This window comes from Pelobates fuscus, chromosome 4 (genome assembly GCF_036172605.1).
Source record: "Pelobates fuscus isolate aPelFus1 chromosome 4, aPelFus1.pri, whole genome shotgun sequence".
In the NCBI taxonomy this organism is placed as follows: Eukaryota; Metazoa; Chordata; class Amphibia; order Anura; family Pelobatidae; genus Pelobates; species Pelobates fuscus.
The window spans coordinates 177,040,636-177,112,724 of NC_086320.1; the positions used below are offsets into that span (position 1 = coordinate 177,040,636).

Below are 72,089 nucleotides of genomic sequence, written 5' to 3' on the forward strand. Positions count from 1 at the left end.
GAGGGTGCTGTGTGTGTGAAGGTGCTGTTAGTGTGATGTGTGTGTGAGGGTGCTGGTAGTGTGCTATGTGGCAGGGCCGGATTAACATAGGGGCTGATGGAGCTGCAGCTCCAGGCCCATGGAATAGGCCCATTTTAAAAAAAAAAAAAATTTTTTTTTTTTTTTTTTTACACATTACTCTTAGGTTTGCCACCTCACTTGTATTTTACTGGCACAGCCAGTATCTGAGGCTGCCTGGCCATGCCAATATTGCAGTAATACCGGCAATACAAATGCAGGTATTTTTCTCAAAATAAATGGAGATTACTCTGCAATACCAGCACCGGGCAGTAGGGGTCACTGTGTGTGGAGAGAGGCAGGGATAGGAAGTTACAGCATATCCCTGCCTATCTCTACTACTTACGGATCTGTGGGGAGCAGCTACACAGCACAGAGTCCAGACAGCAGCTCTACAGCTCAGGTAAGTGAGGGATGGGGGGAAAGGCAGCAGGGACACATGGGGACACTGAGACACTAGGAGACATATAGGGACACTGAGACACTAGTGGACACAGACACTAGGACACACTGAGACACTAGGACATATGGGGACACAGACACTGGGAGACCTGGAAACACTGAGACACTTGGGGACACTGGAAAACATGGGGACACAGACACATGGGGACGCTGTGAGACATAGGGACATTGGGAGGCACTGAGACATTGGGACACGGAGACACTATGTCCCCATTTCACTCAGTGTCCCCATGTCCCCCATCCAGTGTCGCTAGTGTCTTGGTGTCCCCATGTCTCCCAGTGTCCCCAAGTGTCTGTCTCCCAGCCAGTGTCCCCTAGTCTCCCAGTGTTTGTGTTCCCATGTCTGTGTCCCTAGTGTCTTAGTGTCCCAAAATGTTTCAGTGTGCCCATGTCTCCCAGTGTCTGTGTTCTTAGTGTCTCAGTGTGCCTAATGTCCCCATGTCTCCCAGTGTCCCCATGTCTATGTCCGCAACTGTCCCCATGTCTCCCAGTATCCCCAAGTGTCTGTCTCCCAGCCAGTGTCCCCTAATCTCCCAGTGTCTGTGTTCCCATGTCTCTGTGTCCCTAGTGTCTCAGTGTCCCTAGTGTCTCAGTGTCCCTAGTGTCTCAGTGTCCCTAGTGTCTCAGTGTCCCTAGTGTCTCAATGTCCCTAGTGTCTCAATGTCCCTAGTGTCTCAATGTCCCTAGTGTCTCAATGTCCCTAGTGTCTCAGTGTCTCAGTGTCCCCATTTCTCCCAGTTTCCCTAAATGTCTCAGTATCCCCATGTCTTTGTGTCCCCTGGTCTTTCAGTGTCCCCATGTCTCTTAGTGTCCCTGTGTCAGGATCGGGACAGGGATCCAACACGCAGAGTACAAACAGTAGCCAGATACGTATACCGGACCTTAGAATGGCCGGACTAACGTAAGTAGTACAGTATAGAATGGTCAAAGACAAGCCGAGGTCGAGGGTAACAGAAGACAGGTAAGCGAGAGACAAGCCGAATCAAGGGTAACAGAGATAAGCAGAGTAAGGTAAACAAGCCGGGTCAAAACCAAAAGGGATAATCGAATACACAAGCACTGAGTGACTAGAACAAGCTAGAACCACGACAGGGCAATGAGTTAATGAACGAAGCTCTGTTAGCCCTGTTCAGAGCAGTAACCACGCCTCCGAGGCGTCCTGATTGGTCCTGCAGCAATTGAGTGACAGGTCGTTCTGGAGGAGTGTCCTGATGACAACTTCCTGCCTAGATGCTGTAAAAGGCAGTCACTCCCTCGCGGCCGGCCTTGCATGACCGGATAGACCTTGGGGAAGGGAGCCATCAGGCCGTCTGGATGGAGGAACAGCTAAGTCTCTACCTCTTTCGGAGGTAGAGACCGCAGGTACCCTGACAGTACCCCCCCTCTCAGATACGCCCACCGGGCGGAATACACCAGGGCGAGAAGGGAATCGAGAGTGAAACGCCCTGCGGAGACGGGGAGCATGCACCTCCTCCTGAGGTACCCAACTTCTCTCCTCAGGACCATAACCCTTCCAATCGACCAGATATTGCAGTTTCCCCCGGGAGATTCGAGAATCAACGATGGAATTGACCTCATACTCCTCCTGACCCTCCACCTGAACTGAGCGGGGAGGGGCGATCGTGGAGGAGAACCTGTTACATATTAATGGTTTTAGCAAGAAAACATGAAATGAATTAGGAATGCGTAAGGCATTAGGCAACGCTAAACGATACGCAACTGGGTTAATTTGAGACAGTACCCTGTAAGGTCCAATATATCGAGGAGCAAACTTCATGGACGGCACTTTTAACCGAATGTTTCTAGTACTTAACCATACTCTATCGCCTGGAACAAACACCGGTGCTGCCCTTCTACGTTTGTCAGCGTGTTTTTTTAACCAGCGTAGAATTGTGCAGAAGGATTTGTCGAGTTTGATCCCACAACTCTCTTAAATTGGCAACATGAACATCCACCGACGGTATCCCTTGAGAAGAAGACTCCGAAGGAAGGATGGAAGGATGAAAGCCATAATTCAATAAAAAAGGGCTAGAATGCGTAGAATCACAAATGAGATTGTTATGTGCAAACTCCGCCCAAGGAATCAAACCGACCCAATCGTCCTGGTGTTCTGAAACGAAACAACGTAAATATTGTTCAACTTTTTGGTTAGTGCGTTCAGCAGCTCCATTGGACTGAGGATGATAGGCAGAGGAGAAATTCAATTTGATGCCTAGTTGGGAGCAGAATGATCTCCAAAAACGGGAAACAAATTGGGAGCCTCTGTCAGAGACAATTTGGGAAGGTATCCCATGCAAACGGAAAATCTCCCTGGCGAATATCTCCGCTAATTCGGGCGAAGATGGGAGTTTAGGTAAGGGAATGAAGTGAGCCATTTTAGTAAATCTTTCTACCACAGTGAGGATGACAGTCTGCTTTTTAGAGATAGGCAAATCAACAATGAAGTCCATTGCCAGACAGGACCAAGGCTTTTCAGGAACCTCTAAAGGGTGCAGAAATCCGCATGGAAGCGAATGGGGTAGCTTGGTCTTGGTACAAACTTCACATGCCCCGATGAATTCTTTAATATCCTTGCGTAAGTCAGGCCACCAAAAATCTTTAGAGACCAGCGCATAAGTCTTGCGGATGCCAGGATGCCCAGCCACCTTGCTGTTATGGAGACAGCGTAGCACCTCCAGTTGGAGAGCGGCAGGAACGAAGTGTCGATCCCCAGGAGTCTGTTTGGGTGCCAAATGCTGAAACTTCATGATCTCAGAAAGCAATGGAGAGTGAATCCTGAGATTCGTGTTCGCGATGATATTCCCCTTAGGAACTATGGAGGACAGAAGTGGTTCAGTTATAGTGGATGGTTCATATTGACGAGACAAAGCATCGGCTTTAGAGTTCTTAGAACCAGGTCTATATGTAAGAACATAATTAAAGTGAGTGAGGAACAAAGCCCAGCGAGCCTGCCTGGCGGACAAGCGCTTAGCCTCCCCAATATAAGACAAGTTCTTATGATCCGTTAGAATAGTAACAGGGTGTAGTGTCCCTTCCAGTAAATGTCTCCACTCCTTTAAAGCCTTAATGACCGCTAACAGTTCCCTCTCCCCGATGTCATATCTGCTCTCAGGCCCAGAAATTTTTTTAGAGAAGAAACCACAAGGGTGTAACGGTTTATCCACCCCTAACCTTTGAGACAGAACAGCCCCAACTCCTGTCTCAGAAGCATCGACCTCGAGCAAGAAAGGCAGAGTCGTATCAGGATGAACTAGAATGGGAGCTGAGGCAAAAAGTTCCTTGAGAGTCTTAAAAGCACCAAGAGCTTCCTCAGACCAGAACTTAGTATCAGCCCCTTGTTTCGTCATATTGGTAATAGGCGCAATGATAGAGGAGTAACCCTTAATGAAGCGCCTATAGTAGTTGGAAAAACCAATAAACCTTTGGATAGCCTTGAGTCCTTTGGGCAAAGGCCAGTCTAAAATAGATTGGAGTTTACCAGGATCCATTTTAAAACCTTCCCCAGAAATCACGTACCCAAGAAAGTCTACCTGAGACTGATCAAAACTGCACTTCTCCAATTTGCAGTATAGACCATGTTGCAGAAGTTTGTGTAACACCTTTCTGACCTGTCTATGGTGAGTCTCAATCTCCTTAGAGTGTATTAGTATGTCGTCCAGGTAAACAATAACACAATCATGCTGAAACTCCCTAAGTACCTCATTAATCAACTCTTGAAATACTGCAGGAGCATTGCATAGTCCAAATGGCATAACAGTGTATTCGTAATGGCCATACCGGGTATTGAATGCCGTCATCCACTCGTGACCTTGCTGGATTCTCACCAAATTGTAAGCCCCTCTGAGATCTAACTTGGTGAAGATTTTGGAGCCCTTAAGACGATCAAATAACTCGGTAATCAGTGGGATGGGATAGGCATTTCTGACAGTTATTTTATTCAAGCCTCGGTAATCGATACAAGGTCTCAGCGTGCCATCTTTCTTTTTAATGGCCGGAGAAGAAGACCTCCTGATGAATCCCTTTTCTAAATTCTCCTGAATATACTCCTCTAGAACCGAGTTTTCCTGAACAGACAAAGGATATACATGGCCCCTCGGAGGCATAGTCCCGGGTAGAAGCTTAATTTTACAGTCAAATGACCTGTGTGGCGGCAAAGAATCGGCATTCTTCTTGTCAAACACTGCCCTTAAGTCTAGGTAAAGGTCTGGTATTTGTCTTTCTGTGGACTGAGTAGGATTCTCCTGTATGTTAATATTAGCTAATGGAGAAACCTTGCACAAACACCGATCCTGGCAGCCCTGGCCCCACGAGAGTATCTCCCCTAATTCCCAATCAATAATAGGGTTATGTTCTTTCAACCATGGGTACCCCAGAACTATGGGAACGGAAGGAGACGAAATGAGCAGAAGAGATAAATTCTCCACGTGTAGGATACCAACATTTAACTCAATGGGTATGGTCTCACGAAAGATAACAGGGTCTAGTAGTGGTCTACCATCTATGGCCTCAACGGCCAAGGGTGTCTCCCTTAGCTGGGATGGGAAATTGTTTTTACTAGCAAAGGCTTGGTCGATAAAATTCTCAGCAGCACCGGAATCTATCAAAGCCATAGTCCTTACTACTTCCCTCCCGCAAGTTAAGGAAACTGGTAGCAGAAGCCTGTGATCTTTATAATTAGGAGTAGAGGACAAAATAGAAACACCCAAGGCCTGTCCTCTAGAGAGACTTAGGTGCGAGCGTTTCCCGGGCGGTTAGAACAGTTTGAGAGTAAGTGACCCTTAGCTCCACAATACATACACAAACCCTCTCTTCTCCTGTACTGTCTTTCCTCCTCAGAGAGGCGGGTATACCCTATCTGCATAGGTTCAGGAAGCAAAGATACCGTGGAGTCAGGACTTGGAAAAGCGGGGGCGAACCTAAAAGAAGGTCTCCGGTTCCTCTCTCGAGTGTTCTGTCTCTCTCTTAAACGTTCATCTATACGAGAGATGAACGAAATTAAATCCTCTAAATTCTCAGGGAGTTCTCTGGTAGCAACCTCATCAAGGATTACTTCAGATACTTCAGATAAGCCATTCAAAAATACATCCATATACGCCTGCTCATTCCACTTGACCTCTGACGCCAGAGACCTGAACTCTAGTGCATAATCCACCAGTGTTCGGTTCTCCTGTTTCAGACGCAACAGTAATCTGGCTGCATTAACCTTTCTACCTGGAGGGTCAAATGTTCTTCTAAAAGCAGCTACAAAGGCGTTATAGTTATAAACTAATGGGTTATCGTTCTCCCATAATGGGTTGGCCCATCTCAGAGCTTTCTCAATAAGTAGGGTGATAATAAATCCTACCTTTGCCCTATCTGTAGGATAAGAGCGAGGTTGCAATTCAAAATGGATACTAATTTGGTTTAAGAACCCACGACACTTCTCAGGAGCCCCACCATAGCGTACTGGGGGGGTAATGCGAGAAGAAGCACCCACTGTGGCTACCTCTAGACCTGAACCGACAGGAGAAACAGGGGTATTACGTATCTCCTCTGGTGGGTTATTGGCACGAGATAATAGAGCCTGTAGCGCAAGCGCCATCTGATCCATTCTGTGATCCATGGCTTCAAACCTAGGATCAGGAGAAGCAAGCTGACTGTTTGTACTTGCAGGATCCATGGGCCCTGTCGTAATGTCAGGATCGGGACAGGGATCCAACACGCAGAGTACAAACAGTAGCCAGAAACGTATACCGGACCTTAGAATGGCCGGACTAACGTAAGTAGTACAGTATAGAATGGTCAAAGACAAGCCGAGGTCGAGGGTAACAGAAGACAGGTAAGCGAGAGACAAGCCGAATCAAGGGTAACAGAGATAAGCAGAGTAAGGTAAACAAGCCGGGTCAAAACCAAAAGGGATAATCGAATACACAAGCACTGAGTGACTAGAACAAGCTAGAACCACGACAGGGCAATGAGCTAATGAACGAAGCTCTGTTAAATACCCTGTTCAGAGCAGTAACCACGCCTCCGAGGCGTCCTGATTGGTCCTGCAGCAATTGAGTGACAGGTCGTTCCGGAGGAGTGTCCTGATGACAACTTCCTGCCTAGATGCTGTAAAAGGCAGTCACTCCCTCGCGGCCGGCCTTGCATGACCGGATAGACCTTGGGGAAGGGAGCCATCAGGCCGTCTGGATGGAGGAACAGCTAAGTCTCTACCTCTTTCGGAGGTAGAGACCGCAGGTACCCTGACACCCTGGGTCTCTCAGTGTCCCCATGTCTCACTGTGTCCCCATGTCTCACTGTGTCCCCAGTATCCTAGTGACACAGGGACACACTGAGACATGGGGACACTGGGAGACTAGGGGTCTGGGTGACATGGGGACACTGACACTGTGATACATAGGGACACTGAGACACTTGGTGACTTGCGAGACTGAGACACTGGGAGCAATCCATCTATACAGCAGAATCAAACTGAGTAGTTTGTTGGTGATTTTACAGAATTTTCTCTGATGTCACTCCTCTTGATTATACAAATGATTAAGGCTTGTATTTATTTTCCAAAAAGGTGGCAACCCTAACTACTCTTCACATACTCTTGCTTAAAGGAGCACTATAGGGTCAGGAACACAATCATGTATTTCTGACCCTATTATGTTAAAACAACCACCCTGGCCCCTTCTTGACTCCCTAAATACAGTAAAATATGCTGCTGGATCTGCCTCTGAACTGACTGTCTGCTGACATCATCAGAAGTGGTGGTCTGAGCAAATTACAATACTTCCCCATAGGATTGGCTGATACTGTCAACTAGGCAGATCAGGGGCAGAGCCAGCACAAGTCCAACATAGCCCTGGCCAATCAGCATCTCCTCATAGAGATGCATTGAATCAATGCATCTCTATGAGGGAAGTTCAGTGTCTGCATGCAGAGGGTGGAGACACTGAATGGCAGTGCTGCACACTAGGCAGTACTGCCACAGGAAGCACCTCTAGCAGCCATCTAAGGAGTGGCCAGTGGAGTTATTTTCTCTGAAAAGACAGTGTTTATTGCAAAGGGCCTGAATGGAATGATTCTACTTACCAGTACAAATACAATAAGTGGTAGTTGTTCTGGTGACTATAGTGTCCCTTTAAGTTTGGAAGCTTAAGAGGGATGTATGGGAACAAAACTTGTGTGGACTGGCTGACAATAAAATTAGTTTAGGTAATGCAGACGTTGGTCTCTCTAACACTGTGGCATGTCTCCTTTCTTTTACACTTACTACATACACCTTTTCTCTGTCCCAGACTATATACCAGGAACTTCTGCCTGCTAGTAAGAAGGTAAGGAGACAAGTGGACCAGCGAGTGCTAGGGGACAGTCCTTAGAAAGCATGGAGTGAGCGCATCATTAGACACATTTATGTCAAGCTCAGGGTGCTGCCTGCATAGTATGCCCTTAGTTGGACAGCCTGCATTATTGGCGGGCAGCCTGACATGCATTCATGCCAGGCTGTCCTTCAAACTCTTTGGACAGACATGCCCCCTTTTTGGGCATGTTCTCCCCTTTTGGCAGTTCTGGTTACGTGATTTGCACCAGTGGCCCACCCTTTTACCGTGCCCATTGACTTCCTGCTTCACTGGACACTGCTGTTAGGGGGTATGGATTTACTTGAAATATGAAAGCAAAAATTAGAGAGAGATTAGCATAGAGTATGTGTTTTCTTATAGCTGAATCCTATGAGTTTCCCTCCAGCACCATCTCCATCAGATACATGACGCTTGGGAGGTATGACTGTTTTAGTGTTTTTGGTCGATAAGATTCCGTAATCGGGCCCATCATAATTGTCAGCACCAGGCCCAGTGTGCTCTTAATCCGGCCCTGCTATGTGGGTGAGGTTGTGTGTGTGTGTGTTTGTTAGGGTCCTGTTAGTGTGCTGTGTGAGGTTGCTGTATGTGTGTGAGGTTGCTGTATGTGTGTGAGGGTGCTGTTTGTGTGTGAAGGTGCTGTGTTTGTGAGGGTGCTGTTAGTGTGCTGAGTGTGCTGTGTGTGAGGGTGCTGCGTGTGAGGGTGCTGTGTGTGTTTGTGAGGGTGCTGTTAGTTTATTGTGTGTGTGTGTGTGTGGGTGCTGTTTGTGTGCTGTGTGGGTGCTGTGTGTTTGAAGGGATTGTGGGGGTGGGGGCAAATTAGTAAATATCCCCCCTTCCCTCTTACTGTGGTGGAATCTCGGTAAAAATAAATTTAGTAGGCCGAGATTACCACGTGGCATGTGTACGTGCATATGCTGACGTATCGATCAGTTGGTTGCACGAGGCAAGATACGATCAGTAGTGTACGGAGCATGTGCAAGAATACAGGATATAGTATTCCCCCTCCTCCATTGTGCTGGACAAGCCATGCGGTCAAACAGGAAGTTAATTCTTATTTGGGTTGATTGGTTAAGAGAATGTGCGGGTGGAGCTTAATATGGGAGGAGTTATATGCCTATATAAGGAGCCTGCACTATTGTCCGGGGCTCAGACTTTGCTGTATTTTGGTGACGCTAGTCCCTCTGAGTCCCGATCGGTGATCCAATAAAGAATCTCTTCCTTCCTGAAGAAACCTGTGTCCATCTCTCTGTGCTTCGCTTCCGTCAGTTTCTCCGGTATCATTTGGTGCATTGGCTGGGAAGCTCATCGTTCAACGGTAGCTGAGAGGCAGAGGCGTGAGACGGTCTATCTTTGCCCACGTTCTCTACGGCTGCACCCCTGAACTTCTGCGTGGACCTCCCTTCGTCTCGGCGCCACTGGGCCGTTGTCCAGGAGATCATCGGCCTCTACGTGAGAAGTGCTGGGGTGTCCCCGTCGATGAGTGTGAACTCAGGTTCAGGAACGAGGAGGTAAGACAACTGCTGTTTTAGACGGCAGGACCCACTAGGGGTATACCGATTGTGCGGTAGGCCCAAAGGGGTTTTGAATCTGTGTATCTGCCCCCTCTGTCGGAGGGAAGGAGCGAAGGCGCACCGCTCGATCGAACGCTCTTTAGTCAGACCGTTTGATTTGGTTAGTCAGGCGGGGCGCTCTGGTGTAAAATAAGCCCTAGCCGGACACCGGTGTCTTGTCTAGACTAGCGTTCTAGGGTGTATATTTTGTTCGCTAGGTCGGAGGGACCGGGAGACTAAGCGGCGTCTGTGTAAATCCGGTTCGCTAGTTCTCATCCTATCTGGGCTAAGTGGGAAGGCGTGTAAATTTGGAACCCACTAGACTTTTGATAGTACGACTAAGAGGCGTCTGTGTAAATTCGGTCCTCTAGCTCGTTGTATAGTGCGACTAAGAGGCGTCTGTGTAAATTCGGTTCTCTAGCTCGCTATATATGTGGTGATTGGGCAGTGTGGCTAACCAAAACGTATGTAGATTGTTTTTAGGTAGTCCATTCAAGGTACTGGCCAATAGTTTAGTTGGGAATTGTAAATGTGTTAGCGATTGTTTAGTAGCGTGTATATCTTGTTAGATAGCGCGAGCTCAGCCGTCTAGCGAGAGTGTTAATAGTGTGTTGCTGTATTATAGTGCACGGTACCATAACCCTGTATATTTACTGACATTGTATAATAAGTACTAATCATTGTCGTCCATTGCATGTTTAACACCATAACCACTAATAATTGTATTGTGACCTTAACTTGTGCTTTGACCTATGCTAACCGTACTGTAACCGCTATTTGTAAAAGACGATGTTACTGGGGTGTGTTATAGACGGGTAATTCGTATATAGAGAATTATAGCGTGGGTGACTGTATAGTTACGCCAAAGGGCATAATATTGATTATATAGTGACTGGTGTAACAGCTGTGTGTGTACGGGAATTCCCTGAGTGTTTATTGTTATTGTGTACGTTTCACTTGGTAACCGTACCACGTGGTGCTGTTGCCAGAGGAAACGGGTGTGACTGTTGAATAGTACGCGTGTATAGTATTCGTTGTCGACGACGTTCCATTGTTAAGTATGGGTGCGTCGCAGTCAACGATTCCGGATCCCTTAGGTTGTATGGTGAAGAATTTTAAAAAGGGATTCAAAACTTGTGATTTTGGGGTTAAGATGTCTCCTGTGCGTTTAGTTACTTTGTGTACTAGGGAGTGGCCTACTTTGGTTGCGGCATGGCCGCCACGTGGCAGTTTGGATCCAACTCTGGTACAGCGCTTACACGTGGCTGTATCAGGTAGGCCTGAACTTTACGGCCAGTTTCCTTATATTGACTGTTGGAGACAGGCCGTAAATGACTCGCCAAAATGGCTCCAGACATGCCACGAGGAGCAGTGTCGCCTCATGGTAGCTAGGACTTGTTCGTCCACTAGGACTGGTGTTAGGCCCATTTTGGACACGCCCCCTGAGTCCGAGATCCCTTTGCCGCCCCCTTACTTTCCGTTAAGAAGAAGTGACGCAAACGCAGGAAGTCCTGCACCCCTCCCCTCATTACCCTCATCCACTTCCGCTTCCTCCTCCAGTACAGGATCCACCCCCCCTCGTACTAAATCTCCCCTTCCGGAACCAGAACCCACCCCCATTAAAAACGAATATCCTGATTTGGCGCCACTTCAGACTTCCGGTCAAGCTTCATCTAGCTCGGCCCGAAGTGTTCTATTTACCACCTTTTCCCAAAACCAAACTCCCACATCCCCACACCCTATTTCTCCCCGACTGGAACCCATGACTGACGCCTCTCTACGTAGCCCTATCCAAACCCGACAGTTGACTGGTGCCCAACAATTAAAGCACTATCAGATGCCTCTTCGCCTAAATCCCGGGTCAGCTTATATCGATGCCGCAGGTCAAATGGCACACGCTGACCCAGTCTTCGTATATGTCCCATTTACCACTACCGACCTTTTAAACTGGAAGACCCATAATTCCTCGTATACTGAGAAACCACAAGCCATGACTGATCTGTTCACCTCAATAGTACAGACGCATAATCCGACATGGGCTGATTGCCAGCAGTTACTAATGACTTTATTTAACAATGAGGAAAGGACAAGAATAAATCAAGCAGCCATTAAAGCACTAGAGGATAGAGCCCGTGCTTTGAACCAAGCTAATCCAGCAGCATGGGCCACAACACATTATCCCAACACTGATCCCGATTGGAACGTAAATGGTGCTGATATGGTTCAACTCAGAGCCTATAGAGACGCTATAATTGCTGGCATGAAAGCAGGAGGAAAGAAAGCCATTAACATGTCGAAGACAGTTGAGGTGATCCAGAAAAGCGATGAAGCGCCCAGTGTCTTTTATGACCGATTATTGGAGGCATACCGCTTGTATACCCCCTTTAATCCGGAAGACGCAGACAATTCCCGAATGGTTAACTCCGCCTTTGTCAGCCAAGCATACGGAGATATTAAGCGCAAGTTACAAAAGTTAGAAGGGTTTGCAGGTATGTCCATCACCCAACTAATGGAGGTAGCTAATAAGGTTTATATGAACAGGGATACAGAAAATAAGAAAGAGGAAGAGCGCAAGATGCGTAAAAAGGCTGATATGCTAGCGGTAGCGATCGCAGGCGTAGATAGACGGGGCCCAGATAGAGGCGATAGTAAGTGGAATGAGGAACCTCTAAGTAGGAATCAGTGCGCTTACTGTAGGGAAGAAGGGCATTGGAGAAATGAGTGTCCGCGAAGAGAACAGTCTGAGAGAGACAGACCTAGGTCAGGTTACGGAAACTTTAGAGGCAGAGCGAGAGGTAGAGGAGGCCCCGGAGGGAGTAATGGGTATAGAGGGAGTAATGGGAACAGAGGAAGTGTTAGGGAAGACAGGTATATTCCAGCAGCGCAAAGGTCCCGCGATAGAGAAGGTAGGGACTTCGTAGGATTGGCTGACACGGTCATGGAGGACTATTGATACCGACCGGGCTCCATCCCCCTTGGTCGAGCGGAGCCTATGGTCGATGTATCAATAGGGGGGAAAAGGAGTGCGTTCATGATCGACACTGGTGCTGAACATTCAGTGGTGACTAATCTAGTTGCTCCTCCATCTGGAAGGACTATTACTGTGATAGGAGCAACTGGAAGAAGTGCTGAAAAACCGGTTCTTAAAAGTCGACTCTGTACATTGGGAGGCCACGTAGTAAAACACCAATTCCTTTATATGCCTGAATGTCCAGTCCAATTGCTGGGACGTGATATGCTATCAAAATTACAAGCGCAGATTACGTTCCTACCAAATGGAACAACATCCTTAAAGTTTAATGGACCCTCAGGTATTATGACTTTATCCGTACCAAAAGAAGAAGAGTGGCGACTTTATACAGCGTTGACTAGCCAAAACCCTAGGAGTGATGAGACATTGTTTAACATACCAGGAGTTTGGGCAGAGAACAACCCACCAGGACTGGCCCGCAATATTCCACCTATAAAAATTGAACTGAAACTTGGGGTTTATCCAGTGAGCCTAAGACAATACCACATCCCACAGAAGGCTAAGAAGAACATCCAATCCTATCTGGATAAGTTCATACGGTATGGTATCCTAAAATTCTGTACTTCCCCCTGGAACACCCCATTGCTGCCTGTTCAAAAGCCCGGTACAGATGAGTATCGACCTGTGCAGGACTTAAGAGCAGTCAATGATGCGGTTGTTAGTATACATCCAGTTGTACCCAATCCATATAACCTGCTTGCTTTAATTCCGGGCGGGGCTACTTACTTCACAGTCTTAGATCTCAAAGATGCCTTCTTTTGCCTCCGAATTGCCGCAGAAAGTCAATGTATTTTCGCTTTCCAATGGGAGAATGCTGTAACGGGCTCAAAACGCCAAATGACTTGGACAAGACTACCCCAAGGGTTTAAAAATTCACCTACCCTATTTGGTTCAGCCCTAAGTCAAGATCTATTGGATTTCGAGTCCATCCCAGGAGAGTGTGTCTTGTTACAATATGTAGATGACTTGTTGATAGCAGCAGTTACAAAAGAAATCTGTCAGCAAGCAACGCACGATCTACTACACATTCTCTGGAAGGCAGGATACAAGGTGTCTAGAAAGAAGGCTCAGTTGTGTTTGCCAACTGTCAAGTATCTGGGATTCCATATCTCTGAAGGTCAAAGGATTATGGGGCCAGAGAGAAAAGAAGCTGTCTGCCAAATACCAATACCCAAGAATAGAAGACAAGTGCGAGAATTCTTGGGGGCAGCAGGCTTCTGTAGGATATGGATTCCCAGCTATGCGATACTAGCAAAACCTCTGTACGCAGCCATCAAAGGTACAGAGCACGACCCCTTCTTATGGACCCAAGAACAGCAAACGGCATTTGAAGATGTGAAGAAGGCTTTGATGAGTGCCCCAGCATTAGGTCTACCTGATCACACACGACCATTCTACTTATATGTACACGAGCAGAGAAGAATGGCTGTGGGAGTATTGACACAGTACTTGGGATCATGGCAAAGACCTGTTGCCTACATGTCTAAGCAACTGGATGCAGTGGCCAGCGGACTTCCACCTTGTCTAAGAGCCGTAGCTGCAGCCGCCCTGCTAGTAGCTGAAGCCGATAAACTCACTCTGGGTCAAGAACTTTATGTACGAGTCCCACATGCAGTACAGACGTTGTTGGATTACAAAGGAAATCATTGGTTTAGTAACAGCCGTATGACCAAGTATCAAGCAATGTTGTGTGAAAACCCAAGAGTGCATTTAGAGACTGTAAACACCTTAAATCCAGCTACCCTTTTGCCACAACCTACTGAAAGTCAACATGATTGTTTGGAAGTAATGGATGAAGTATTTTCAAGTAGACCAGATCTTCGTGATTTTCCCATCCAGAACCCCGATGTTCAATATTATACCGACGGCAGTAGTTATGTGAAAGAAGGGATCCGCTATGCAGGATATGCAGTGACAACAATAGACAAGGTGATAGAAGCTCGGCCACTGGCAAAAGGAACATCAGCACAAAAGGCAGAATTAATAGCACTAACACGAGCGTTACAATTGGCTGAAGGTTTAAGAGTAAATATCTATACGGACTCTAAGTATGCGTTTTTAACCACTCATGCCCACGGAGCTTTGTATAAAGAAAGAGGACTACTGAATTCAGAAGGCAAAGAAATCAAGTACGCAGCTGAAATCCTACAACTATTGGAAGCAGTGTGGGAGCCGAAAGAAGTCGGTATTATACATTGTCGAGCGCATCTGAGAGGAGATGGTGATGTAACCAAGGGAAATCGGATGGCAGATAGTGCAGCTAAGCGTGCTGCTGAATCAGGAAGACAGGAGTATGTGGGGCATATAGCTGCTCTTATACCAACTCCATTGTCCCAATGGACTCCAGTTTATACAGCTCAAGAAGAGGAGTGGTTAAAGACTGAACCGGGAAAGTATTTGGAGAACAAGTGGTATCAGCTAGAAGATGGAAGAATAGTCATACCAGCATCACTAGCAGTAGAAATTGTCCAAAATTATCATAACGGGACACATTCTGGGAGAGACAGTACTGAAGAATCTCTCAGGAAACATTTCTACATACCAAGATTGTCCAACTTGACTCAGGCCATTGTACGCAGATGTGTAACGTGTGCTAAGAATAATGCAAGACAAGGACCAGTAAAACCACCAGGAGTCCAGTTTATGGGGGGACTCCCCATGTCCGATCTACAAATAGACTTTACAGTGATGCCTAAATCGGGTGGACATCGTTACCTGCTGGTAATTGTGTGCACCTATTCAGGCTGGGTAGAAGCATGTCCTACTCGTACAGAGAAAGCAGGAGAAGTTGTGAGATTCCTGCTACGAGAAATAATACCCCGATATGGACTACCCTGTTCTATAGGATCGGACAATGGTCCAGCTTTTGTTCACCAGTGCCTACAACAACTGACTCATATGCTTGGTATAAAGTGGAGGCTTCATACTGCATATAGACCCCAGAGTTCTGGTAAGGTAGAGAGAATGAATAGAACTATAAAGAACCAGTTGGCTAAAATGTGTCAGGAAACCCAACTTAAGTGGAACGTTCTCTTACCTATAGCTCTATTGCGAATCCGCAGTACCCCTACCAGAAGGATGGGCCTCTCTCCTTTTGAAATTATGTATGGGCGACCACCTCCCGTACTTGGTAACTTAAGGGGGGATTTGAGTCAGTTGGGAGAAGGAATTACCCGGCAGCAGGTTGTAGAGTTGGGTAAGACTATGGAGGAGGTACAGAAATGGGTACAAGATAGATTACCTGTGAATATTTATCCCCCTGTTCATAGTTATCATCCAGGAGACCAAGTGTGGATTAAAGAGTGGAATAATGTACCGTTAGGGCCCAAGTGGAGAGGTCCTTATGTTGTTCTTTTGTCTACCCCTACAGCGATAAAAGTAGCAGAAGTGACTCCGTGGATACATCACTCCAGGGTTAAGCCAGCAGCAGTTGATTCTTGGCAAGTTACAGCAGATCCAGAGAATCCCTGCAAGATCCGGTTGAAACGCACTACTCAGTCGGAGTAACGAGGAATTATTGTGGATTACAAATTTTATTGTTACAGGTGTGAGTGAGAAGGCCATAATAAAGCCTGTCCGCTTACCATCACATAGTGTATAAGCCAGGAAAGTCTCGAAGGGACACCTGTGAAGACGAGCAGAACTCCATTCCCTGCAGCCCTCACATCCTGGAAGCTGAGGTTCCATCGCACGGACGAAGACTGAGGATGACGGCGAAAGATGTGCTTTTGATTGTGTTTATTTATATGTGTTTTTATATTCAGGAAGGTAGAGGTACCGACACTCCTAGCTGTGAGGTATGCATTAAGACTACGAGAACAGGTAACCATATTTCCCAAACCCTAATTTGGCATTCACAATACGAGTGTAAAGGAGATGTATTGAGATGTAGATACTTAAATATAGACTATAGTGTGTGCCATTTAGGAGTAGGAGAACCTAAGTGCTTCAGTCCAGAGTATCAACCTCGTACAATTTGGTTGACTCTCAGGAATGGAGATCCTCAGGGGACCCTAATTAATAAGACGGTGTTAGAATCCGTACATTCTTCGGGTGTTCTGCTATTTGATGCGTGTAAAGCGATATCGAGTGGTAGAAAGCCGTGGAATGTATGTGGGGATCTTAGATGGGAGAGGACGTATGGGTCTAACGATAAATACATTTGTCCCAGTAGCAAAAATAAATATGTGAGTCCTAGATGCCCAAATAAAGACTATAACTTTTGTCCATATTGGTCTTGTGTGGGGTGGGCGACTTGGGGACAGACAGTAGACAAAGACATGATAGTGACTAAGTTGCCGACTAGCCCTTATTGTAAGTCTATGGAATGCAACCCAGTCCATATACTCATTAATAACCCCGACAAGTTCTTAGATAAGTATGGAAATTTATTTGGGTTTCAGATATACGGGACGGGTTTAGATCCTGGGACATTATTGTTTATAGGAATAGAGACTGATACGGTATCCTCCCAGACTCATCAAGTATACCATTCCTTTTACGAAGAGATGAGTATAGATAATAAGATCCCCCATAATGCTAAAAACCTGTTTATCGATCTAGCTGAAAGTATTGCCGGTAGTCTTAATGTTACCAACTGCTATGTGTGTGGAGGTACTAACATGGGAGACCAATGGCCTTGGGAAGCAAAGGAGGTAATGTCCGGTTCTGAGGCAGTTGACCAATTAATATCTACACAAGCCGATTATCATATGAGTGTTAGAGGTAAATCTGAGTGGAGATTAAAGACCTCCATCATAGGTTATGTTTGCATAGCAAGGAAAGGAATAATGTATAACACTTCTGTAGGAGAATTAACTTGTCTAGGGCAAAAAGCTTATGATGATGATACAAAGAATACAACTTGGTGGTCGGCTTCAAATGTCTCAGAACCATCAAACCCGTTTGCTAGATACGCCAATTTAAAGGATGTGTGGTTTGATTTATCCATCACATCTACCTGGAGAGCCCCAGCAAATTTGTACTGGATCTGTGGTAAGAAAGCCTATTCGGAGCTGCCACAGGACTGGGAAGGGGCATGTGTGTTGGGTATGCTCAAACCATCCTTCTTCTTGTTACCGATTGAAACAGGTGAGACTTTAGGTGTTAAAGTGTATGATGTGAATCATAGGAAGAAAAGGGGACCCATAGAGATAGGCACCTGGGAAGATAATGAATGGCCTCCCCAGCGTATCATAGACTATTATGGGCCAGCCACGTGGGCTGAGGATGGTACCTTTGGTTATAGAACCCCTATTTATATGCTCAACCGTATTATAAGATTACAGGCGGTGGTTGAGATTATCACAAATGAGACATCACAAGCGCTCAATCTTCTAGCGAAGCATAACACCAGGATGAGGACAGCAGTCTACCAAAATAGATTAGCCTTGGATTACCTTTTGGCAGTAGAGGGAGGTGTATGTGGGAAGTTTAACCTAAGCAATTGCTGTCTTCAAATAGACGACGAAGGGCAAGCAATAGCTGAGCTTACTAGCCATATGGTTAAACTAGCGCATGTGCCTACTCAGGTATGGAAAGGGTACAATCCAAGTAGTTGGTTTGGTAGCTGGTATGAATGGTTTGGAGGGCTTAAGGCAGTGGTAGGTGGAGTCCTACTGATTTTACTGTTGTGTCTACTCCTACCGTGTCTTATACCCTTAGTAGTTAGGTCTGTGCAAAGCCTGATAGGAAGTATAGCAGAGAGACTCAGGTATGGAAAGGGTACAATCCAAGTAGTTGGTTTGGTAGCTGGTATGAATGGTTTGGAGGGCTTAAGGCAGTGGTAGGTGGAGTCCTACTGATTTTACTGTTGTGTCTACTCCTACCGTGTCTTATACCCTTAGTAGTTAGGTCTGTGCAAAGCCTGATAGGAAGTATAGCAGAGAGGAAGGCTGCTGCACAGATAATGGCGATTTATAAGTATAAGGCTTTAGATCAAGGAGAATCAATGCAGGAAGATGAGTGTTAAAAGATTCACATCATAAGATAAGTCTGGTCTGGTTCAAGGTAACTTGCGGTGTAAGCAAACCAAGGTTAAGTGATGCCTCAAGTAATTGTAAAATATCAAGAGGCATCAAAGGGGGGAATGTGGTGGAATCTCGGTAAAAATAAATTTAGTAGGCCGAGATTACCACGTGGCATGTGTACGTGCATATGCTGACGTATCGATCAGTTGGTTGCACGAGGCAAGATACGATCAGTAGTGTACGGAGCATGTGCAAGAATACAGGATATAGTATTCCCCCTCCTCCATTGTGCTGGACAAGCCATGCGGTCAAACAGGAAGTTAATTCTTATTTGGGTTGATTGGTTAAGAGAATGTGCGGGTGGAGCTTAATATGGGAGGAGTTATATGCCTATATAAGGAGCCTGCACTATTGTCCGGGGCTCAGACTTTGCTGTATTTTGGTGACGCTAGTCCCTCTGAGTCCCGATCGGTGATCCAATAAAGAATCTCTTCCTTCCTGAAGAAACCTGTGTCCATCTCTCTGTGCTTCGCTTCCGTCAGTTTCTCCGGTATCATTACCTTATGTAGAGAGGGGGATCCTTGCTGCTATGTGCCATCTCATCTCCTGCGGGGCTAGAGTTCACTCTCACAAGATCTGGTTAGAGCTCCCCGGGTCCTCTCCTGCCTCCCTCCATGCTGCTGTGGGGCGGTGAGGAAGATTTTTGATCTCCCCACAGGCCCATGGAGGCTTAGAGCAGAGCCGGCGCTCGGATAGCGCCGGCTCTGCATGAGCCGACAGGGGAGATTCTGAGATCTCCCCTGCCGGTCTCAATCCATAGGCATGCCACAGAGATTAGGGGTGTGCCTAGGCACACCCGGCACACCCCGTGCGCACGCCTATGTGTGTGTGTGTGTCTGTCTGTAACTGTGTGAGATTGCCTATAACTGTGTATGTGTCTGTAAGTGAGACAATCTGTAATTGTGTGTGTGTCTGTCTGTAACAGTATTGCAATAATGCAGATAGGTGCTGCACTCAATCCCAGCAGCCACCCGGTGCTCCGGAGCAGAAACAGCAATCCCAACGATAAGGTAAAATTTCTTGTCCTGTCTGTAACAGTCTGGCAGACCAGATTCCCAGCACACTGACCACTAGAGGTCAGCCTGCTCCCTATCTGTAAATAAAAATTTAATAAATCCCCAATAGAAACACTACACTAGCCTAAACACACACACTATAAATGAAGAAGGGGTATGATGAGGGAAGGCTGTGAAGATTTTTCGCACAGTGCGCCTAATGACCTAAAGTTGGCCCTGTACACTCATGCACACTGGAAATTGCTGCACTTTGCACATTGCTATAAATCTCTGTGCTACATTCATACTTCCTGAATATTGCTGTGGAGCTGTGTGATACTCAGAAACCTTCTATTGCTAGGAAACACTACGATAGGCCTATACACACTGCACCTATATAGCTGTGTAATGTATCCCTGTAATAACATTCAGTTATCAATCCATTTCTTCTCTTTATTTACATATTCATATCAAGTATCCCGCCAATTTATATACCAATGATTCCCCCTCCAAAGACACCCTTCCCTGCTATTTCTGCCAATTAACCCCCACCCCTATTATACTGCCACAATTGTCATCCTTATATTCTCCTGACAATAGTCCATGTCTGCCACCAATATTTTGACATTCCTCCTCTACCCAAAATGTCTCCACATTCCACTGTAAATAACTCCATCTTCAGTAGCAAAACTCCACATTCGCCGACACCTGCCTTGGCAATGATTATTCTGATTTTGCATAAAACTTTGAATGATAATAACCAAACATACTTCTGGATCACTGTTCGGCAACGCAGATTCTGTTCTGAACTTGGGAAATAAGTCAAATATTTTGTACATATATAACTCGTATCAGATACATGAGACTTTCAGAATCGATTATTACCACAGCTCACTGGTTCCATTTAAACGTCAGCATCCCAGCTTTATTTACACCATTGTGCAGTTACATAATAACACTGACTATTGTCGTGTGTTCAGAGTACTGCCGAGTACTGTGAAACTGCAGCTTTATAATGTCTCAAAACCAGCTCTGTACTGTATAACACGTTTTAATTGTCCTATATTGTTTACCCAGGTCACCCTTTAGGATAATATACAGAAACATATTTTTAAGTTACCTTTGGTAACTTGCCTTTTATGACAGAGGAGAACCAATGCTTTGTCTGCCTAACCTGACTCTGCCAGTAGGGTTCTGCATACCTTTACCTGAAACTAAGTAATGTGAAAGGCGGTGCTTGTTTACCTCCTTGCATTGGAACATGAGTAACTATCCAAGCAGCAAGATCCAGTCTCATACTAAGAAATACTTGCTAGACCAGTTGCACCTGTTACTTATTACTTGTGGTTTCAGTGGAATCAGTGCGATAAGGAAGAGGCATTAAGCTATATTTTCTCTGGACGTGTAAAATTGCGCAGCAAGGTCAGTTTTTTTTCTGTATTATCTCGTATGTACTTAAACCTTGATTATCTTTTGCTGCTGATAGTAGTATGTTTGCTGTAGGCTGATTTATAATATGATTACACTGCAAAACCGATTAATGTCAAATGTATGTTGTAATACTTCCTGTGTCTGATACCAGTATGTTTGTCAAATCTACTAGTCACATAAAAACTTCACCATGGTGTTGGGTGATAAGTGAAAGGTGCTGCCTTGCAGCAGTATGTGTTGTAAGAGGAAAATAAACAAATAGACCCCACAGACTTCTTTGATATGCACTCCCCAGCACATGAAATAGCACATACTGCAAGCACCTTTGATGTATAGCATGGTGAAGTTATATATGTCAAGGATAATTGAATAACATAGGTAGCCTTTGGGACTCCTCTCAAAGGGTTTCAACATTTTTTATCTGAGGCGCAGTGATAACAGATTTTTCAAAAACAAAAACAAAGAATGAAGCATGTTAATATGTTTTTATAAAATATTACTAACTTTGGAAACAATGAACTAAGGGTTGAGGTTTTTTTTGTTTTGTTTTTTATATTTTTTTTATAATTCTGAAATATATTTAATCTATGTAAGCGTTTCCTAGAGTTAATATTTGTTCATGTTAACTGTAGATACAAGCTGAACTACCAATGCATGGGGAAGACTCCTTGAAACTTGAAATTAAAACCCATGGTTGATGGGGCTAACAAATAAACAGCTGTATACCACCTCCATTAAGCTATAACAGAGTAATTTATCAGACATTGGAGGGGAGAATCATTTGTTAGTATTGCACAGATCACTATATATTTTTGCTAATGTGCATTTGCAGATTTCTTATACATAATTAAATCCATCATTTACATTAAAGAGGTTGCTACAAAATATTTCAGTTTAAAGCCCTTAATAATCCAAAATCATAAGCTTCTTAAAAACGGTGTGCTTGTAGATTGGGATAGTGCTGATACAATGATAACATTGTGAGGACAAAGTTGAACCTTCCAAGTACCATAATTAATACAGTACTTCTGTAGTGTTTATGGTGTCAGAAATGCCCTGGTGCCCTCCCAGAGTATATTGTCAAAACGTAAGGAAAAGTCAGATATCTCAATGATGCTAAGAGCAACCCAATACAGCTAATTGCCAGAGAGTGTTCATCTGATGCTCTGTTTAGCTAAGTGGAGTGGGCAATAGCGTTTGTGGTGTTTGGAGTGTACTTTTTTAATAAAACAGTGCTGATATAATTATGGAAACTATCATATATGTGGTGCTACATTCAAACTGACATCTTTGGTATATGCAAATAAGATAAAGTAGAAAGAAAAATCCAAAAGACATTTCATTATTTGAAGAATGTAACTTCTGTTTCTGCAGGTTCAGTAAGTTTGCCTTGAGTACGCATGTGAATGAAAAATAATGTCCAGATCGGAAAGAAGTGTGCACACTGAGAAGGTCCCATCATCCCAGGGTACCTCGTATGACAGGCCTAGGAGGGACCGTCAAGGCTACAGAGACAAGGAAAGCACCCGAGACCGACCTTACCGAGAAAGGGAACAAAATAGATCACATGCTTCAAATGGAAGGTTTGACACCGCAAATGATTTACATTCTTTGAAAAACACTTTTTTTGTCAATTCTTTATTTTGGTGATGACAGTTACATTGCTACCGGTATGCATTGTGTGGCTTGCGCAGAAGCCCGATGGTGTCTTGGTAACCGTCTGATTATTTTTTTTTTTCGTAACATGTATATCATGCATAAAAGACATACAAAAAATAAGCATAATAAATGTAATAAACATATGTCACGTATTATTGTTGTATGAGGATAAGTGATCCATTTTGCGTGTTGCTGTGTGTATGCATCGGCTGTGTTCGTTTCGTATTGTACCCTTCTGCGTTGTGTTATATTTTGTCTCTGTGTTGGTCCTGCCTCTGCGGTCTGGGTTTCCCCCAGCAGTCAGGTGTCGAATTGTTCCCACAATGCCCATACTTTTTGGTAAGTGGTTGTGGTGTTTCGCACCTGGGCCGTTAATCTGTCCATCAAACAGTTGTCTCTGATTTTCGTCTGTACTAGCGTAATAGGTGGGGTTTCTGACTTGATCCAGTGTTGTGCTAGAGCCCTACGTGCTGCCAGGTTTAGTAGGTTTAAGAGTCTCTGGCTATACTTGTCTAGCCCGTCTGTCGGCCTGGATAGGAGAAAAACACACATTTTAAGATAAATTTGATTTTTGTTTTTAATTAAGTGCTTCTAAAAGGAATCTTTTTTCATTTAAACAGTGTAAAACAATATACAGTGCCAATGTTTACAAACCACTGTTAAAAGGATACTAAAGTCACCCAGACCACTTCATCTCAATCAAGTGGTCTGGGTGCAGTGGCACTGTCCTTTCAACCCTGCAATGTAAAACATTAAATCCACCTCTACTGGCTGTCATAAAATGCATTCTTCTGTACTCGCCGCACATGAGCATTAGGTCCCCAGTGCTCCTCTATGAGGACCAATGTGTCAGGGCTTACCTGGGTTGGGAGTCCTGCAGGCAGAGAAGTATGCTCACCCTTGCAAGAAAACACAGGCCAAGGTGGTCAGGCAAGAATACACCTGACCTGTGAGTCGGTGCACAGGGGCTGTGCAAGGTAAATCCAAATCGCGGTACAGGAACAATAAACCAGGAGAATAGTCGTGGGAAGCCAAGGGTCAGAGGAAGCCAGAAGTCAGGATAATCGGAGTAACAAGCCAGAGGTCAATAATAAACTGGAGAACACAAAACAGCAGAATGATCACCAGAGTCAAGGAACTGACACTGCCTTCTGGGAGAGGCAGTGTTATATACCTGGCTAACGAGACATCAGGCTCAGGTGTAACATGAGTGGCAGGAGATTCCAACGAATGTCCAGCTTCTAGTACTAGATACTAGACCGGGCTAGATACAGGAAACAGTGAAGCGGAGAGATGGCTCAGAGGTAAGACAAAGCACCAGAGCTGCCAAGTTCCCAGGTTCGAATCCTGACAAAATGGAGTGGACCACCTCAGAGGAGGATGTCTTGGAAGTTGGTTGAGGTGAGAAAAAAAAGGTAAGGAAATCTTTTATATTATTACATTTATTTGAAAAGTAGGGGAGACCTCTTATCCATCTAGGAACAGAGGCACTCTAGTGTTAGGAATACAAACATGTATTCCTAATGCTATAGTGTTTCTTTACAGTGAGGGATTAAAGTATTTGATCCCCTGCTGATTTTTAACGTTTGCCCACTGACAAAGAAATGATCAGTCTATAATTTTAATGGCAGGTGTATTTTAAGAGTGAGAGACTGAATAACAAACAAATAAATCCAGAAAAATGCATGTCAAAAACGTTATAAATTGATTTGCATGTCAATGAGAGAAATAGGTATTTGACCCCTTTGACTTAGTACTTGGTGGCAAAAACTTGTTGGCAATCACAGAGGTCAGACGTTTCTTGTAGTTGGCCACCAGGTTTGCACACATCTCAGGAGGGATTTTGTCCCACACCTCTTTGCAGATCCTCTCCAACTCATTAAGGTTTCGAGGTTGATGTTTGGCAACTTGAACCTTCAGCTCTCTCCACAGATTTTCTATGGGATTAAGGTCTGGAGACTGGCTTCTTCTTGAGCCACTGCTTTGATGTCTTGGATGTGTGTTTTGGGTCATTGTCATGCTGTAATACCCATCCATGACCCATTTTCAAGGAGGTTCTCAGGATTTGACGGTACATGGCCCCGTGCATCGTCCCTTTGATGTGGTGCAGTTGTCCTGTTCCCTTAACAGAAAAGCACATTTTATACTCAAAATTCTAGAGAGATATCAATACCCATCCCCCAGACCCACAAAGCTTGTTCCAAGGTAGCCAGCTTCAACTGCATATTAGGTTGTCACTTGTTTGCCTGGTTCAGGGCTCCAATACTACCAATGTAGATCAAAGAACACTTACAGATAATTGAATGAATGATTCCAAGCTTCAGGTTTGTCTTTCTATGTGTGGTTTCCTCATTCTGAAGTTTAGATTTATTTACTTTACTGTTAACAGAATTATGTGCTCAATTACACTAGAATCTGAATACCGTTCAGCTTATATTATTTTGGAGATCTATTGTATCAGAAGGTATGATTATAAATATGTAGGGCTATATTTAATTGGGTAATTCTGAGACCAAACATTTGAGCAATATGCAGATACTGTTAGCATTTAACATTTTTGTTGCTCAGTTTACATCTAAATATGCTAAATATGGCTGTTGTGTAAAAAATGAAGAATTACTGAATACATGAACATTTCTTATTTTTGGCAAAGTACTGGGAATTATACATCTGAGGAAGAAGTGTGTGAAACAGATATAGTTTATCTTTGTTTAACAATGTTGTTCTACTCCTTCCTCTACATCAGTGCATATAGTCACCTGAACAACTTTAGCTTAATGAAGCAGTTTTGGTGTATAGAACATACCCCTGCAGCCTCGCTGCTCAATCCTCTGCCATTTAGGAGTTAAATCCCTTTGTTTATGAACCCTAGTCACACCTCCCTGCATGTGACTTGCACAGCCTTCCATAAATACTTCCTGTAAAGAGAGCCCTATTTAGGCTTTCTTTATTGCAAGTTCTGTTTAATTAAGATTTTCTTATCCCCTGCTATGTTAATAGCTTGCTAGACCCTGCAAGAGCCTCCTGTATGTGATTTAAAGTTCAATTTAGAGATTGAGATACAATTATTTAAGGTAAATTACATCTGTTTGAAAGTGAAACCAGTTTTTTTTTCATGCAGGCTCTGTCAATCATAGCCAGGGGAGGTGTGGCTAGGGCTGCATAAACAGAAACAAAGTGATCTAACTCCTAAATGACAGTGAATTGAGCAGTGAAATTGCAGGGGAATGATCTATACACTAAAACTGCTTTATTTAGCTAAAGTAATTTAGGTGACTATAGTGTTCCTTTGATATTTAATTTACAGGAGGAAAAATAATCATCTAAATCTGTACTGTGTTGTACTTTTTACAGAGCTCAATTATCGTTTCCTATTTTGATTTAAGTTGTGACAATCATGGTGGTTTTGCCTTGTAGTTGAATTTTACACTTATTGATCTGGTTTCTTATGTTTTATACCATATTTTTTTAAATTTTTTTTTGTAGGGAGTCTTTAAATGAGCCGGCATGGAACAAACCTTCTCGACCACCCACATCTCACTCATATCACCAAAGTCCTCCTTCAGAAAGGGCAAAAATAGAGAAACATTCCTTCTCCGACAAGTGCTCAAGATTCTGTTCCAGGAGAGGTATTCATTTTCTTTAAATAAGTATATTATGTTCTCTTTGTGAATGGGAGGCAGACACACCTGCCTCGCTAAAAGTGTGGAAGAGGAGAGTGCACTTGGTCTGCCAGGCACAAATGTTGATGTATGATTTCTTTAAATGATTACATGCTTTTATCCCCTAAGTCACATTAATCACCTGCCCATTCACGCCATTCACGACGTTTCTATTTCAGAAATAATATAGAAGAGAACTGGAGCATAGGAGGATTTAGCATGTTTTAATGTGTTTCTTCCAAATATACCTATACCCCAATACACACAGCCTCTCAATTTGAAATCGGTTTGAAAAAACTGGAGGAACTGCCTCCGTAGCCGCCCCCAACAGTAACTACTCCAATAAACTGTTGTGTACAGGCCTGGACTGGCCACTGGGCAAACCAGCAAATGCATAGATTTCTATTGAAAGGTTTTTTTTTGTAAATACAGTATGTATTAAAGTACACATAAATATTTTCAAATCTGTGCAATTAGTTCACGTATTTGCTAACCTGGATTATGGATAGAATTGTCAGCCATGCATAGCATAACAAAGTCCAGTTTTAATAAAAAAAAAAAAAAAAGAGTCCCTGTTCATTATTATTATCATGATTATTTTATTAAAGTAACAATTGTAGATTATGCTAACGTAGTGTACGGATAATCTTAATTTTAATAATGACAGGAGGCGAGTATTTGCATAAACTTTCTTTACTTTATGCCTCCAGCAGCACAAGTCAATCAATCAAATGAAAAAGTTTTAACCAATCAGAGTCCAGCACATACAGTATATAAGTCCCTGACAGGCTCTCCATTTCCTCTTTCTTTGATGTATCCATGCCTGGAGAAACTTCCGAAATTGTTGAATAACTTGAACCATGAAACTTGAACTTGATAACTTGCGGTACAAACTGTGGGTACTTGGAATCGGTGTCCGTTTACCGTACGATGTTAAACTGAAAAACATAGAAACAAGTGAAAGGTTTTGGAATGGAACTGTTGTCCGCATATTACGTCTGTTCTAGTCTGTATACATGCAATACTGAAAGCATCTTTATTACAAACTAATTTATAAAATTGTGAACCTGAACATAACGTGAGGTATAGCTGCAATCTGATAGTGTTGTGTTGGCTATCTAATATCGTGTGGAGTCAGTGTCCCTAAATTCCGTTTTTACCTTGTCCTACAGCGTGTGACCCTAGCGTCAATACTTACCAGCGGATATCCTAACACCCCCAAGAGTATAGGGCGGGATAGAAAAGAGTGGAGGGAAAATACTCGCCTCCTGTCATTATTAAAATTAAGATTATCTGTACACTACGTTAGCATAATCTACAATTTTATTACATGACAGGAGGCTTCGTATTTGCATTTTTAACGCTCTGGTAAAAACGAAAACGACGCGTGCGATGATTGGCGAAAATAAAACACCCTAAAGGTATTTTCTCTTGTCCAATCCGCCGTACGTAAAATGTCAGCCAAGGAGGCTCCCGTCAAAAAGGCCCTTGATGCCGCCGCCCCCCTGACCGAATGGGCCCCGAAACTAGTGTCAATCCCGGCTAATGTTAGTAACCATCTAATCCACCTGGCTAGTGTAGTTGTAGTAACTGGTTTGTGAGGTTTGGTGTAAGAGATTAGTAATTGTCCAGATCCCGAAGGCCGAAGGGGTGCCGTAACCTCTACATATCTGAGTAGGGTATTGACAACGCAAAGCCGAGGAACCGATGGAAAAAAAGGGATAGGACACAGACTTAGAGTCTGTCTTTGTCCTGCGTGAAATAAAAAACGTAATACCGTCGGGGGTTATAGAGAACCCATCCACGTCGAAGGCCCGAACATCCGAAACCCGACGGAACGATACCAAGCATAACAGTAAAGTAAGCTTGGCAGTCAGTTGTCTGAGTGACAGGGCCGTGTTATCCGGCCAATCCCTGATGAAACGAATGACCACGTCTACATCCCATAGACGTTGATACTTCGGAGCTGGTGGTCTTGCTAATTTGATGCCCCGTAGTAGTCTACACACCAGTGCTTCTTGGCCCACTGGGGTACCGTTGATAGGAATGTGCGCTGCCGAGATAGCGGAGCGTGAAACATTGATAGATCGGTACGATTTCCCGGTGGAGAACAGGTGTGAAAGGAAATTCAATATGGCTGATACAGGTGCTGTAAAGGGATCGAAGTCTCGTCCCATACACCAGCGATCCCATACGTTCCATGCTGCCATGTAGCTACGTCTCGTACCCGGTGCCCATGAATCCCATAGGAGGTCTTTAGTCGTTTGCGATAGATCTGGGACTGCCCAGGATCCCCTGAAAGAGTCCAGACTACCAATTCTAGACGGTCCTGCACTATTAATGGGTGAGGTTCTGCACTCGGGTTCGTGAGAATCGATGGAAAGGTTGGCAGTACTAGTGGATGGTCTTGCGATAATGCTAGTAGGTCTGGGTACCAAGCTTGGCTTCTCCCCAGGGGTGTTACTAATATTAACGATGTTCTGGACATACGTATTTTGTGAAGTACTCGTGCCAACATTGAAAACGGTGGGAAGGTGTATGCTCCTATCGAGGGCCATTGTTGTAGGAATGCGTCTACCGCCTCGCTCTGCGGGTCCGGTAGCCAGCTGTAATACCCTCGGTAGTTGTGCATTCGTGCGTGATGCGAAAAGGTCTATATGTAGTGGTCCCTTGAGTGTTCTCACCATGTCGAAGATCGTGGTATCCAGTTGCCAGTCGCTGTTGTCCCGCCAATGACGGGAGAACCAATCCGCCGTGAGGTTGTTGAGGCCCGGTAGTACTCCGCTTTGATCGTGATATTCCGTGGAAGGCAAAAACGATATATGTCTTTGGTAGCTTCCGTCAGGGCTCGTGACCTGGCTCCCCCTAGGTGGTTCACGTACTGGACCGCCGATATGTTGTCCATGCGCAGTAGTATGCAGCAATCGGACATATTCTTGGCTAGGCTGCGGATAGCAAAGGAGCCGGCTATCAACTCCAGACAGTTGATGTGAAGCTGTTTTTCTTCTCCTGACCATGGTCCCCCCGTGGACGAGTGCACGCAGTGGGCTCCCCAACCCCATAGGCTGGCGTCCGATTCCACGATGAAGTCCAGGTTCGAACCGAAGATGGCTCTGCCATTCCACGATTCCATATGTAGGAGCCACCAGCGAAGTTCCGTGCGTACTTCTGCGGTCAACTCGATATCCTGGTCGTACGAGTGTCCCCGTCTTAGATGGTGAGCTTTCAATCTTTGCATGGCTCGATAGTGAAGTGGTCCCGGGAAGATAGCCTGTATGGAGGATGACAGCAGGCCCACTATCCTGGCCAGAAGTCTCAGGGGGACCGTGTCTCTTCGGAGACAACGTCTTATCTCTTTCCGAATGTTTGCGATCTTCTCCTTGGGAAGGCTTAGCGTGCATGACACTGAGTCTATCTCGAAACCGAGAAATTGAACAGTTCTTGATGGGGAGAGCGACAATTTCTCTTTGTTCACTATGAAGCCCAAGGATTCCAGAAAGTGCACGATAAATTTCGTCTGAGATCGAAGTCTGGATTCGCTTTCGCAGAACACCAGGATATCGTCCAGGTAGATTAGGCAGCGGGTGCCCAGCATCCGTAAGTGTGCCACTGCCGGTTTGAGCAGTTTTGTGAAGCACCATGGTGCGGAGCTGAGTCCGAACGGGAGACATGTGAATTGGCATGTGTAACCTCTCCAGTGGAAATGAAGGAATGGTCGACTGGACTGGGCTATCGGCACTGACAGATAGGCGTCCTTCAAATCCAATCGGATGAACCAATCGTGATCTAGTAGCAGGTCCCTGAGGAGGTGGATGCCCTCCATTTTGAAGTGTCTGTAGGCCACGAATACGTTCAGATCTCGCAGGTTGATGACGGGTCTGTAATCTCCCGTCTTCTTTTGGACCACAAACATATTGCTGATGAATCCCGCGTCGTCCGGAGCGAATTCGATCGCTCCTTTGAGGAATAAGTTTTGAATCTCTTCGTCTATGAGTCTGGTATGTTCCGCTGACGCTTTTATCGGTGGTGGGTGACGTGCCTGGGACGGCATGTCCGTAAAGTCTATCTCGTAGCCTTTGATTGTCCTTAGGATCCAAGCGTCGGATGAAATCTTTTCCCAATTCTGTGAAAAAAGAGAGAGTCTGCCAGCGGTTAAATGAGATTGGCAATATATTGGTTTGTGAGTGCTCACCTGTATTGTTGCGTCCGCGGCCGCGGGCGCGTGCCCCTCTGGGACGGAAGGTGCCTCTAGTGAAGGGTGGTCGTGATGGAAAGAACGGTTGTGATGCTTGGTTTCTGGGGCCTGTCGGCCAGAAGCGGCTGGTAGCTCGGCCCCGTTGGCGACCAGCCCTGCCAAAAAAAACCCTGTACGGTGTGGGTTTGCGGAAAACCTGTTTAATCGATGTTTGTGCTTTACTCAGTGTAGTAAACAGATTTACATGCTTTTTCAATTCACCAATGAAGGACTCTCCGAACAGTTGACCGTTGGCTTGTGGGCCCAACTCCTTCTTTCCCAGCTCCAACAGCTTGGAGTCCATTTTAAGTAGAGAGCTGCCTTGCGTCTTTCTGTGCATAGGGCTGCGTTAGTATTGCCCAGCATACAAATTGCTCGTTGAGCCCATTCCCTGATGTCGTGGGCATTCAAAGTACTGTTTCCAGTGAGGGCGTCGTCAGCAAGATATAAGATCTTTGCTAGTGGACCCAGCATGTGATGCCTTAAGGCCCTTCTCAATGCCCTTGCGTGGGTCACGGCCCGCTTGTGACATAAATACGACCACTGTAGTGTCGAACTCTGGAGTATGAGCAATCTTGTCCGGCAGTATGGGTCTCGGACACTCGGCTTTTAGACGTGCGCGTACCTCCCTTTCCATTGGTTGTCGTAACCAGAAATGAATGAATTGGGCCAGATGTTCCGGGAGGCCCCATTCCGATGACCTTGGGTGGCGGATTGTGCAAGGATCAAACATAGGCGTGCCTTGGGGATCCATGAAGGCACCCTCATCCGATACCTCTGTTCGGCTGCGGGGTTTCCTTTGCCCCTGACGGGCGTCTCTGTCTTCTTCTATGTCAGATCCCGGTTCTTCCCGGTGTGTGTCCAACCAGTTCTCTTCTTCGGATGGTGAATCCTCCACCTTCCATTCGTCCATAACCTCTAGTGCGGGAGGTGAATTATTTTCCTCTTCATCAGAGGATGACAGTGGTAGGGTAGAAGGGTCTTGGCGTTCCGCCTGGCGACTCCTTTTTAATGGGGCCTTGCCCTTTGATTTCCGTGGGGCTGGACCGTTGCCTTTCCAGTGTCTCTTGGTTGAGACAACGTCCCCAGTGAACCTTTCTAGGTCCTTGGTATCAGGGTCCTCGCTTGAAGTGTGGACCCATAACTTGGCTATGGCCTTCTCCATTGAGGCCGCCACTGCTGAATTGATCATTGACTGAATGTCGGGTTGCGTTGGTTGGGAGGATTCACTCATCTTGATACGTTTGTCTGTGGGGAAACAGGACAGGGTCAGTTACCGTACTGTGGACAGTAAACGGTACTATTTAATGTGGTTTTCCACTTACGACTGGGGGTCCCCAGTGTATATATATAAATGGACCCAACGGTTCACAGACCGGTCCTGTATAATAATGCACCACTGGCTGTACTTATGGGCTAGTGAGGGGGTCACCATCCTTGAGACCGATCAGAGCGGTCATAAAATAATAGGTGAGGCTCGGTCAGGCTGCGTCGCCTGGTAATAATAATAATAATGCTCTGGGATGTGTCCCAATAGAAATAGCCCAGTAGACCTGATATACAGGTTCCGCCTCCGTAGGTAGGGAGGAATGTACGGGTCACCCGAGTCGTAATGTGGAGGGTGCCAGTATTAGTATCAGCAGTAAGCAATTAGGGGGGTCACCCCAAATTTCTTTTTACAGTTTGGTGCAGATTCAGCACACACCTGGGGGTCACCCAGTGCAGGGGGGTCACCCCTAATAACAGTGATCAGTGTGCTTGTGGGGGGTCACCCCACTCGGAGGGGTCACCTCTGGAGAGTACACTCAACGTGGTGAAACCAGGAGTGTCTCTTTAAATATTTATTTAACGTTTTCACATAATATTATGAGGAAAAAAATATATAATATACCTTTAAGGATGCAGTTCAAACCAATCCTTTATGAATCTTTAATGTAGATGGCTGAGGGTGATGTGATGAAGAACTGTAGGCACGAAAAAGCAGACCGCCTGAATCATGGTCTGCCAGTACTGAGATGGCCGACTTGGTTCCCGCGGGATTCCGCGGGATCCAAGATGGCCGTCGTTCGCGCCAAAATTCTGAGCGGCCCGCGGTCGCGGTGTTAATTGCGATCGCGGCCGCTCACAAACCGAAATAAACGAGCCCACGTCCTCCCTGTTCCCTCTCCTCCCCCGGAATCCCCCAGAGATGACCCCTGTATATAAGGATGAGCGCGGTCGCGGTAGCTACCCGCGACCGCGCTAGGGAGAAAAAAATCCCAGCAGGGGAAGATAGCTGACAGGGAGAGAGAAAGAATTCAGCGAGGATAGGGCAAATAAATTAAAGTGGTATGAGTAAAGACAAAAACACACTATGATAAATACTTTGATAAATAAATTAACTGGTTTAAAGAAATAGCATAAGAATAATACTCTGACCTGTGCCTTGGCTGGAGCAGCAAAGAAAGAGGAAATGGAGAGCCTGTCAGGGACTTATATACTGTATGTGCTGGACTCTGATTGGTTAAAACTTTTTCATTTGATTGATTGACTTGTGCTGCTGGAGGCATAAAGTAAAGAAAGTTTATGCAAATACGAAGCCTCCTGTCATGTAATAAAATAGTAAACAGATATTACTGATCATCACCAAGTACAAAGTTAAGTGTTAGTACATGTTCTGCTTGTCTAACATTACCTTAGCTTGCTAATCCCTACATGTGGATGTAGTGGTTATAGAGCTATATGGCTGTGAGAACCATCCCCTGTTTTTTAAAATAATTTTCAAGCAGTTTGACCAGAACCATTCATTTCCAAGGCACCACTGCTTAGCATCCTGCTCTAAATGATGCAATCATGCTGTGCCAGCTGGATGGAGGGACTGGAACCTGAATTTGGAGCAGTTGAGAGGCATGAATTATGTGGAATAGGCATTACCGTGATATGCTAATTATTATTCCGTTATAAATTGTTTGTCTCAGAATTCATGGCACTTTTTTCACAGACTAGCAGATGAGCACAGTCTGTTCCAAGATATTGCCAAATGTAACATCATGCATACTGTCATTCTTAAACTCACTGTTTCAATTAATCATTATGGATTCAAGTCAATGTGTATTACTGTGTTTTGTTTTTTTGGGGGTTTTTTTTTAAGAGTTGTTCAGATTAGAGGTGAACTGTCTGATTTACAAGTAACTCATTGCTGCAGGTGATACTAGCATGACTAGTAAAGGAGCTTTACAGGAGATTAGTTTACCATAGCATCTTCTCTTCTTGCCCAATCGTTCTTGCTGGATATGGGATGGAATGCCGTTGTCTAGGACCCTGATCTTTTAGGTCTTAGTCCTCTCTGCTACTATTGTGCCCTCTAACTCTTCCACAGCACAGAACTGACTGTGCCTTCTCTCTATTGCTAAACACTGAAAATAAATCATTATGTACACCAGCAATATATCTGAAAAAATAAATTTTCATGTCCGTTAATTGAAGTACAATTTCATGTAAAGTACAATGAAATTGTTGCTATTCCGTCTCCATGGCATAAGGGATAAACTCTTCTCTGGCCGTGGAGCGCAGCCCATGTTATCTAGAGATTTGTATATCTATTTATCCACGTTGGAGTGTAATGTAAACATGGCAAATAATTGTGTTTACTGAACCAATTTGATTCATGATTCTGTGTAATTTGCTGGAACAGCTCTCAAGTAGACAAGATCAAAACCCTTTAGCGGATCACTAGTAACTAGTTTTTTTTCCCATTCTCCATAAAACTTTCTATTAAAAAAAAAAAGTGTTAATTTTTTTACAATCTGCATCTTCTCTTTTGTTTACACTCCCCAAATCAATATTATACACTTAATGGCAAATTCAGAATCCATATTTAACAAAACTAACCCGTATCTATAAATGTGATGTAAGGGAAGCAATGCATGTATTTATTAATAGGTCCCATGACTACCAGCCAGCTATAAATAGTGTGACATACACCACAGTTCTTACTCTTAATAAGTGCCAAGCAGGTAACGGTTAAGCAAACAACTAGCTGAGTAAACATCTTCAGGTCCTATTAGCGTGTCTTTTTTTTTTTTTTTTTTTGTGGCACCTGGGTTTGTTGCTGCGCTGTCAGGCTACGCTGAAACAGGGAGCTTCAGGCTCTCTGTTGTTAGTGTGTATAAGTTGGGCAGAATTTGACACCTTGTCACAATTACAGTTCTGCTTCTGAGGCTCTGTAGATAGGGCCATGCATGATGGTAATTTTGGATCTACTCTTCTTTAACCCATGTCCCATCTCACTCTTTGGGTTTTCACAGGAATGCTACAGCTGGTGGAGATATTTATTAACGTTTTGGTCTTGATATGTGCATCCACTTCACAGAGTGCTTCAGCTGGATTTTCAAGTATTGGGGGATTTGGCAGCACTTATTATTACAGTATGGGCTATTCCATGAGTGGTTTTCAGGGAGATGAAGTCAGTCAGATATCACAGCTGGACATGGAGTACAGTAGGATGAAGATGCCCACTGTTTACTGTGCTGTCGGTATCAGTCTTTTCGTGCTCACTCTGACCTTGTCCTTCCTGGCAGTCGGCTGCATGTCAAATGCTGGAGAGAACAGAAAACTTTTGATAGCTGAAGAAGTGCTAAATGTGACATCTGCAGTTGTATATATCATATGCATCAGCATCTACATTCATTTTGTCAAACAGATCAATGCCACAGAAGTGTGCAAGCAAAGGGAGTCACTCTATAACCGTCATGGATACAACTCTGTGAACTGTGATATTTTGGCTACTGAGGTTACTGTGTGTGTCTTTTCAGTGATGCTGGTTGTATTGTACATTGCAAGTGCTGTTGTGGTAGGACTAATGCTAAAAAACAACTCCTTTGAAAAAAATCACAGAAGTTCAGAATCTAGAAGAAGGGGGGATTTAAATAGACAAGAAGGTCATGTGAAAATTGAATTGACAGAATCCATGTTTGTAGATCTTCAAAACCCGGAAGATATTGCTTAGTATGTCCTTAAAATAACACAATTTTATTTATTTGCTTTTTTTTTCCCAACTAAGGCCTCAATTTAATTCTTTGGATACAAATGTTCACAATCTAAATAAAACTTTTTCAAATGATTGATCTACAAAAATTCCCGTTGACTTTAATGGTGAATTCTGTAGAGAGAGAGTATATCTGTAGAACATTAACTGAGTGCATGTCCACAGTAGTGGCAATCTACACCCTTTAAAGACCATTGATGGTGGTTCTTTTATAAAGTCTTCAAATGGTAGATTTTTATGATAGAATTATTTCATCATTGGTCTTTAAGGAGTTTAATATAATGGTTACTTTTGCATCCCGCCACCTATCTGTATTAATTTTCCAGAGACCAGAAATTTCAACTTGAGGCCAGAAGATCAGAGTGCAGGGTATAGGATGTTGGGCTGTCCGTCATACCTTTTTATTTAATCTACCGGTATTTAACTTTCTTCACACAAGAAAAGTTGATAACTTTACACTTCTAATGGGACCATTTTGAACTGATTTTCAGTGCAAAACAAAAGATTTTAAAATAATCTTTATTTACCTTACCCTGTGCTTCACAACTGACCATCACCTGAGAGAAAAGCTATTTTTTTCACATGGGGATCTTGGGAGTCACTTTCCCTATACTGTATACAAACTAGGTTTTCTTTTTTTTAGCCTTTTATGACCATGACCATGTTTTTATTGTTATCCTACTATCAGTTTGGAAATCATGCTGCTATTTTGGGGAATGCAAATTATTATTTTATACCATAACTAGGGTATAGGAAAAAAATGGGACCTAGGATAAAACGCTTGCAGAACAATCATATCATTAATGGATGTACACTGGCACTTCAATAACAAGTTGCAAATGTTTAACTGGTTTTCTCTTGTCCAGTGGTGTGCTTAGCTTTACCTGCTTCATACCACGGTGGGGGTCTGGATCAACAGGAATCACCTATTTCTCCTTCTTACTAATGCAAAAATGAATGCAGAAAACATAGATTATTTGAATTAATTCACTAAACTCGGAATTCTGGTATTTTCTCTGGAATTTTAGGATAATATAGCCAAAATAGAAAATAATTATTTTTTGTATCTGGGCTTAGTAGGTTTAAAGGGACACTATAGGCAGAGGAGGAGGATCCACAACCTAACACCTGGGTCGGGTAAGCAAATAAAGGGGTTTTAACCCTTTATTCACCACGGTGGGGGAGAGGGTGGCGTGATGGAGGCAGAGGGAGCCATAGTGCCAGGAATACAAATTTGTATTCCTGGCTTTATAGTAGCCTTTGAACTGTTGCTCTTTTATTGTCATTGCTCCACAGTTTACTATATAGTGAATATATCTCAATTTGCTTTACCCACTGGTACTCTCTCTAGTCGTATGTAACATAACAATGCAGTAGGTCTTCTTTGTTTTTGTTTTTTTAAACCCTCCGATGCCTCATTGTGAATATGCAGTGTGTATATGCTAGGATACAGAGCTCGGGTTAAATGAGCACAGAACCTGTGTAAACTTAGTTACACCTGTGTCACTCATTTAAAGCATATACGTAATTAAACTGAGTCATTATGAAAATTAGTGTAGATGTAGGGGTACATGAGAAGTATCTCATTGATGTTATTGTAATTACAATCCCTCAATGCCCAGCTGACCACAGCCTGGTAAAAACTCATGGGAGTTTTAGGTAAATAGTCAGAAAGCTATTTATTGATTAGATCTGGTGTATAATGTTTTGAAAAGCCTAAGAAGATCGGCTCAGGTGCTGATTATTTGTATGAAAATAGCTGTTAATAATTATTTAATTCATATTAGGTTATTAGATTAATATTTAATTTCTTATACCTCAACTTCATGATTACAGAACATCCATCATCATTCTGATATCATAATTGTTAATCTGCAATGATTACCTCTAGAATTGTAACTATAAGCTGTTTTATGGAATGTATAATTTGTTTTGTTTTGTTTGTCTACATTCGTGTTACTTTTTACAATACAGAAATAAATGTAATGTTTTAAATGTAGCTTTATTAAAGTGATTATTTTTTTTAACTACAAGCTAATTGCATCCGTTCGTAAAATGTCTCATAACTTTAAACCCATTAATAATTAACACTGGCACCATCAAAACCACAAACAAGTTATGTAAATGAGCGCTGCAAGTGAACAACGTGCTGTAATAGTTTTACAGCTAACTTTTAAAATACTCTTAAATTAAGAAAATTGAATGAATTGTGAATATTGTCTAAACTTGACCTATACATAAAAATCCAAATACAACTTCTAAAATACTGCTTTGTGTTTCTAAAACACCTTGGATACAACTGAGTAATCCCTAAATCCTCGAAAGCTATGGGGTACTTGAGGACTGGGTTGGAAACCACTGCTCTGGGGCAAGGTTCTCCAAACTCTGACCCTCCAGATGTTGCTTAAGTACAAGTCCCATTATTCTTTGAATGAAACAGATAGTCAGACAATCATGGGAGTTGTATTTCAGCAACATCCTAAGGGCCAGATTTGAAGAATCCTGCTCTAGAGACATACACGATTTTATGGGGGTAGAGGGCTTGACGAGAGGCACAGAATTACATGAAGGTAGACACTGAAAGGTAAGACTCCTTGGTAGATCCAACGTGCTGTTTTTGAAACAATACTTACTCATCATTAATTCTATATAAGCAATTTTCATGTGCTGCCCATGAGTATCGGGAAGTGACATGTGTCCAGGAAAATTTGATGGATCTGTCAACTCTAATGGTGACAGATGCAAAAAGATCACTCTCCATTCATACACTACATACAAACTGCATATGCATCCATTAACACTACAGAGAAGCACATCATTGTACACACATTGCCACACTGCACAAATACACACCCCACATCCAGTATTTACACTAATTTGCTAGTATAACCCACTTCATTAATGTAATATGATACTTCACATATCCATTCACACTTATTTACACTGATGCACATATTTATTCACACTAAATGTACATACAAAATACAAACATGCATTCACACTAACGCGCATTTACTACAAATACGCGGTTGCATAAAATGGAGAAATATGATAACTGCTCCAAGCAGTGTAAAAACTCACGCTCCATGTATTGATAAGGGTGCAAGAAGCCTCCCTGTCACTTATAACTGCAGTGATTTGTAAAAAAAAAAACACAAAAAAAACAACCCAATTGTCTGTGGGCAAGCAAATTGCTCTGTTTGTCCCTGGGAATATTTTAGTAAATATGCAGGGCACCATATTGGCTTTGCAGATTCTGGCAAGAGTTTGTTCTCCAAATTGTAAATTGTGGAGAATTGATAAGGACATTACTGGTTTTGGTCAAAACAGTGTAGCAGTAGAATTTTTCAAAATTAGCTTTTTGGACAAAAGTTAGCATTCCGTTTTGTATTTTATTCTCCAGTTTCCAATTTTCTAGATCATGGTAAATGGACTAAAAAATTCAGCTGTTTGGTAGGTTCAGTTGTCACAATTAGTCTGTAATTCCCCATTTGGCCATTTGCACAAGGTAAATTGACAGGGTTATTCAGTGAAAATGCAAGGTAAATTCAAAGTGAATTTTAACTGTAACATCAAAATAACCAAACTAGAAAGATTCTATAAGTCTGCTGTGCTTTCAGTTTAGCTACTCCCGCCTTTTATTTAAAATTTACTTTGAAATCTTACTTGAGTAAATAACCCTCTGAAATTCTCATTGGTGCCAGGAACAGTTCAAAGTAGAGTAACCATTTATTTGTATTTCCTTCTTGTAGGAGTATTGCAGTTTGCAGAAATCACATCAGGAGTACTAGTCTTGATCTGTGTTGTTTCATCTTATGCGGTACTGGTGGGCTATACGTCTGGTGCTGGCTTTAACGTATTCAGCATCGATTCTGCATACAGCCCTTTCCAAGGCACAGAACTGCAGCAGGTACGAGACATGGACATGCAGTATACCCAGTTGAGAGCCCCTGGAGTCTATGGAGGGGTAGGGTTCAGCTTGTTAGTGTGTGCATTGACTTTGGTGTTCTTGATCATGGGGTCCAAACCATTATATAGTGTTTCCCTCCGAATCCTCTTTGCAGAGATGATCTTTGACATTTTAGCATTTGTAGGTTATATTACTGCTGTTGGTCTTTACCTGCACTTTGTCAAGCAGGTAAACACCACTGATATCTGCAAGACAAGGGAGAGACTTTATGCAGGCCGTGGCTACACCTGGATGAACTGTGAAGTACAGGGAGGCGATGCTGGAGTGGCGTTATTTGGCTTGATTGCTGCATGCCTATATCTGCCAAGTGCCATATTGTGTTGGCTGCACATCAGAACTGTTCGTGAATTTAGGAAGCTTCACCCGCATTGCAGATACAAGTCACAACCGCAGAGTCAAAACGAGCCCAACATTACAAAGGACAACTTGGAAATGACACAATTTCATCCTAGTACTCTTGTATAGAGGTTAATAACAATAACATGGAACTCTTTCATTCTGTAGTGATTGAAGTGACACATTCCAATGTCACAGACTGGGATTTACCTGTATTATTTCATTTTAACAATCTGACCTTATGGCAAATTGTGCCTTTCCCACATTAACAATGGCCATTATACACACTCTTACTAATATACTTTGCAGATGTAAAATAATAGCAAAAGTCTTATTTTTATTTGTTTTTAAATATAAAATGGATAATCATTTATGATTCTCATGATTCAATATAGTGGTGTCAAACTATGGCACCTAGATCTCGTTGGACTTCGAGACCCAAAATCCTCTGCAAGCCATACATAGCAGCTCATCATCTGGGAGATCCACAGTTTGAACAAATAACACTTCCCAAGCTAGTTTATAGGCTACCTTTATGTCATGCTCAAAATAAATGTATGTTAACATAATTAAATATATTTCATTAACTTGTAAATATATTGGTGACTTTTTTTTTTTACACAGTGTATATCTATACAAAACACTTACTTTCATTTGTTCAACAATTGCAAACTGAATTCGCTGTCACGTAAAGCTACTCTCACTGTAGGGAACCTGTCCTAGAGTATAGCTACTTAGTAGACACCTTGGTGTAGTCTGTTTATTTTTCTACATTGATTTAAATCCAAAACAAACATTGACTTAAAGCAGAAATGTCACGCTTTTATATAATTATTATTATTATTCTTGCATAACCAGATAGATCACTGAATTTTTATATTTAACTTCCATGGCATATCTTGTGGTCCTGGCAGAGCCAGAGCATACTATGGAAATGTATTTACCAACCTTGTGTTGTATTAATGGGCCAATGCACATACCCTGCACTATGGAAGGATTATGCAATCAGCAGATACTACTCTTGTGCTTGCCTGGAGAATCAACGAGTGATGGCATTGATGATAAAGTGCTCAGGAGGTAGATGTGTTTTTTATTTACCTCCAGTGCGCTACTACAATTTAATAGCGTTTACTGGGTTTTAGGGAGTAAGGAAATGCTTGTGCAGAATCAGGAAAAAACCTGAACACATTAAGAAGGAAATGAAAGATTATTTTATTTAAACTCTTATTAACCCCTTAAGGACCAAACTTCTGGAATAAAATAGAATCATGACATGTCACACATGTCATGTGTCCTTAAGGGGTTAAAATATAAAGAGTAAATACTTTAATATTAAAGCTGTGAGGTTTCTGCGTACCCAGGGCTCGAGTCCTGCAGGAACGCGTGGGAACGGCGTTCCTGCACTTTTTTCACAGCAGGAACGCCGTTCCCCCTGCAGGCACTCAGGGGGCGGCAAAAAAGCCGCCCCCAAATGCCCTCTGTTCCCCCTGTCATGGGGGGGCCACCTGATTGCCCCCCTCCTCCCCCCCGGCGGGCGGCTCTCTCCCTGTCACACGCGGCGAGGGAGCTGTGTCCTCTCTGCTCCCTCTCGCCGCGTGGGTTGTCTGCTGATGCCGGGAGCCGGAATATGACGTCATATTCCGGCTCCCTGCATCCGAAAACGGCGCGCGGCGAGAGGGAGCAGAGAGGACACAGCTCCCTCGCCGCGTGTCACAGGGAGAAAGCCGCCCGCCGGGGGGGAGGAGGGGGGCAATCAGGTGGCCCCCCCATGCCAGCCTCACTGCAGCCCCACTGGACCCCAGGGACCCATCCATGCCAGCTTTCCTGAAAGGTAGGGAGGCTGGGTAGGTGGGAAATGTTTATTTGAATAATTTGTATATATGTATGTCTGTTAGTGTATGTGTATGTATGTCTGTTAGTGTATGTATGTCTGTGTGTATGTCTGTTAGTGTATATGTATGTATGTCTGTGTGTATGTCTGTTAGTGTATGTGTATGTATGTCTGTTAGTGTATGTGTATGTATGTCTGTGTGTATGTCTGTTAGTGTATGTGTATGTATGTCTGTGTGTATGTCTGTTAGTGTATGTGTGTGTCTGTTAGTGTATGTCTGTTAGTCTATGTATGTGTGTATGTCTGTTAGTCTATGTCTGTTAGTGTATGTGTATGTGTGTGTGTATGTCTGTTAGTGTATGTGTATGTCTGTTAGTGTATGTGTGTGTGTATGTCTGTTAGTGTATGTGTGTATGTCTGTTGGTGTATGTATGTGTGTGTTTGTGTCAGTGTGTGTGTGTGTGTGTATGTGTGTATTTACGTCTGTTATCATATGTACGTGTGTGTGAGTGTATGTGCTTCTGTTAGTGTATGCATGTTTGCGTGTATGTGCTTCTGTTAGTGTATGCATGTGTGTGCGTATGAGTGTATGTGCTTCTGTTAGTGTATGCACATGTTTGCGTGTATGTGCTTCTGTTAGTGTATGTTTGTAAGTGTCTGTCAAATCAGTGAGAGTCTGTTTGTCATTTAGTGTGTGTGTGACTATTAGTGTGTGTCTGTCAGTGTGTTTGTGTGTGTCTCTCTGTCAATGAATGAGTGTGTGTCAGTGAATGTGTGTGTGTGTCAAATCAGTGACGTCTGTGTGTTTGTCACGTAGTGTGTGTGTTACTGTCAGTGTGTATCTGCCAGTGTGGGTGTCTGTCAGAGAGTGTGCTTAGAGGGACACTATAGGCACCCAGACAATTTCAGCTCATTGAAGTGGTCTGGGTGCAGTGTCCCAGTCCCCTTAAACCTGCAAGTGTAATTATTGCGGTTTCTCAGAAACTGCAATAATTACCTTGAGGGGTAACTCCACCTCTAGTGGCTGTCTATCAGACACTAGAGGGACTTTCGGGTGGTTAGGTGACCAAAAGTCGCCTAACTGATGCTGGACGTCCTCACCCCTGTGCATGAGGACATCCAGCATCTGCTAAATACCCATAGGATTTTAACCCCATCAGTGTCGAATGAGGGAGGGGGGGCACTACAGGGAATTATAGTGCCAGGAAAACAGCTTTGTTTTCCTGGCACTATAGTATTTCTTTAAAAGGAGCAGGAAAAGGTGGAGTCTAAAGAGGAAGGGGTGGGTTCTTAATCAGGAAGCGGTGCGCCCTTGACAGGAAGGGGTGGTAAATTTAGATTAAGGGGTGCTCCGGTATAGTCATGCCTAGGGCAGCACAAAATTAAAATACACCACTGTGTGAGTGTCTGAGTATGTGTGTGCGTCTGTGAGTGTCTGAGTGCATGTGTGTGTCTGTGAGTGTATGTGTGTGCACGCGTTTATATATGCATACGAGTGGGGTTTTTTTTGGTGGGGGAGAGTTCCCACACTTTTTTCCCCAGGACTTGACCCCTGTGCGTACCACTAATTATGTGGAATGTAAATAATTGCAATTGCCCATTTTAGAATATATATTTGGGAAACAATGAGCAAGATGTATTTCTAAAGTTTCTTATAAGTTGTCATATTATTTAATAGCTACTGTTTAGCAATAAATCTGTATGTACTGTTCTTTTATAAATGAAAACGTTGGAGCAATCGTATGCATAACACAATGAATGTTAAAATAAATAAAAATACAAAAACCATCTATACACACAATTTATGATCCAGCAAAATAACTTGCTACGGGGCACTTTCTATCCTGGGGAGAAATTATTTTTTATATAGAAACAAATGTTTGTAATATAGATTATTATATCATAGGGCATATTTCTGTTTGTTTTTGTTCAAATTAGTTGAAAAGTTTTGTTAAAATGACTAACTTACTACAGTTTAAAACAGAACATCACATCCCGACTCGAAGAAAATGTTCTATTTCCACTAAACAAATATCAAAAGTTTATTATTTTTATTGATAGCTGTCTTTTTTATATTTTATGGCTTATGTTGCCTTTCATGATGTAATTTTAATAAAATGCTCACTGCAAATTGTGTTGGTTGGTCTGTTAACACCAAACTGGTTTTATGCTTCCTCACATAGCTGCCATCAGAGTCTACATAGAGTCTGCATAAAGGTCCCGCTATCCATTGCACCACCATCTTGCAGGCACTTTGAGCTCCGTTAGCTAATGTAGTGTGTGTTTGTGGGGATGTAATATGTGTGTAGGGAATACAATGTGTGTAAGGGATGTAATCTGTGTACGTATAGTGGATGCTGTGTGTGCAAAGTGGCTGTTGTGTGTTTATAAAAGGGTATAGTGTGCGTATATTGGATGTAGTGTGTTTAAGGGACGCAGTGTGCACATAGTGTATTCAGTATGTGTTTGTGTGTGTGTAGGCTGAGATAGGGGCTGTGGTCAGGACGGGGGGACATTCCCTGGTGGTCCAGTGGTATCTGGAGGCCCATGCTGTTCTTGTAAGGCCCTGGCAGAGTGCAGTGTTAGAGCATTGCCATGGTAACGGTGACAATGCTCTGACTGCTGGGGTTTGCAAGATGGAGAGAACCTGGTAAAGGAGCAAATATATATATATATATATATATATATATATATATACCCACCCCAATTCCCATTTTCTATACTTGCTTGGTGCTTGGAAAAACCCTTAATGTAGATAGCTTGAAAAATCCAGCACTCTGAGCCTTCTAAAACAATGTACTTCTTTATTCCGTCAAAAATTTAAGATAGTCAACGTTTCAGTTCTAAAGAAAGTTCAAATATAGAAGTGAAATGTTGTTATTCGCTATATACAGTCATGAGAAAAAGAAAATACACCCTCTTTGAATTAATTCCCTTAGCAGGTCTTAAAATTAGGTACACACAACTTCAGATGAACAACAATACATGACATATTACACCATATTATTTATTTAACAAAAATAAAGTCAAAATGGAGGAGCCATGTGTGAAGAACTAAGTACACCCTTACTGCTTACATTAATTAAGAGGCTAAGTAGCAGACAGGTGCTGCTAATTAAATGCCCTTGATATATTGATTATCAGCAAGAGTGACAACCTCTATAAAAGTAGGTGGTCCAGCAGTGTGCTGGTCTGGAGCATTCCGGTGTGTAAAAAACATGATGCAAAGGAGGAAAGCCAGTAGTAATGATCTTAGAGAAGCAATTGCTCATCAAACTGGGAAGGGTTATTAGGCCAATTACAAAAATGTTAAGTCCATTATTCTACAGTGATAAAGTTAATTCAAAAGTGGAAAACATTCAAGACACTTTTGAACTGTACCTAAATTACATAAAATACAAAATCAACAACTGTGTATCAGAACAAATTCAAATAGCACACTGACAAAAGTCTGCTATTTTAAATATCTAGGTATGTTGTAGGTCCCAATCTAGAAAAAAAAAAAGTAATGTCCCACTAAGGAACTGTGGTGTGCGCAAGAGAACCTAAATAGGGGCTAACCCTTTATTATATCATAGAGAGAGAGTATTCTTGACGAAGACACCGTGGACACAAGGAAGGCCCCTTGTAGTTTAAGATGTACTATAGTTAAACATGTGTTAAAAATCTATTTTATTGCTAAATTCTCTAAAAAAAAAAAATGTGAGCTCTATGTTATAAACCAATAAGGGGAAAGACAAACAAGAAATGAGTGTCCTATCAATAAAATATAACTTTTAATGATTCTATTAAAATTAGTAAATTGACACAGATAAAATATCCTAAATATCCAATTTCTCAAATATATGTGAACTAATATTCAATATGGTAATATACCAATGTACAAAGCCCAACTATTTTAGTTGGTAGAATTTAGAATGGATCCCATTGGAGGATATTCTAAATCTTTTCAAATGACTATTAGTGCAAAACCATGCATCATAATGTGAAATAATTTCCTCTAGAGTCAAGTTTTAATATATAAAGTCCTACCTTTATGATGCAGTGATTAGAGCACAAAAGTACTAGATAAGGAGGTTAAATAATCATAATTCTAACCCAAAAAGGTTAAGTATTTACAAAATTGGGAGGTTCTGTTCTAAAGTTTTCAGAAACCTGTTCCCAAATAAATGTGCAAAACATAGTTTTGCAATCCACAGTGGTCGAATTAAATATATATAGCTGAACAATTAGGAAATTCAAATGAATAAATGTCTAACAGCTCAAAGTCCCCGAGTGCCCCATCAGAAATGAACGGGGTGTTGTATTAATACTAACATCGTGGGGATAAGAATAAGTAGACCCTCACAGAATTATTATTCCATAATGTGGTAAAGGGTGGAATATATACAAAGTATTTAATCCTATATTGATATAGACACCTTTAGTAACCATGCCGCTAAAGCTGGATAGAAATGGTGATCTATTGTGTACATATATACAAGAAAGTTACCTCTTGTATGGTTATAATACTGGACTAAAAAACACAAAAAAGCCCTTAATATAAATACCACTATGGGAAAACTAAGTTGTATACCAAATGTATCAACTGTACACTATATGATTCAAACAGGCCAATATAGCTAGTAGTTGCAAAAGACAAAAATAAGGGTTCACTTAGGAAACCGTACTATAGGATCTTAGTGATAGTGTGACATTCTATGAATGATGTCTTGATAAGTGGCGGATCCAGAGCCTGATCTCGGGAGGGGCACTTGTAGATTATTTAAATAAATATTCCAGACACAATAACCACTACCAAAGAAAAGAAAATGTTACTTGCGCTTTCTCCTTAATCCCTATGTATATTTAGACAAATGGAGGTCATTTAGTTGCTCCAATGGCCATTGGAGGGAATGCCCGCCTGCCAACGTCAAGGCAGACCCTCCTAAGCGGGTCCTAACACTGACCCTTCAGCCTGCTTCCTTGAGCTTCTGGCAAAGATATCTCTAATGAGACAGAAAGGGGTATTTTTTATATACACCCCTAGACTTATTAACCCTTAATAGGGAACACATGGGATGGGTAGCAGCATTGTAACCAGGCTGTGTGATGCAAAGTAAATACAAATACAAAAAGAGAAGTCCTGCGCTTAAGCAGCAAGGACTACAACACACATCAGCCCCAATATATAGTAAAAACCAAAGAAAAGAAAATGTTACTTGCGCTTTCTCCTTAATCCCTATGTATATTTAGACAAATGGAGGCCATTTAGTTGCTCCAATGGCCATTGGAGGGAATGCCCGCCTGCCAACGTCAAGGCAGACCCCCCCTAAGCGGGTCCTAACACTGACCCTTCAGCCTGCTTCCTTGAGCTTCTGGCAAAGATATCTCTAATGAGACAGAAAGGGGTATTTTTTATATACACCCCTAGACTTATTAACCCTTAATAGGGAACACATGGGATGGGTAGCAGCATTGTAACCAGGCTGTGTGATGCAAAGTAAATACAAATACAAAAAGAGAAGTCCTGCGCTTAAGCAGCAAGGACTACAACACACATCAGCCCCAATATATAGTAAAAACCAAAGAAAAGAAAATGTTACTTGCACTTTCTCCTTAATCCCTATGTATATTTAGACAAATGGAGGTCATTTAGTTGCTCCAATGGCCATTGGAGGGAATGCCCGCCTGCCAACGTCAAGGCAGACCCCCCTAAGCGGGTCCTAACACTGATCATTAGAGATATCTTTGCAGGAAGCTCAAGGAAGCAGGCTGAAGGGTCAGTGTTAGGACCCGCTTAGGGGGGGTCTGCCTTGACGTTGGCAGGCGGGCATTCCCTCCAATGGCCATTGGAGCAACTAAATGACCTCCATTTGTCTAAATATACATAGGGATTAAGGAGAAAGCGCAAGTAACATTTTCTTTTCTTTGGTTTTTACTATATATTGGGGCTGATGTGTGTTGTAGTCCTTGCTGCTTAAGCGCAGGACTTCTCTTTTTGTATTTGTATTTACAATAACCACTACAGCTCAGTGTAGTGGTTATTGTGCCAATAGTGCCGAGACCCCCTCCCAGAGTAAGTAGTCAAACTTTTTAAGAACAGTTTGACAACTTACCTGAGGTCCTCTGGGAAATGTGGCTGTAGTAGGGCAGAGGAGCAGTGGTATGTGTGAGTGGTGCAATGTGTGAGGGGTGCAGTGTGTGTGTGTGTGTGTGAGGGGGTCAGTGTGTTAGCAGTGTGTGTGTGAAGGCTGCAGTGTGTAAGTGACGGTGGCAGTATATGTCAGGGGTGCAGTGTGTGTGTGTGGGTCAGTATGTGTGTGTGTGTATTGCAGTGTATGTGTGTGTATGGGGGGCAGTGTATGTGTGGGGTAATGTATGTTTATGGGGGGCAGTGTATGTGTGTGGGGCAATGTGTTTAGGGGGGGCAGTGTGTGTATGGGGGCCAGTGTATGTGTATGGGGGCCAATGTGTGTGGGGGGCAGTGTATGTGTGTGTAGGGGCAGTGTGTGTATGGGGGCAGTGTATGTGTGTGTGTGTGTGGGGAACAATGTGTGTAAATATGGGGGCTGTATGTGTATGGGGGCAGTGTGTGTGTATGGGGACATTGTGTATGGGGGCAGGGGCAATGTGTGTGTATATGGGGGGCAAGGGCAATGTGTGTGTATATGGGAGCAGTGTGTGTATGGGGGGCAGGGGCAATGTGTGTGTGTATGGGGGGCAGGGGCAATGTGTGTGTATATGGGAGCAGTGTGTGTATGGGGGGCAGGGGCAATGTGTGTGTGTATGGGGGGCAGGGGCAATGTGTGTGTATATGGGGGCAGTGTGTGTATGGGGGGCAGGGGCAATGTGTGTGTATGATAAGAAGGATAGGGGGGCTTTTTTTTATAATTTGTGTGTTTTTTTTAAATTTAATTAAAATAAATATATTTATGTCCCCCCTCCCTTCTTACCTTTACTGGGAGGAGGGGGACATATTTCGTTCCCTGGTGGTCCCAGTGGGATTCATTGGTGGTTCCAGTGGGATTCATTGGTGGTTCCAGTAGTAGGAGTGAACTCTAGCCCGCGCTCCAGGGCTAGAGTTCACTCTCGCGAGATTTGGAGCGTTGCCGTGGTAACCGTGGCAACGCTCCAAATCTCGCGAGAGGAGGACCCGGAGGAGCTGCAGGCTGAGCTCCCGGGTCCTCACTCTCTCCCCTGTCAACTGCCGGCACAGTGCCTGCGGACCGTTGAGGAAGATCTCTGATCTCCCTCCCCGGTTCGCAGGCACATTGCAGGGCTGGCACTTGGGCAATGCCAGCCCTGCATTAGCCAGCAGGGGAGAAGCTCGGGGGGGGGGGGCAATTGCCCCGTTGCCCCCCCCCCGGATCCTCCACTGGTCTTGATACACTGTATCCACTGAAGCATTTGGATTATTATCAGCTGCTGCAAGTGCATAAAGACCTATGATTCCCAAGTTGCCGTTATTGTGGTAGATAGCAAATATAAGGCCTTAGAAGTGCATATCACCATTGAAAAAAATAATAAAAGGGCATCAGACATTGGAGATATGTCCTCCAATCAACCAAACCCCTTAGTAATTGTAATTAAGATACTGGAGGAGAACCTTATGAATACAAGCTATTGCTATAGATAGATTTAAGCAGAGCCTGCAATTAAGCGATGTAGAGAAAATAAAAGCCACTGCTGTAGATTGATATTAGCAGATCTTTCAAGATACCATTCACGATTAAAGAGAGTAAGAGCCACTACTGTGATTGATTTTGGCAGAGCTTGCACGAAATCACTCGCTATTAATGCAAACAATAATGATTCCAAGTGTCCTGTCTGATGAATGGCAAGTTTCCTTGTGTCCACGCTGTCTTTGTCCCGTGGACACGCATTCTCTCTCTATAGACCCTAATGTATCCTTTGGTCTTCACATTGAAAAAAATCTCTTCAAAACTTTACCGAAAACTAGGTGCCCTGTACAGAAACAATTCCTGCCTAATCTGTACAGTAAGGAACAGTGCAACAAATGCTAATGCCGGTCATTGATTATGGGAATGACGTGTATGCACCCACACTGCAAACCCACCTTAATAAACTTAATACGTTATATAATTCATTCTGCCACTTTGTACTAGAATGTCACCGCTGTGACATGTTAAAAGAGCTAAACTGGCTGTTGCTGAAATCTGGACACACTCTTTATCTTTCCAGCCTTGTGCATAAGAGCTTTTCTGGGAAGCTCCCACCCTACCTGAGTAGAATGCTCTTCCCAGCTGTTCCCACCTCCTATAACCTCCGATCCAGTAGTAGCACGATATTTAGCATACCGCAATACAAAAATAAAGTGGCTTGGTCCTCATTTTCCTACAGAGCACTGCAATTATGGAATAACCTCAGGGACACAGGAAAATCTTCACTCAATCTAAAATCTTTTGAGAGATCTATGGCAATATATCTCAGCACAGAATGCAGCTGTCATGGTTGAATATATTTATTACCTGTTATGTACTAAATTTATATATGAGTGTATATATTAGACTTGGGCATTCGTAAGAATTCGTACGAATACGGATAATGAATGGCTAGACAAACAAATGAACAAACAAACAAATGGGTGTCCAACGAAATTCTTCCTTAAGCCTTTCATAAGTTCATTCGTTCGGCTTTTTGAATTACACTGTCTGTGTAATTCAAAAAGCCGAACTAGTAACCAAATGAACGAATGGCAATATATTATTCACCATTCTTTCATTCTTTAGTTCTGTTTACTCACATCAAATCTGATGGGATTGAGCCGAACTAACAAATGCGTATGAATGAATGTGCCTTTCGTTCATTCGTATCACTAGTTCGGCTTTTTGAATTATAGACAGGCAGTGTACTATGTGTGTTGTAATACATATTGAAATGCAAACTGTCGAACGAGCAACGTTCGCGTGCAGAACAAACAAATCATTCGTATCAACTGTTCGTAATTTTTCAGTACATTGCTTTAGCATATGGGGATGATAGAAACGAATGAACTAATGTTCCTCAATTCGTGCATTCGTTCATTCAGATGCCTGGTATGAAATAAAGAGGAGTGGTATGGGAGTGAGTTGATTTTCATTTATCCAATTAGCTCACTCCTGTGACATGATGCTGTAGGGACTTATCCAATGGTATGTGCTGTATTGTAGATGGGTTTGGGAGTCAGCTGATTTTCATTTGTCCTATCAGCTCACTCCTGTGACATGATGCTCTAGGGCAGCGGTTCCCAAAGTGTGGGTCATGACCCACTGGTGGCTCGCAGGGCGATTCCCAGTGGGTCGCGCTGACCTTCACCTGCAGGGCCGCTGGAGACTCGGGAGTCAGACTGATCAGGAAGGGGCCCGGCGGCTTGCCCTGTATGCCGCCGGGATCCCTCCAATCAGTCTGCCCAGCACCTCCGGTCTGCAGCTCGGCCGGGTGCAGAGCTGCAGACTGTGTGATAGAAGTCTCGCGAGCACCTAGAGTGTTACCATGGCAACACTCTCGGAGCTCGCAAGACTTTTATTACATGGTCTGCAGCTCTGCACCCGGTGGAGCTGCAGACCGGAAAGTTAACCCACTGGACCACCAGGGAATTTAATAAAGGTAGGACACGGCCCCCAGATTCTGCCCCCCCGCACAATGTAACCTCTTCACTCCATGCCCCCTCCTGTAACCCCTTCACTCCCTGCCCACCCACTGTAACTCCTTCACTCTTATGCCTCTAAAGCTTGTTGTCATGGTGTGCCAATTGTAAGTCTCTAAAACTGATTGCCATGGTGTGCCAATTTTTTGCACCTAAAGTTGCTATGATGTGCCAAGTTTATACATCTAAAACAGATTGCCATGATGTACCAATTTTATGCATCTAAAGCTGATTGCCATGGTATGCCAATTGTATGCATCTAAAGTGGATTGCCACGGTGTGCCAATTTTATGCCTCTAAAACTGATTGCCACAGTGTGCCAATTGTATGCATGTAAAGCGGATTGCTATAGTGTGCCAATTTTATGCATCTAAAGCTGCCATAATGTTCCAATTGTATGCCTGGAAAGCTGATTGCCATGGTATGCCAATTGTATGCCTCTAAAATTGATTGCCTCTAAAACTGATGTGCCAATGGTATGCATCTACAGCAGATTGCTATAGTGTGCCAATTGTATGCCTCTAAAGCTGTTTGCCATGGTGTGACAATTTTTTGCCTCTAAAAAGTAATGGTCATGGTGTGCCAATTGTGTACATCTAAAGCGGATTGCTATGGTGTGCCAATGGTATGCCTCTAAAGCAGATTGCCATGGTGTTCATGGTGTTTTAAAATATGCATTAAAAGCAAGTGGGTCTCGAAAAATTACCGTTTTGAAAAGTGGGTCTCTGCCCATAAAAGTTTGGGAAGCCCTGTTATCCAATGGTGGGTGCTTTAGTGGGAATTTAAAAAATAACCAAACAGCAGTATAAAAGTAAGCAGGTGATCTTTCTCCGGCCTTCTTTGACTGAGCTTTGATGGCCTCATAGCCTCATAGCTTGTCTTAGAGATTTTCTGTGAGCCTTGGTGTGCCTGCCATTTCTCACTTGTTAAATTTGAGACTATTCCTGAGACATTTTTTTTTAAATTTTAATGCTTTCTGAGAGCTGTGCACTGCTGTGCTGCTGACTGAGTCAGTTTGCCACACAGGGCCTGGCTGGCACTGCCAGTGCCTGCCTTCCCTGATTACTTACTGCCTACGGCAACCAGGTTTTACTTTTTATAACAATTCAGCTTTTTTATTTAATCAAAATTAATTAGCTTAAATCAATTTAGAGTAAAGGTAGAATTAGTCAAGTACTTTAGCTTAGTGAGCCTGAGGGCTTCTGCCCTAGGGGTAGACTATTTTGTTGGCCTAGAAGAAAATAAATATAGTTTAGCTGTTAAGTCTTTTTAGCAGCAAGGCCACATTAGTTGATTTTTGTTAGACATTAATTTTACAGAGGTGCTGCTGTTGCTACAGTGCTGTTTCATTCCGAGTGCTGATAGAGAAAGTTAATTTTATTACATGACAGGAGGCTTCCTATTTTGCATAACTTTCTTTACTTATGCCTCCAGCAGCACAAGTCAATCAATCAAAAACTTTTAACCAATCCTAGGCCAACGTAGCCTGTATATAAGTCTTTGGTGGGCGTGTCTATTCCTCTTTCTTTGCTGCTTCCAGAAGGCACAGGTCAGAGTACTACCTTCAGAGCTTATACTTATTTATTCTATATTTATTTAATACTGTTAGGAACTTAGTCATTGTTTTTTCCATTATTCTATATTTGCTTTCTCTCTCTCTGCCCTACCTCTCCTCTCACCCTGTACTGTCTTTTCCTACCCGTCTACCTTACCCGCAGCGTTTTACCGCGACCGCGCTTGTTTGCTGGGGTTTGGAATAGGCATAAGGGACCCTTTGGGAGGTGGGTGTGGGGTTGGAGGGACGAACCGCTAACATCATCAGTGCGGCGTTGGTGTTTGACGGCGGACCGCGATCACGATCGCAGACCGCACTGTCGTTTTGGCGCGAACGGCGGCCATCTTGGATCTCGCTCCCGCGAGACCCACGACGGCCATTAGCACTCCTAACGGCCGTGATTCAAACGACCCATCCAACATTCTCTTTTGTCATATGTATAGTGGTCAGGAGGCTGAAGGATCAGCTTAAAGTTCGCCTACGTGAGTGAATTGATCATTCTTCCGAACTGATGCTAGCTTACCTGTGTGATCCAAGGATTAGGGGAAAGCTTGCACTCAGATCCAATAGCCTAACAACTTGGAGGGAGAAACTGATGCAGAGGGTGTGTTTTCGGTAACCAGTAATATACTGAATCCACAGCGCTCACAAATGTCACCTCATCTCATGAAGCAGATTGCCTTTAAGTTCAATCTGCCCAAATTGGGGTACCCTGCTCTTCACTTTGTCTGTAATTCAGCTTAGGGTTTCTCAACTTTCTAATTATTCTTTCCGGTGATATGCTGGATATCATGTAGAAGTTTCGAGAGAAATTAAAAACTATTTTCTCTCTATCTATTCTCCACCCCACCCAAAAAAAATACAAAGAATAATACCTTCCCATTCTCCCCTAATGACCAAAAATGTCCCTTAAAGTGGTACTGGTTTCTCCCCTCTGGCTCTGACAGCGGTGTGGCAACGCCTACTACCTCCGCCAGAGCAGTCAGCTAACGCTAGGGCATTGTGTTTGAGCTCTGGAGGTCTGCTCGGATTTAGGGATTGCCCTGTTGTGTCTAAAGTGTTTGTTTTTTCCCCAAAACACCTTAGACACAATTGAGTAATCCTTAAATCCTGTACTGTAAGGGGGTACTTGAGGACTGGGTTCGGAACCACTGCACTAGAGGGACTTCCAGAGTTCTATCAGAAATCTATATTTAGATAGCAGACCTCAGGGTATATAATTTTATATCAGATTTCTATACCACAGATTTCACTGATGTGGGTGTGTTACGCTACTAGGGGTGATTTGGATTGGAACTCAACTGCAGCTTGTAATCTCCCTAATTACAATAGTGAAGAAATGGAGAATCCTTAAAAAGGGACACTATAGTCACCTGAACAACTTTAGCTTAATGAAGCAGTTTTGGTGTATAGAACATGCCCCTGCAGCCGCACTGCTCAATCCTCTGCCATTTAGGAGTTAAATCCCTTTGTTTATGAACCCTAGTCACACCTCCCTGCATGTGACTTGCACAGCCTTCCATAAACACTTCCTGTAAAGAGAGCCCTATTTAGGCTTTCTTTATTGCAAGTTCTGTTTAATTAAGATTTTCTTATCCCCTGCTATGTTAATAGCTTGCTAGACCCTGCAAGAACCTCCTGTATGTGATTAAAGTTCAATTCAGAGATTGAGATACAATTATTTAAGGTAAATTACATCTATTTGAAAGTGAAACCAGTTTTTTTTTTCATGCAGGCTCTGTCAATCATAGCCAGTGGAGGTGTGGCTAGGGCTGCATAAACAGAAACAACGTGATTTAACTCTTAAATGACGGTGAATTGAGCAGTGAAATTGCAGGGGAATGATCTATACACTAAAACTGCTTTATTTAGCTAAAGTAATTTAGGAGACTATAGTGTTCTTTTAAGTATCAATACTGTAGCTTTAAGGAAAGAGAGAATCACTGGTAACTGGATTCAACCGAAGTTTTAATAAGTGTTAAACTTAAATGAATTGCATATAGGCAATAATCCAATAATAAGAAGTGAAAGTCAACAACACAAAGTTCATTAAGTATTTCTTCAGAGATGCATTAAGTAAAATTAGTTCATGAGAATAATCTTCAACAGGAACAATAATCAAGTAGCTAAGGATATTTGCAAAGCAAGAACAGTTCATAGTGAATAAGCATGATGGGAGTTGTCCTTCATGAGATTAGTAACTTGTATCAATGAAGATTTGAGTAAGCAAGCATTAGTTCATTAATAAATTATATTGCAGACAAATAGCTGAAAGATATACTTAAGGTTAATATGGGTAGTCCTCCAATAGTTCAGAGATATGGTCCACTTGTAAAGTAGCAAAGTATCCGTTCTCCAGTAATCCTTTATGGCATGCAGCAATCCTTGCATTTGTTCAAAGGCTGGAACGGCTTGTCTGAGCTTGTGTAGAGTCTGGTGGAAGTAGCTCCCAGTAGCTGAGCCTGTGGAGACTGGGTGAGCATCTAACGGAGGAGGGAAGAGAGTTCCACAGGAATGGTGCAGCCCTGGAGAAGTCTTGAAGGCTAGCATGAGAGGTGGGAGTACGGACAGAAGATAGATGTAAGTTTTCAGCAGAGCGTAAGGGCCTAGACGGGACATACAGGCATACCCCACTTTTAAGTACACAATGGGACCAGTGCATGTATGTAAAACGAAAATGTACTTAAAGTGAAGCAATAAGTTTTTTCACTTCCCAATGCATGTACAACATTGCAATAGTAATTTACAGGCATAACTGATACTGCAACTGCAGATTTCCAGTGATTTATTTCCAGTGATTTGGTGATTTCCAGTGGGCTTTTATTCAGTTAAAACAAACAGTAAAAAGAAAAATCTCATTCCAGATTGTACCATTTATCTTTAATGTTCTACTCATCTGACAACCTTAAACAACCTTTGTATTTGTTAGCAGCTTAGTTGCACACTTTGTTTAGAAACACCTCTTCATCACTTTAAGCATTTATGGTTTAACATCGAGTCCTCAGAATTGTGGCTAAGCTGCTAAGTCATAGTTATAGAAAATGGCAGGGTAAACCCTTTCACTGGATGGCGCCGATTGCAGAATATGGACAATGTAGGTGCAGAAAATATATATATGTTCAGCTAGGAGTAGACATTATAAATTTGAGATGATTAACCTGTGCCATGTCAGAAGGTGTGAAAAGTTCTTGCCCCAAAGACCCTGAACTGAGCTGCTCCGGGCAAGAAATAGAACCTTCCATTTCCTGTTCACTCGCAGACAGAAGAGGTGCAGGAATGTCTGTACTCGCGAGTGTACTTAAAGTGAGTGTATGTAAAGCGGGTATGCCTGTACTTGTGTATTAGTGAGGATAGATAGGTGGGAGCAACATTATGTAGAGATTTGAAAGCAAGAACCGGAATTTTAAAGTTAGCCCTATATCTTACAGGAAGCCAATGTAGGTACTGACAGAAGGGTGAAAAAAAAACTTACATATGTACATTTTGACTAACAAATATGAATTTAACAACGTACCTTCCGATGTTTCAGCACCAGTTGTCCCCTCAATCCCAACAAGGCTGTCTCTTTCCAAGAACTGCAGGAGCTTCTCTTCATAGGGCAGCAGGTTCAGTTCTTGATGCTGCAAACAGCCTCCTGTCTTCCTGGAGGAGGCTGCTGCCTTGCTCACCTTTCTCTTCACTATCCGCCTGATGTCGTAGTAACTGCAATGACCTGTGTAATTCATGAATTACTTTAAAATTACATTCCAAATTCCAAATTATTATGCAAATTATATTTTTCTCATTTACCTAAATAATTGATGTAAATAACAGTCAGCATAATTCTCATGTTATCAACTATTAAGAGTACAATTCAAATTTTATTGAACAAACCTCCTAATAACAGTATTTTTTCTAAACATAAAAAAAAAATTAAAAAAAAATTACAATGCACTGTTCCAAATTATTACGCACAGTAAGTTTCAAAACACTTTATAGGTTGTAAAGAACTGAAAATTGTCATATTTACTGAAATCAAACGCTATTTCAATCAAACTTATAACAACATTTTAACAGGTCACATTACATTTTAACATAGGACCCCTTATTTGATAGCAGCTCTCTTCCCATGATTCCGGCCCAAAACATGACTCCACCACCGCCTTGCTGACGTCGCAGCCTTGTTGGAACAGGGTGGCCGTCCACTACTCCATCCATCTGGACCATCCAGGGTTGCACGCCACTCATCAGTGAACAGGACTGTTTGAAAATTAGTCTTCATGTATTTTTCTGCCCAATGCAGCCGTTTCTGCTTGTGAGCACTGGTTAGTAATAGCCGAATAGAAGGCTATTACACAGTTGCAAGACACCTTGATGTCTGTGGGACTCCAGATGCACGAGCAGCTTCAAATATCTATGTGTATCACCCCTATTAAGCCCCCCATCCCTGTGTGTCACCCCATTAACCCTGCATCTCCATTATTTAACACCACATTCGCCTACACTATGTATGTTACTACACAGTGAAAGCTGTGGTATAGAAATCTAAAAGATGCACCACGTGCATGCGCACTACACCCATCAAATTTCTATATCTTAATACCAGAGCAGGCCATTACTCTGCATATTGTAAGTAGGATACCACTTTTTATCCTTTACTTTGTGTATATACATACTATACCACACCACACAACCTTTCTATTGTTTTTTCTCATATACACTGGACAAAAAGAACTACCAAGCAAAGCTACAAATATCCACAGACGGGGATTGTACCATCCAGGTGAATTACAGCAGAGCTCTTAGCAGCTCTATTTATTGTGAGTTTACACACTATATATTTCTACCTCAAATAGTCTAAATAACGGTTACATATTGCACTAATTTGGTCCATTTCAGTTTCCTTCAAGGTTACAGAAACCATCGTGCCTCCGCGTATGTAGATTGAACCAACTGATGTAGTTATATTTATGTTGTATGTTTCTGCTATATCTTATTGCTTCTGGGGCGTGGTCCATCACCTTGCTTGTTATTATGATTATAGAACAAAAATTAGCAAAGAAAAGGAAAAAATCCCCTAAGGGATATTCCTATGCTGGCAATAAGGTAACAATGACACCTAAAGTAACAATAAAAATTGTCTACATGTCCTAGGGAGTATAGCTTGGATATTACAGGGAAGAATGTCCTTGTTATACTAATAGTAGTGATAAATCTTTATTGAATCTTAATAAATAACAGAGAGACACAGGCTTTTCCCTATATCCACATATCGCTGTAGGCAGATGGTACAGAGAACCCAGTAATTGTTTTTTGAGAGGAGAGAAAATTTACTCTCTATTTCAGTGTGACCGACAATCATATAATCACCAGAATGAGTTATTGACAGGTACTGGGCTAGTAGAGGAATGAAGGAGTTAAGATAAGAAAAAATAAATAAAAATTATTATTGTATAAATTTCCTACTTCAAATGCCTCTATGCTAGTCCCTAGTCTCCTGAAAACACCTTCAAGGGTGTTCTAATCTCAGTCTGAATCTGGGTATCTGAAAGAGCCAACTGCCTGATCAGCTTGAGCTTACTCGCTAGGATGAGCACGAAAAATAATAAAGAAAGGGTCTAAAAACCCATTGTGCAAATAAATATGATTAAGTGCATTGAGTGCATAAGTGCAGAGTGAAAAAAGTATAACGACGAGCTTATCGCCCAAATAAGATAAGGAGACCGGTTAGATCAGCTAGGTCACACTAACAACCGCAACCACTCAATCAGCTAAGTCCTGGATCACAAACTCTTACACACACCCCCCCCCCCCCCCCAGCATAGTGTGCTATTACTCTAACGTGATAGAAAGCACTAACGGGGCTTCATAAACAAAAAAGAGTGCATTTATTTTAGGCAGACATGTATTTGCATGTAATCAATGTTTCAATCCAACTACCTTGACATATTAATGAAAGTTTGGTAATGGAACTAAAATGGTGAATGTATGCTGTTGCACAACTATACAAAAAAAAAATGAAATTATCTTGTTTATTCTCTGAGTGTTCTTGTCACTTTGAATATGTTATTTGTGCTGGAGTGTGCACCTAGCAACAAGACTGGGCCAATACATGCTCATTACATATATGTTATATAATAATGAAATCTGTGTATTATGCACGTATTCATATATTAATATATGTGTAAATTACAGGCATAATTCTATATATTACTAATACACAATATCTGTCAGAACCACACCAATTACAACTTCTATCTGTACCATGTGTATATTGGAAGAAACATCTATTTAATTAGAAATCTTTCTTTCACCTGTCAATCAACTCTTCAGCATAGACTCCTGTGTGAGAACGGAGTTACAGGGAGAGCAGGAGACTCAGAATAGGATGAGACCTAAAAAAAAATGCATCTTCACCTGTTTCTGTTAACCCCTCCCGTATGTTTCTTATCCCCCTGTTTGATTGTCCTGTCCGCTTTAGTGTATCTTATCCCCCCCATTTCCCCCTTTGTGGGTCTTTCACAACCCTTACAACCCCCTTGTGTGTCTCTTTACTTTTCTCCAGCTCCTTTGTATGTATCCTACCCCCAAGCGCCTTTTGTGTGTCTCCTCCCCCCAGCCACTCCATGTGTCTCATTGCCCCAGTTCCTGTGTGTGTCATCCCACCCAGCTCCTACGTGTGTAATATCCCCCCCACAGCTCCTCCGTGTGTTTCATTCTCTCCCTGCGTTTCATTTCCCCAGCCCCTCAGTGTGTGTCGTCGATTCCCCCCAGCCTCTCCACGTGTATAATTTCCCCTCAACTCCTCTGTGTTTCATTCCCTCCCAGGTTCTCTAGTGTCTCATCCCTCCAGCCCCTCCATGTTTTCCTGTGACTTCTGACCTACATATAGGGTCGCAGAGCAGACCACGGGTAGAGGATCTTCTGTATCCTCTATCAGGTCTGACAGGAAGTACTCACTGGAAGCAGTTCAATGTCAGAAAAGGTAGTGGATCCAGAAGATCATCTACCTGTGGTCTGTTCTGCCATGCTACATGCAAAAGGAAGATAGCTTTTGTCCCCAAAGAGACACTCCCTCCCACCCCCTCTGTTTCTTTCAATTGTATTATAAAAAAATCCCAAACCATCCCAAAATCCCTCCCCTTGCTTGTTCAGATAGCATGCATTCTTTCTGAACGGTCCAATCACAGGCTTCAGACGGAGGAGGATGATCAGCGCAACTTCATCTGGTGCTGGATTCAAGCTGAGTAAAAACAATGTATTTATTTTTCATGGGGAGGGGACCAAATATCAATTCACAGTAGGGCATTGCAAGCCCATAGAGGCCAACTATGCAAAATGGTAAGAGTAGCCCTTTAAGAAATGCACGTTATGGGGGGGCGGGGCCGGACCGCCATGCTGAGCGGACGCACAGTGGAGTAGCTCCGGAAAACTCCTCCAGTTTTCGGCCCTAAACACCGGCAAAATACTCATTAACCGACCAATAACAGCACCCCAGTGCAAGAGGTAACCCTGGTCCCGGAGAGAGGCTTGCCGCGAGGTTCTAGTCCCCCGGGGAGGCGATCTTAGCTGTAAGCGATGAAGACTGATCACTAGCATGTACAGCAACTACTAGGCAGCAACTATTACAACAACACACATGCTAGTCGCACAATTCACCTGTTTGTTACTTGTTTGTTAATTTTCTAACGTACACGCGCAAATTACACTAGCATGTTTTAATTCTTGTATAATTAAGCGAACCTGACCTCCTTGTAAAGCCAACTCTTACATATACAAGAAGCAACATACATTTATTGTCTCAAGCTTACGGTCCTTAACGCGACCCACCACATTGGACATACTTACTTAGCTTGAATCATAAAACTCTAAAAAATTGTGCTTTCTCCTTAAATGCCACACAACTGTTTAACTATGCTTGTATTCAAATAACCTGTAACTGCTGTTGTGGCATTACAAGTATGCATGTTATCGCTCGCACATCAAAAATAAAGAATTTAAAAAAAAAGAAATGCACGTTATGAGTAACCAGGGAAGTCAAGGTAAGATCTAGAAGACCAAGAAATATCTCTAGTAGAGCTGCTCATATTAATCAGGAGTAAAATAATACTTACAAAAAAAAAAAATGTTTTGCAGAATGCTGCACCATAAGCATGCCTTGTGTCAGAAAGACTTGCTTATTAAAAATATGAACACAGTCTCCTCCCCCAACATCACTGAGTGAGCTTCTTTTAATTCACAATCTGGCTGCAAGCAGCTAGTTACTATATGTCTCCTTTAGTGCCCTCTAATTCAGACTTCTTTATAGTATAGATCACTCAGCGCTGTCAGTGGCTGAGTTGTGTGCATATCTTTGATAAGGAAGTATTTTTCTGGTGCGAGGTAAGGAGGCAAACTCATTGTGCAGTGTTCTTCAAGACAGTAATTTCTTATGCAAGAACTTAAGAATTAAGGAGGCCAAAGTCTATCATTAAAGTACTATTGGTGTCTGGAGTGTCCCTTTAAATTAGGAACTAAGGAAAGAGTTTGTTTAGGTTTGGGAGGGGTTACACTTAGGGTCAGGAGAAAAGGGTTGTTTCAGGTACAGGCATGTGGCGTTAGAAGATTTGCAGAGTACTCACCCTCCTATGATAGTAAAACTTCTGGAGCTGTTATTCAGTGTGAACCACTCAGTGTTGTCCTGTGATATAGGGTGTGTATCCCTCAATGTTGTCCATACGTGTGTGAGAGGCTGTTGAAGGGCAAATGGGAAGTGATCAGGAAGCAGAAAAATAAGGTGGCGCCACAGAGATAATATGTACAATTAAATATAAGCAAGTAGTACTATAGAAATAAACAAACAATGATAAATAATACAGAGAGAACAATTAAAACAAAAATTGTGTGTATATATATATATATATATATATATATATATATATATTCCAAAAAGAGTCCAGTAAACCTTGGGATGAGAGAACAAATCACATTTCTATCTGAGGTAGAGACGTTTATGGAGTATTGGGATCAATAGGTTTGTGGGATCCATTTGAAAAAAGAAAATCTAATAGTGCAATAAAACCCAAATAGGTAGCAGCCAATTAAAAACAATTCTATATGGTCCTACTCATGTTTGAGAGGTAAAAACTAGCTTTAGTATAAACAGCGTACAGTGGTATAATCCCCACTTACGGGATACACGAGGGAGTGTCGCAAGTAGATATCTTCTCAGATGGGGACCATATAGAACATAAAAAAACAACAATAGTGCTCACTGTGATAAAACCAGGAGAGTATAAAAATAGCAAATGGTTACTCACATTTAATTTTGCAGATGTACTGATCAATGATAGGGCGTAAGTTGGATATCCCCACCAAGGATGCTTTGGAGTAGTATCTCTCCGGAACAAGTAAAATAATAAAAAAGGTAAAGATAAAATGGTTAACTCTTAAAGAAAGTGGTCAAAATACAGTTAGTTAAAATTTCCACAATGCATTTCTACCCTTAGGGCTTTCTCAAGTGGATAAAAAACATGTACCTGGCAACACTGGCTTTATATAGGCCTCAAATTACTTATTTTGGTGCAAAAATGACATCATGGTCACATGGCTTTCATAACTTTATTGCAGAACATGTATCAGTCATGTTTGGGAGGTCAATAAAACAAAAAACAAAAAAAGAGTGGAAGGAAGGTAGCCACCATATTGGGAGGGGAAAGGGAGAAGTGGAAACTAGATTAAATTAAGCATAGAGAAGTCTTGAAGACGAGCATCAGAAGTGGGAGTACAAATAGAGGATAGACGTAGGTCTTCAGCAGATTGTAGCGGCCTAGACGGAACATACCGGTGTATTAGGGAGGATAGCTAGTTTGGAGCAACATTATGTAGAGATTTGTAAGCAATGACTAGAATTTTTAATTTAGCCCTATATCTTACAGGAAGCCAATGCAGGGCCTGACAGAGGAGTGAGGCGTGGGAGTTTAGTGCGGACAGGAAGATGAGCCTCACCACTTTCATTTTAGATTGTAAAGGGACAAGTTGGGAGCACGTAAGACCACTGAGAAGCAGATTGATTTAGACATGGAGAGAGAGGATAGGGGCATGGACCAGCACCTTAGCTACGTCTGGCGTGAAATAGGGACAAATGATGCAATGAAATTTGAGATGAAAGTGACAGGATTTGGCAAATGAGTGCATATGAGGGGTTCAGGAGAGGTTGGAGTCAAAGAGAACACATAGGCAAGTAACCTGCATGGTGGAACTGATGGTATCACCGTTAACGTGGAGGGAGACAGAAACGGGAGTAGCAACACTTGAGGGAGGAGAGACCAGAAGTTCTCTTTTGGACAGGTTGAGTTTAAGGAAGTGGGCAGTCATCCAGTTAGAAATAGCAGAGAGGCAGTAAGAGACCGGTATCAAGCATAGAAGTCTACACTACAGAGGACTGTGGATGAGGCTCTTGGTACTTATATACCCTCACTAACCCACCTACACTTTATAAAGCACAATAAGTAGGGGCCTACTCTGCCTAATGGGAAATACAGCCCTGGCCCTAATAGCTTGTTTATACTGTTTGTTACTCTGGAATTTGCCTTGGCTTTCCTTGACTATTCTGTTCTTTGGCATCCTTGACCTGGCTTTGTCTCTCACTTACCTGATCTCTGGCTTCCTCTGCCTCTGGCTTGTCATTGACCTCTATTACCATTTGCTAATTTATTTATATATTAAGCTTGACCACTCTAAGGAACGGTAATAGGTTACAGCGTGTTGGGGTCAGGGCCGGTGCAAGAGAAAAATTTACCGGCAAAAGAAAAATTTACCGTCCTCCCCCCGCCCATGTGACATCACAATCCCCCATCCATATAAACCAACGCCAGTGCTGCGCACACAGTGTGTGTTTACATTAAAAAGCCTGCAGAAACAGGCTATAGACACCAGAGCCACTACATTAGGCTGCAGTGGTTCTGGGGACTATAGTGTCCCTTTTATGTGAGGTAAATTAGAGATTAGTGCCACAAATAATATACTAGATTGCCTACTTACAATCAGATGAGGATGATGGGCTCTGGCTGCAGTCTAGCTCCACTGGTCTGGTGTAGAACAGGCTCTCTGGCGGCTGTTTGTAACTGGTCACAGGAGTCAATGTTCTGTGAAGCCACTTCATTTTTGGGGGCCCCTTGCACAGCTCAAGGTCTGGGCCCCCAGGGCTTGATGGTGAGTATGCTCATAAGTCCACCTACATGTTCCACCCATGAGTTCGCTCACAGGGAGTGTAGTGTGGAGAGGATGTGTTACATGTTAGTGTAGAGGATCTAAAGTGTGTGCTTATGGAATGTAGTGTATAGGGATACCAGTTTGTGTAGGTGATGCAGTGTTTGTAGTGGATGTAGTGTGTAAGGGATAGAAAGCATTGTGTGAATCTGTGTTTGTATATGTAAGGGATGCAAGGTGTATTTCTGTGTATGCAATGGATGCAGTGTGGGTCTGTAAGGGGTGCATTGAGTTTGTGTAAGAGATGCATTGTGTTTCTGTGTGTAAGAAAAGCAGTGTGTGTGTGTGTGTGTGTGTGTGTGTGTAAGGGATGCATTGTGTGTTTCTGTGTATGTGCACAGTGCAAGGGATGTATTGTATTTGTGTGTAATGGATGCATTGTATGTTTGTGTGTAAGGGAAGCATGGTGTGTGTGTAGGAATACATTGTGTGTTTCTGTGTATGTATATGGAAGCTTTGAGTGTGTGTAGTGTGAAATAATTTGTGGGGTAGGGTAGGAGCTGAGTCTTATCAGCCCCTTTGTGCTTCTTTTCCCCTTCCATAGCCTTGTTCCCCTCTTGCCCCTTACTGCTCTCCCCCCCCCCCCCATAGAGCTCCCCCTGCCCATTAGTCTCCTCTCTTCCCCCCGCTCCCTCAGTGATCTCTACTCTCCTTCCCCCCATTTTCATGAGTGGTCGCTCCTCTCCCCCCTTTCCACTAGGGGTCTCTCCCCTCCTCCCCCCTTTCCATTAGTGGACTCTGCCCTCCCCCCCCCTTTCCATTAGTTGTCTCTCTTCCACCCCTCGTGGTCTCTCCAACCCCCACCCTTAGTGGTCTCTCCTCTCCCCTTTAGGGGACTGGCAGGAGGGAGTGCTGTGGGCCAGAGGATCTCTGTGCCAGCCTGGGCAGTGCTGCAGCAACCAGAGGATCTCTATAGGGTGCTCAGGTGGCTGCAGCATGAGAGGGGCCGGTGCTCCTGGCTGCGCCCCTTCCTATGGGGTGCCATAAGCGTCTGCCTAAGTCGCCTGCCCTGGTTGGGGTATATATAATGATAGACTGACCAGGTTATAAACTTGCTTCTAATATGCTATAAATTGGGAGTAATAAGGTGATTTTTAAGAATCTCAGATAAAGTATCTGTTTTATATAGCGGTCAGTCCCTGCCCCAACACATCAGTGCTATACATATTTTATATTCCAGAACTCAGAAGTACCGTACATGATTAGCAGAATGTAGATATACTTACCTAAAAGTCACTCACAGGTACTGCCATCTTCATCGCCGCACCCATCATTAGCTCCTGGTATTTCATCCACCAGGACCCGTACCAATGTCATAATCTCGCACATGCAAGAGAAAACACATTGGTTGATGGAGGATACTGCAAGACCTCAGGATCATCCAAAGACCAACTAGTGACACGCAAGAAGTCTGTTTCACTAGAAACAGCTATGGGAATTGACAAAACCTAATCCCTAACTTGTCTAATGATATTTTTTCACTGCATTGCCTTTTCAGTTATAATAATTGGGTGTACATGTCAGGTGTCTCCCCTATGCATTAGTGGCAGGTTAATGATATAATAAATGGAGGACATACTAAGTCGACATGGACATCGGGTAAGGCAGGTGGGCATTCCCCTAATAAACCAAAGAACAAAACAGGCAGATTATGAGCTACAGTGAAGCAGAGAGGTGGCTTAAACCACTATATATAGTTGCACAAGAAAAAAAAATTGGAGAAAATAGTAAAATTAATTTAAAAATGTGAGAAATAAAGAAGAAAACTAAAAACACGGACATGTTATTTTTATGCTGTAATCTTAAAACTGTCCACAAGAGGTCTCTTTACACATAAAAAAAAAATAATACATATATGAACCAGGACACGGCTACACTATGTAACTTAGACACCCAGAGTAAAAAAAATATATACTAAAAGTGGGGAGTATAAAAACTGAAATATTAGCTTACTGAAAAATAACCATAAACAAATGATCATCTAAATCAAAACTATCACTGGGGAAATAGTTATTATTCTAAATCTAAAAACCAATATCAAGGTTAGATGAGAATGAGGGGGCAGTAAAGATAGTGAAGTTATATATTTTTGTGAGATTAGAGTAACAAAACAATCCTCACCACTTCCACATACGAGGTAAGTTTACAATGACCAAATAAGGGAGCTATCTGCTAAACAGTGCCCTAACATGTCTTAATTTTGTACTCTCAGTTTAGTAAATAACTTCCTTATTTCGTATCCTTAATTATGGCAATCTCAAATAAGGATAATAAAATAAGCAGTCATCTACTAAACAGCTGAAAGAGCAACATTACGAAAAATCTAATGCAAAGTCAGACAAGGAGGTAAAGGTTTGCATTATCAGTCAGAACATGATTAATTGATTTAGAAACCAACCAATCACAGCACTCTGATGGCCAAATCGCATCCATGGTCGGACTGGAAAAAAAGTAAAAATTGGTTTGGGTATTTCTTAATCATAGTGGCCCAATAAGAAGGGGCAGGGGCCAGAGAGGATGTGTTTTGTTGTCACTAGGGACAAGCACATCCCCTCTCAAAGTGAGCTTGTTGGCTCAATGCTCTTTCAGGGCAGACCACGCACAGAGCCCTACTTTAGAGCTCTTGCATGTTCTGTGTAGCACATGATTGTTCTTTGTTTGCTTGTGGCTGGTGTCTCCATAAGGGAAATACTAGAGGAGAAAATGGCTAGGAAAGTGTATTGTGCATGTGTTTGGAGGCTGCTTGTAGGATTCCGTGTGTAGAGTGAGCGGATTGTGGTGTGGTGATTTGTGTAGATAGGTCAGTTTCAGTCAGGTTTTTGTAATGTAAAATGCGTGGCTGTAGAAAGCAAAAGAGAGTGTTTATAAAAGATGTAAAAAGTGCCTAGGGGCAGTAGTGTATGTGTGATGTAATGTGTGTGTTTGCATACAGGGTGATTTTGTGTGAGGGATGCAGTGTGTGTGGGATGCAGTGTCACGGCGTATCTTAGTTGGGAGTCCAATAGGCAGAGATATATGCTCACCCTTGAAAATAAACAGAGACTAAGGTGGTCAGGTAAGAATTCACCTGGCCTGTGAGTCTGTGCATGGGGGCTGTACAGGGATATACCCCAAGTCGCAGTACAGGCAAGGACAAGCAGAATAGTAGTCTTGGAAAGCCGAAGTCAGGGGAAGCCAGATGTCAGAGAAATCGAAGAAACAAGCCAAGGTCGGAAGCCAGAATCACTGGATCAGGAATACGAAAACAAGAACCAAACAGCAGAACCAAAGTCAATGAACTGAAAAAGGGCAGGGCAGTGCTTAAATACCCAGCTAATACTTATTAGATTCAGCTGGGTTTAGACAGGCAGGTGAGAGCCACTGGTGAAGTCGAGCCCCCTAGTGCTGTAGATCAGACTTCAGGCTGATACATGAGCTGAAATAGTGGCTTAGAGGCAGGAACGCAGACTTGGGATGCATAAGGCCTCAGGTTCAAATTCCCTGTTGGGCACTTCTGGGGCGTCACGGTGAGAGTTGTGACAGTATCCCCCCTTTAAACACGCACTACGGGTGTGAATAGACTCCTCATCAGGTTCACTATCAGAATCAAGAAAGTCTTTGTAGTTATAGTCCCAGGTGTGGAGTCCCTTTTCAGCGTGGGGCTCCTTAGGACTAGCTACTAGCTTTTGGTACAGCTGGAGAGCAGTCAGGATCTTCTTTCATCTGGGTGCAGGTGGTAAGCACTTTATGTATCTCAGCAGGAGCGGAGTTCGCGGCTAGCAATGACTTTTCAAAGATTTATAGGTCCTTTATGCAGACTTTCGTACCATTAGAGGCATAGGTACAATCCGCAGGTAGGTCTTCCATGGGCTGGCAGGAAGTAAGGATGGTGTCAATGGAAGTATTTACAGGTTGAGGTGCAGAAGTTTCAGGAACAGAAGGTAGACACTTCTCAGGGATATTGGTTATATTGATTACCGTGGTCTAGGGCTGGCAGTAACCATGGCAGTTTCCAGGCTGTGTTGCAGGGATAAAAAATAAAAAATGATCCCAAAGCACACCACGGTTTTGCACATAAAAATAGTATTTATTCATGCATAGAAAATACAACAAGATATCATTATGGCAGAGAGAAAGTGCATAGTATAGTGCTAAACCAGTATATAGTACAAAAACCACAATGTAAGTAAAGTGCTAAATGCAAAAACCCATTAAAATAGTTATCCTGACCAAGAGCAGGAGAAATGAAACCCCAACGTTTCGGCTGTGAAGCCCTCCTCTGGGCGGAAAGACCAGAGGTTTTGTTTTGGACAGGTTGAGTTTAACCCCTTCAGGACCGGCCTGTTTTTGCGATGTTTGTACGTTAAGGACCAGAGCAGTTTTAACACTTTTGTGGTGTTTGTGTTTAGCTGTAATTTTCCGCTCTCTCATTTACGGTTCCCATACAAGTTATATATTGTTTTTTTCAGGACAAAAGGGGCTTTCTTTACATACCATTATTTGTATTATGTCCAATATTGTATTTAAAAAAAATAATAAAATATGGTGAAAAATTAAAAAAAAAAAAACATGTTTTTGGACTTTTACTTGAAAAATCTTTTACTTATCTACAAAAGCTAATGAAAAAAACTGCTAAATAGATTCAAAATTTTGTCCCGAGTTTAAAAACACCCAGTGTTTACATGCTTTATTGCTTTTTTTTTGCAAGTTATAGGCCTATAAATACAAGTAGGAAATTGCTGTTTCAATATATATATATTTTAAATGTATCAATAGTGACCTTGTAACACCGTTATCTGTCATAAATCCCCGAAACACACCTAACATGTACATATTTTTTTAAAGTAGACAACCCAGGGTATTCAAAATTGGGTATGTCCAGTTTTTTTTAGTAGCCACTTAGTCACAAACACTGGCCAAAGTTAGCATTTATATTTGTTTGTGTGTTAAAAATGCAAGAAACGCTAACTTTGGCCGGTGTTTGTGACTAAGTGGCTACTAAAAAAGGCTGAACATACCCCATTTGCAATACCTTGGGTTGTCTTCTTTTGCAAATGGTATGCCATCATGGGGCTAATTCTCATTCCTTGGCTACCATACGCTCTCAAAGGCAACCTAACCAATCCGACAAATTTCAATAAAAAAAAAAGTAAAATCAAGCCTTATATTTGACCCTGTAACTTTCACAAACACTATAAAACCTCTACATATGGGGTACAGTTATACTCAGGAGACTTCGCTGAACACAAATATTAGTGTATCAGAACAGTAAAATGTATCACAGCAATAATATCCTCAGTGAAAGTGCTGTTTGTGTGTGAAAAATGCAAAAAACTTCACTTTCACTGACAATATCATCGCTGTGATATGTTTTACTGTTTTGAAACACTAATATTTGTGTTCAGCGAAGTCTCCCGAGTAAAACAGTACCCCCATGTACAGGTTTTAGGGTGTCATAGAAAGTTACAGGGTTAAACACAGTGCTAGCAAATTAAATTATCTGGACTTTCGGCCTGGGTTGGCAGGCAGGTCCCTCAAATTGCAATCATTAAAATTGCTTAATTAGGTAAAAATATTACATAAATACACATGTAGAATTTTAATATATATACATATTTATATATTTGACGTCTACGTGTATATTTATGAAATTATTTATGTAATTATGTATATGGACATATGTATATTTCGTATTGTTTTTATTTATTTATTTATACATAGATATATATATCATTACATTCTAAGTATATTTTGATATAAATATATATATATATATCAAAATACTGTTAGAATAAAATTGCATATATAAATATTTTTTTATAATTATTAAAAATTATTTTTATTTTTTGTTATTTATTTTTATTAACATATTATTTGTATTTTATAATAATATATATATACCATATATATAGCAATTATATATATTGTATATATTTGTGTGTAATTTAAATATAAGTGTATTTTTATATTAATATACGTATATATAAATATAAAAATACACTTAATATGACATTATATATGATACATATACATATATTATATATAGATATAATACATGTATATATATCATATATATATATATACACATATTATTATTATTTTTTACACTGATTTTACACTGTTTTTTTTTAACTTTATTTTTTTGATTTTTCACTTGCAGGGAGACTGCCTGTCAGCACAGACAGTCCCCCTGCAGGCAGATACACAGACACCTATTGCGGTCATGTGATCGAGTGATCACATGGCCGTGGGGTCCTGATCTGCCGAGGGGGGACTGCCCGGGCAGACAGGCAACCCCCCTGGACCGGGTGGAGCACTGATCGGGTAAGTAGCCCCAGACCGTTATGACGGTTCAGGACCGTCAGCGGTCCAAACGCACGTTTTACCGCTGACGGTCCTGAACCGTCAGCGGTCCTGAAAGGGTTAAGGAAGTGAGCAGCTATCCAGTTGGAAATCAGAGAGGCAGTCAGAGACACGAGGCAAGATGGGCAGAGAGAAATTAGGAGAGGACAGGTAGATTCGTCAGGGCCATGTACAGCAAGACTCCTCCTATTGCGATCTACATTTTAACAAGCCCCAGAGTATTGATTTTTTTACTTTTAACAAGCCCCAGAATATAGATGGCGTCTTATTTTTTTTTTATTACTCTTTAAAGATAAAATATGATTGTCTACAAAGTCCTACTGCTGTTTATGTTTTTGTCATTTTTTTCATTTTTATTGCTTTATGTCTATCCTTCCTTAACCATTTCAATAGAGGATACAATATGAGGCTGTAGCTGGTTAATAATGGTTGGGGAAAGGGGGCAAATTAACTGAATAGAGATCTTAACATAGGAAAGGTTAAAGGATCTTAACATGTATAGCATGGAGGAAAGACGAGACAGGGGGGATATGATAGAAACATTTAAATACATAAAGGGAATCAACACAGTAAAGGAGGAGACTATATTTAAAAGAAGAAAAACTACCACAACAAGAGGACATAGTCTTAAATTAGAGGGGCAAAGGTTTAAAAATAATATCAGGAAGTATTACTTTACTGAGAGGGTAGTGGATGCATGGAATAGCCTTCCAGCTGAAGTGGTAGAGGTTAACACAGTAAAGGAGTTTAAGCATGCGTGGGATAGGCATAAGGCTATCCTAACTATAAGATAAGGCCAGGGACTAATGAAAGTATTTAGAAAACTGGGCAGACTAGATGGGCCGAATGGTTCTTATCTGCCGTCACATTCTCTGTTTCTATGTTTCTATGTTTCTAAGATCATTCCTTTCTTTTATTTGTTCCCTTTTCCTCTATTGATTTAGTTTGTTTGTTTTTTTGGTTTCTTTTTGTTCGTTCAGTGTGATACCCATTAGATGTTTAGGTATTGACTCAGGCGTTTTCTAACCCAGCATGCTTACAGGACATGTGGGTTCATTATCTGAGCAATGGGGGATATTGCTCGAGATAAAGTATGGCAGGGAGTGTGTGCCATACACAAGCTGTGTCTTAGGCTGATTCATTTGTTTAGGACCAGCCTGTCTATGTGTGTAAGAGAGAGCCCTTTGAGCTGGCAGATACTGTTAAATTAAATTAGCAAAATTGAACGCCCGTGGGATTAACTCACCATTTAAAAGATCTCTAATTCTGGATTTCTTGAAGAAAAACCATATACAAGTTTGTGCATTACAAGAAACACGTTAGTTAAAAACTGACAAAATTAATATAAGATTTATTTATTACCCACTTATTATAAGCGTGGCGCTGGAAAAAAAAAAGAAAAGGGGGGGTGGGGGGGTGGCCTTTATGTTCTCTAAAAATATATCCATAAATATTAAATACCAAGATCTTGATAAAGAAGGAAGATATATTATCCTGGTGTGTGAAATAAATAATAAACTCTTTATACTAGCTAATATATATGCACCTAATAAGTCTACCATAAAATTTACAACAAATATTATGAAGAAAATTGATCAAATCAAACAGGGGTGCTATTAATGATAGGTGATTTCAACTGTGTAATAGACCCTTTTAAAGACAGGAAAAACTATAATGGAAAAAGGATCAATAAAGGATCTTCAGATAGACTACAAAATTTGATAGATC

At 42.4% G+C, this 72,089-nt stretch overlaps 1 protein-coding gene across 1 annotated transcript; it reads left to right on the forward strand.

The window, feature by feature from the left end:
• The first annotated feature begins 20,758 nt into the window (after positions 1–20,758).
• Positions 20,759–41,001, forward strand: LOC134607956 (MARVEL domain-containing protein 3-like). Its single transcript, XM_063450557.1, has 4 exons — positions 20,759–20,880; positions 22,264–22,472; positions 26,035–26,177; positions 39,223–41,001. Exons 2-4 carry the CDS (start codon positions 22,306–22,308, stop codon positions 39,903–39,905), a joined length of 993 nt encoding a protein of 330 aa, XP_063306627.1. The 5' UTR covers positions 20,759–20,880; positions 22,264–22,305; the 3' UTR covers positions 39,906–41,001.
• The last annotated feature ends 31,088 nt before the right edge of the window (positions 41,002–72,089 follow it).

Coding starts and splice junctions, on each gene's coding strand:
- LOC134607956 (XM_063450557.1), top strand. CDS start 22,306: ATGTCCAGATCGGAAAGAAGTGTGCACACTGAGAAGGTCCCATCATCC. Junction 22,473..26,034: donor TCACATGCTTCAAATGGAAG/GTTTGACACCGC, acceptor TTTTTTTTGTAG/GGAGTCTTTAAATGAGCCGG. Junction 26,178..39,222: donor AAGATTCTGTTCCAGGAGAG/GTATTCATTTTC, acceptor TCCTTCTTGTAG/GAGTATTGCAGTTTGCAGAA.